This window comes from Gasterosteus aculeatus, chromosome Y (genome assembly GCF_964276395.1).
Source record: "Gasterosteus aculeatus chromosome Y, fGasAcu3.hap1.1, whole genome shotgun sequence".
NCBI classification, from domain to species: domain Eukaryota; kingdom Metazoa; phylum Chordata; class Actinopteri; order Perciformes; family Gasterosteidae; genus Gasterosteus; species Gasterosteus aculeatus.
Window position 1 is genome coordinate 4,497,032 of NC_135709.1, and position 72,089 is coordinate 4,569,120.

Below are 72,089 nucleotides of genomic sequence, written 5' to 3' on the forward strand. Positions count from 1 at the left end.
AGCGGTCAGCCAGACACGGGGTGTCTGGTGTGAGGGCTGCTTTCCAGGACAGAGACAGGAACTCGTAAAGCATAAAGGACATTTTAATATTCAAGGACAGACAGCAGGGACACCTTGTAATATTCGTGTGTGCGCACTGACATTTAATTGTACTAGTAAGTTGTTGTTTTTTTGTCGGCGCTGTATGCGTCCATCTTTATTAATGTATTTTTACTTCTGCGCATAAACGCACACCTTGATGACCTCATCACAACATAACGGCTACTGGAACCGGAAGTATCCAAGATACTACATCCCCCTTTCCTGCTGTACTGCTTGATGCTCTGTTTCTTTAGACTCCACCTGGTGGTTGTTTGGTGGAAGTACCTGGTCTGCGACACTTTCAGACGCCTGCAGGAGGTGATGCCGATTACGCCTGAGCATGTGACCTCCTTCAGTGCGAATGTTGTAGGACCTCTGGGTACCTGCAGGCTCGATGACTTTGGCAGGTTCCCATGTCCCTGTGGGAAGCTGGAAACGGACCGTGGCTCGTTCTGGTAGTGCCGTGTCCTAGCATTCCTGTCGTAGTATTTCTGTCTCTGTTGACACAGTTGCCTTCTGCTGAGAACTTTGCTGCGGCTGACAAGATCAGGTTGCAGTTGTTTTTCTGTGATTGATGCCTGCTCATTAGCAGCTGCGCTGGCGACTTCAGTCCATCAACTGGTGTGTTCCTGTATTCCAGTAAGCTGAGGTACGGATCTATCCGCTGTGCGTGTGCTTTGTACATGAGGGCTTTGATGGTCTGAACAGTCTTTTCAGCCAAACCGTTACTCTGTGGGTACAGCGGGCTGCTTGTGGTATGTTCAAAGTCCCAAGCACGAGCAAAACCTCTGAACTCTTGTGAACTGTAACAAGGTCCGTTATCTCTGATTACTGTCTGGGGTATTCCAAGTTCTCGCTGCTAGGATAGACAGGATGTTGAGGAGAGAGCTCGAGTTAACCCTCGAGGACTCAGTCTTTTGGACCGACAGTACCGGTGTCTTAAAATACATCCAAAATGACGCCAGAAGGTTTCAAACCTATGTAGCCAACAGTGTCCACTATTCGGGATCTGACACACAAATTCCAATGGTGCCACATAAACACAGAGCTCAACCCCGCAGACATGGCATCAAGAGGCATAAAAACCGAGAAGTTCATTCAAGAAGGACATTGGCTGAGTGGTCCAAATTTCCTGATGCAACCGGAAACTGACTGGCCAGTGATTCAAGTACCACCCACGCTGTATGACAGTGACCCGGAGGTCAAGAAGGTGGCCATGGCTTTCACTACAAGTATACTGCAGAATGAAAGGCCACTGACTCGTTTTATTGAGCACTTCTCATCATGGAGGCGTGTGGGAACGACTCATCCGGATGATAAAAAAGAACCTCTACTCTATCACAAGGGAACAGATCCTGGATGACGTGAGTCTCCAAACAGCTCTATGTGAAGTAGAGGCAATCATGAATGACCGGCCCATCACAGTCTTATCCCAAGATGCAAAAAATCCAGAACCTCTGACACCCAACCACCTGCTTCAAATGAAGCGAATGCCGACTCTTCCACCTGGACTCTTCGACAAAAGTGATACCTTTTCCAGACGAAGATGGAAGCAGAATCAGTATATAGCGGATCTCTTCTGGAAATGCTGGATACGAGAGTACCTCCCATTGCTACAGGAAAGACAGAAATGGAATAAGATCAAAAGGAACCTAAAGCATAGAGACATAGTGCTGATCATCAATGAAAGCTCACCACGCAACTCCTGGCCTATGGGCCAAATCACGGAAACCTTTCCCGACAAAAGGGGACATATACATCGTGTCAAGATCAGGACACAAAATGGCACCTTGGAAAGGCCCATCACAAAGCTGTGCCTTCTACAAAACCTTCCCTGATTAGATCCTCGAATAGACTTTGCCCCCTTTTCTTCGACCCTTGAGAGAACTCATTTTCCTTTTCTCAGGAATTTTTTGAACCCGTTTTGCAAAAAGGACTATCAAAACTAAATGGATTATATTTTTGGCCTTTTTTCTTAATTCTATGGACACGAGACAAAGGACTCTAAAGAATGTGCTTCATATGTTTAAATGTATGAATTGTCCTATACCGGTCAATTAGGGGCCGGAGTGTAGAAGCCATTCCACTACATCTGTATTGTGCATAATGAAACAGCCTTTTCTGTTGATTTATTTGTGATGATGTAATGATGACGTCAGGGGGCGTCGGCTATTTAAATGTCACCTGAGTAAGGCCAGGTGTGTTTTCTATTTTGAGAGCAGAAGGAGATACTATTTTTGACCGCATTACGCATTGAATTCTCCGTTTATTATGAGTGTGATTCAGGTTGTTTTTCCCGAACAATGAATAAAAAAATATTGAAGTGACAATACGAGCAAATGCGCGTTGATTTTACCGACCGCTCCTACAACTATAGTCAGTACTGTGCCAGGTGAACAAATCTGTGTTTGCCAGGGTCCTTCCGGGATAGGATGCGAGAGCCTAGTTCCTCCGTGTTGGAGCTGCGTCGCTCGAGGCAGATGTTGCTAGATCCTACTAGTGCCTCTATCTGTTTGCACATTCTGGGCCAGAACAGTACGTCTCTTGCTCGCTGCTTACACTTTTCCAACCCCAAGTGTCCTGTGTGTATGCGTGACAACATTTCAGCTCTGAGTGAGTGTGGCACAATGATCTTCTCACCTTTGAGGAGGATTCCGTTTATCTCTGATATCTCGTCCCGATGGTTCCAATACTCAGAGACGGCAAGCGGACACCTTCTGTTTGACTTAGGCCATCCTGCTCGGATAACTTGTCTCAACATTGACAGTTGCTCATCTGGTGCTGTGGCAGCTTTGATTTCTGCCATTTCTCACTCACTGGTGCACTGCTGATCCCTGTGTGGATTTGTAAATCCATGCCTTCACTCACAGAGTTGTCAATACACTCTATTGGCTTTCTGGACAGCGTGTCTGCGACAGGGATTTGCTTTCCAGGCTTGTGTGCAATGGTGATGTCGTACCTTTGTAGTTGCAGTATCATGCGTAAGTAAGAGCGGCGGTGCGGCTGCCAAGGGTTTCCGCATGATTGAATCACCTGTCGTCCGTACAGATACTGATGAAAACGTCTGACTTCCAAAGAGCACTGCGTAGAGCGCCTTCTCAATCTGAGCGTAATTTTCTTCTGTCTCATTTAGTGTCTTTGATGCGTATGCAACTGGTTTCTCTCCCTGAAGCAAAACTGCTCCTAAGCCACATTTTGATGCATCAACCTGCAGTCTCACATCTTTGGTGTGGTCGAAATACGTGAGCACCGGGCCAGGCTCTTGTGTTATCAGATCTTTCATCTGCTGGAATGCAACATCCTGATTTGAGTCCCACATGAATTCACTGTTTTCTTTCAGCGGTTGTCTGAGCGGGCCAATTGTCTCTGAAAGTCTGGGTGCGAACTTGGAAAGGTAGGTGACCATGCCCGGTATGGTCTCCAGCTCTGCTTTGCTGCATGGGGGAGCCATTTCTTTAATTGCCTTGACCTTGCAAGGGTCAGGCTTAAGGCCTTCTCGTGTCAATTTATGTCCAAAATAGCTCACCTCGGAGACGCATATGATGCTTTTGTCTTGTTGAGCTTTATTCCTCTCTCCCTGGTTCTCTCCAGCATGGCGCGCAGGTTGGCATCGTGCTCATCTTTTGTGTGGCCATATACCAAAATATCATCCACGATGGCTGTGACACCCTGAAGCCCCTCGTAGGCCTCATCGACTCTCCTCTGGAACTCATCCTGTGCAGAAACAATTCCAAACAGGAGCCTCTTGAACCGGTATCTGCCATAAATGGTGTTAAAGGTGGTCAGCATGGATGATTCCTGGCTGAGTTTTATCGTCCAGTATCCAGATCTAGGGTCTAGTACACTGAAGTACTGCGCTCCAGCTAGTCTTGGTGTGACGTCATCTAGAGTGGGAAGTGGATAGTGCGATCTCTGGATAGCTTTGTTTAGGGGGCGGGGATCTAAGCACACCCTAAGCCTTCCTGTCTTTGGCTTTTCCACTGCCACTAGTGCGTTTACCCACTCAGTTGGCTCTGTGACCTTTTGCATTACATCCATTTTCTCCATTTTGTCAAGCTCTTCCTTGAGACAGTTGCGCAGGGCATATGGGATGCGGCGTGGTGGGCACACCACCGGTGTTGCTGAGGGTGCATTCCCCAGGGAATAGTCCAATGCCTTTAAATACATTGCAAACTCTTCAGTGATGCTGGTGTGTGTTTTCGGTTGTGCATCAACCATATGCACTAGCTTGACTAAGTTTAGGTCTAAACATGCACGTAGGCCCAAAACGGGAGGAGCATTTTCTGCATACAGTATGTCCAACTCTAGCATAGCTGTTTTCTCCTTGTACCTGCAGGCTAACTTGCAAGCTCCTTTAACTTCAAGTTTCTGTCCACCATATCCTGAGATGTTGCTGCCTGAGGGACCTAATTGCAATCTTGCAGTGAAATAGGTTTACTGGTATCACTTAACCTGCGCACCTGTGTCTATTTTGAGCTTTAGCTTGTGCCTTGCTTTTCCTATTTCCACCTCTGCAAATGCCTGTTCCCTTGCTGTATTTGAATGACTTTTTATGATAGTGTCAATGTACAGATCCACTGGTGCCTGTTCCGTGCTTTCTGAAACAGCATGGACTTTCTTGAGCTTGTACTTTGTTGGCTGATACTGTGTTTTTGTGCTACACATATAAGTGGTTGGGCTTCTTGCACTTGTTACACTGACGTCCTTTCGCGGGACATTCCCCCGTGCGATCGTGTTCTCTACCGCATGCTCCACACTCCTTGCTCTCCTTACTGTTGCTATTGTTCGGGTTTGGAAAGCCCTCGAGGGAGGCCTCACTCCTTTGTTCTCTTCCCGGTTGGAAACGAAGATACAAAAGAGTCAGCTTGCATAAATTCAAAAATCAAAAACTATTTAATAACTAAACAACATTATAAGGAATACAATTACAAAGTGAAATACAAAACGAACAGTAAAATATTTCGCGAAAAAGAGAATTCTCTGAGCAAGTCTAAAGCGACTTTAGGGCTGAAAATTCTAACAGCCCTTTCCCCGCCTTGGTCCTTTGAAAACTCTTGAGGTGTGTCTTCCTTGGTGCATTTGAATGTCATTGGTAATAACTAATATCTAATAACACAAACTACAATTCTAACACTAAACATTATTACACGTATTACATGTGCACTTCTGGCTTAAATCCCTATCACTATCGTTCTTTTCCGTCCGAAGTATCCAAGATACTACACACCTGAGGCTTCAGAGAGATTGCCTCACATCAGCGCTGACATGCTGGAGGGGGTAGCATGCAGGCAACAGAATTGGTGTCTCTGCAAGCTGAACCACAACGAGGACTGAAGCAAGTTGCACCCTAGTCTCCAGCATTTCCTTTTCTCCTTCTGCGTCCCAGGATCTGGCGGCATTGGCTTTCCAGCAACCCAAAGATGTAGATGCAGAGAAAGAAGGAAGGAAGAAAGAAGATATGACACATGACACACCTTCTCTGCTGATATGGAGGAGAAATCCGCACAGCTGGATCATAGCTGTAGCCTCCCAATCAGTGCACCTGGATCAAAACAGTTGCTCGGTCTGCTGTATAAATACATTACATGTCATTTAGCTGACGCTTTTATTCAAAGCGACTTCCAATGAGTGCATTTCAAGCCGATTTACAACTTGCTATAGCTAAGAGCGATTATGAGTATGATTAAGTGGTACAATTCGTTTAGTGCTTTTATTCAAGGTATAGACTGAAAAGGTGTGTCTTTAGTTTGCTGCAGAAGATGTGAAGACTCTCTGCAAACTTAATGTCATCAAAGAGCTCATTCCATCATTAAGGAGCCCGGACAGCAAAGGGTCATGAACTTGTTGAGTGTTTTGCTCTCAGTGGGCGAGGTACAAGCCATTTGGCAGATGCAGAGCGGAGTTTGCACGTTAGGATGTATGATTTGACCATGTCCTGGATGTAGAATGGAACTGAACAATTCACAGCATGGTACATGAGATCCAATGTTTTGAAGTGGATGCGGGCAACCACTGGTAGCCAGTGAAGAGAGCGGAGTAGTGTGGGGGAATTTAGGCAGGTTAAAGACCGGTCAAGCTGCTGCATTCTGGATGAGCTGCAGAGGTTGTAGAGCTGTAGGAGGGAGACCTGCCTGGAGAGAGTTTATGAATTCTTGTAGGGGGCACTATCGAGCCAAACTGCTGTTTGGAAGCATTGAAATCATGTGAAGTAACTACATCTTTAACTGTAAATGTGTTTTCCAAGTTTAGATTGGAGCATATTTAGTCTCTCAAAAGGACTTCTGCTTTCCACAGCAACAGCGTAGCACAAAATTCGAATGTCTGTGACAAAGTCGCAGAGAGGAGTTTGTCAAAGTATAGCTTCTAGAAAGTGCAAAAATAGAGGGAATATTCACAGACAACAAAAATTATAACTGACTTAATATTCCTTATAGTCCATGGTCCCAAAACACTTTTTTTTTACGTCTCCCTATTGTACATATGTCCAAAAATTGTCTTTTATGTAGGTCAAACAGGGCGCTGGGGCTACTTCATTGAAAACTGCCAGGCGGCGCTATGGAGGCGATTGAGTATTTTTGAGTCAAAACTCCACATCAGCTCTTTAATGTCATCACCTAGGACACTGACAAAAGTTTTCAACAGTTTTCCTAGGCACCAAAATATCTGCTTGAACGTTCATGCAAAGACAGTGTCGTCACGGCAACAAGGTTTTTCAAAAACTATCATCACAGCCTTAAGGCTTATATTCAAGCATTTTAGGTTGACTAAATGGCTAGGAGATACACATTAAAGTGCAAAACGTTTGCATTTAGCTAAGCCAATAGGTGGCGCTATAATTATTTGCAAAACACTGCATGGGAATACTTTAAGGCGTACAATAGCATCATGAATTAGAAATTTTGGGCAGAAATAAAAATGTTCTTTGGAGTTATAACACCTTACGCTTTCAAGACAATCGACCAAAATCGACCAAAATGGACGTCAAGCCACGCCCTGGTAGTTTTACGAAAACTCTTGATTTTAATAACTTTTGACCATCCACTTGTCAGGATCCATTTTCCGGAAAATGAAGTGGATCGGGTTTAAACTCCCGGAGGAGATCTTTCGTTTGTAAATCCAAAATACGATGGAAATTGCAGAAAACAAGCAAGAACAACTGCAGAGCCCCCGAATGTTCAAATATTCGGAAAAAATCAGGGTATGCTCTAAGACTCAATGTGAGCGAGGACCATAATAATAGTAATTCTATGAAATACAATAGGTTCCTCTCCGACTAGTCGTAGCGAGGACCCTAATAATTCTTCGAAATCATCTCACTCAAAAACGAAGCTTTGTCATGAACAACTAACAAAAACGTCTGAGGCCAGCAAACTCCTGTCGTTGCACTAATAAGTATTTTCACAACAGGTTGACAAGCATTCATGAGTTGAGCCTCATTTTTTTGAATGAAAACCTTTTAACGACTGCGCGCATGCGCATTACTGTCATGTACGTCATTTCTGAGTCTGGATTCGGCTCTGAAAAGCGAGTGTGGTGGTCGGACATCTTGGAGGAATTAAATTCAACAAAGGGTTAGCTTCGTCAGCTACATTAGCATTCTACACTCAGTTAATGCTAAGTTGAATAACTCCGCTGTTACGTCGACATGCATTTGCTGCAGTATGCCGGCCGACCAATCTCACTGTTCAGTGTACTTTTTTGGTTTTTAAGCCGGCCTGTGAAGCATGTTTTAGACGTCAGCATTGCGGGGTTTTGTGACCGCTGCGGTGTTAACCCTGTAAGACACAAACATAGAAAAACCTAAAAAAAAATTGTTGTAGGAGGCCTTTAATGCAGAAATTAAAAAGTTTTACAAACTAAAATGTTCATGTATGTTTTTAGAGAAATGTAATATTGCAACATTGGGCTTAGTTGGGAGCAGAATTTCTGTATTTGTACTCAGATTGTCTGAACAACAATTCAGAACGACTAACGGTTCATTTGCAGGTTTGATTGCTTACTTAGCCCCATAAATAATATATATATATTAATAATAATCACACATTAGTTATATTTTTTATGAAGTCATTTATTAAAAATAAAATATTAAACGGATAAATCTCTAGCTTTTTCTAGCTTCTTCATTCCTTTTTTTCTTTTCATGACTGACTTTCATTGGTTGTGAAAGTCCCAAAAACAGTTCTTGTCCTCTGAAAAGCAAAGGCGAACATCACACTTTCTGCATTGCGTGTTGGTGTATCCTTTATTGCAGTGTCTGCAGCGTCCTCTCCCTGTCTTCCGTGGGAAATGTGCAACTAGGGCCTTGCGTACATCCAATGGGAGTTGTGCACATCTCTTGGATGGACTCTTCTGAGTATTCAGAGGGCTACTTGATGTCACTGTCTGTGTTGCTGGGCTCCCTTTGCCTGGAGATGGTCGTCCTCTCTTTGGAGTTTGATGTGTTGTGTTGACCAGGATGAGAGAGGATGCTAGCTGTGCCTGAAACTGTCTCCTGTTTATTGTCTCTTTGTTAGACATCTTGAGACCTTTGCAGTCCCGCTTGTAGAGGAGCCAGGCATTGACCACAGCGAGGATGATGGTGTGCCAAAAGATGTACATGTACCAGCGATGGGATTTGATGGGGAACTTATATTTGGCTGTAAATGAGTCCAACAAATCCACACCTCCCATGTACTTGTTGTAGGCACCAACAATGTAAGGCCTCTCAACTTCAATGTAGGCTCTGTTGACTTTGTCCCAGGGTTGAATCTTCTGCACAGGTTCAGGTCCAGCAAACGATGACACAAGTGTGACAGCCCTGTTGTCATACCATTTGACAGCACAGATGTTGTGATTCCCCTCCACTCTGACATCATGGCTTCCTCTCCCCTTTTTCTTCAAACTTTTCTCATCTTCAAGGTTACAGTTGGGTAAGCGCACCTGCCTGGCTGTTCCCACATAATGAATTCCCCGTTCAAGGAGCTTTACTAATAATAGAACACAAGTGAAGTAGTTGTCTGCATAGATTTTGTAGTTCTGACTTTCTGGAAGTGTGGAAGCAAGTTTCATCACAACATCACCTGACAATCCAAGTTCAAATTTGGCTCGTATTCCGTTGACACTGCCTTGGTAGACATCGAAGTCACACATCATGCCAGAGATTCCAGTTCTCACCCACACTTTGAATCCCCATGGGTTTGGCTTGCCTCGCATATATTGCTTGATGCTGCTGAACCTCCCCTTGAAAGGAATTATCATCTCATCCACGAGTTGTGCTCTTCTGGTACCATCTGCAGGAATTTCTCTCTGAATGAATCAGCGATACCTGTCACGGGGCATGGTGTGTTTGTTTGTTTGTGGCTCGATGTCCACGTAATTATCAGCTGGAAAAGTCCATGGGTGGTTGGTTTTCTTTGTCAACTTGTTAACAGACATCTTCGTCTGAGTCTTCATCAGTGTCATTGAGGTCCATCTCAAATTCACTGTCACCATTTTGGATGGAATCAATCACATCCTGCGCACTGTATCGCAACTCTGTCCTTGCTGGTGGCATTCTGGAAATAAAACAACAATTAATTAACATGTATAAATATGCTTTTTATATTGTAGTACATAACCTGAAGTAATAGGTTGGTGGACCAAGTGCTCAGGGTAGAAATGTTTTCCAGGCAGACAATACTGTCTGTTTATTGTAAGTTTCTTTCTAACCTGTTGCTGTCTGCTAAATGTCCTAAATGTAAATGGCATAGCCGATGCTGTCTACTTATCATGCTAAATGAAACATGCATCCCAATCACCAGCCATTTAGTCAAACAATACTGCCTTGACATAACAATACTGCTTGTTATGATCTATAATTATCATACTAAAAGGAAAACATGCATACCCCCACTTACATTAACACCCCACATTCAGGAACATTTTCACCTTTCCCAGAACTGAAATGTCTGTTGATATCCTCTAGAATTTTAGGTCAGTCTGATCAAATTAACTACATTTTCAGAGATACAACTTTTAAATCAGTCAAATGTGACCAGAACACAACAAAAGAGTAGAATGTACAGGTATACTGTCCATGTATAAGAAAATACTCTTTCAGGCAGTGGTGTAGTGGAGGGAATACAACCTGTTTGAGCCCACTGCAACAAGCCTGCTATTTTGACTACCACACTTGTTGTATAAGTGCAACAAGTATATAGCAAGCTCTAGATGAAATTTGATGAATTTATTACACAATAACTACATATGTACAGGCTCTAGACATTATAATAACAACCCCCAAAAATATAAAAGACATTTTACTTACTTGAATCTGATGAATCCAGTCCTTTGAAACAAAGAGATGTTGTTCGAAGGAAACCATGAGATGTTGTGTGATTTCATGGCCATAAGGCGGGACTTATAAACAAATGTATGATCCAATAGCATTGTGAGACTGAACAATAGGACCCAATGACTATGTAAATGTGGTAAAAAAAAAACATAAAATATAACAGATTGTTTTTAAGGATTGTTAAATGTAACGTTGTAATTTTACAACAAGGCGTGTTACAGGGTTAAACTGCTAAAGCGTTTTTTAAAACTGGCGCGTAGTGCGAGCCTCCGCAGATCAAGCGTGGTAGCCTGAACTCTGCATTATTCTTTGAAACACTCGTACAAATAAATGTACTGTGAAGAAACACAAAAGATGACGACTGTTACTCTTACATTTGGCGCACAGAGGTGTAGGTGTAACCAGAAGAAACTAAACTCCACATAGTGGAGGAGGGATTATCAGTAATCTCATATTCTTATATATATATATATATATATATATATATATATATATATATATATATATATATATATATATATATATATATATATAGTTGAAGAGATTCTTGAACATGTGAATAGTGAGACACTTGAACACAAATTGGCCTCCCTCTTTCTATATATGCAAACAGTGTTACATGTTTCTAGAGCTGCAACACAAAATATTGTAGAGGATTTGCATAATCTGCTGTCTTTTTCTAACAGTCAGACTCTTAACAGTGTCAAAGAGATCCTTTTAAATCATAGAATTGAAATAAATGATTCTATTTTGCAAGAAATTTCTGATGCTGTAGTTCAAACTAATCCACTACTAATCCACTACTTTTAACAACATCAAAGAACGGTTCCTTATCTACAGATTACCGAAGGAATGTATATTTCAAGGAACAATTTTTTGTTATAGAACCCATAGAATATCTGTAAAACACACCCCACACGCCATCAAATTGTATTTGAACAAGAAGCTTTATCAGGGCACTTTAGAGACAGAGAAAATAAGATACTAGGAGAGCAAAACAAATGTATCAGTTTGGCATTCTATATTGATGAATTTGAAGTTTGTAACCCGCTCGGCACCTCTAGAAAACTTCATTAGATAACTGCAGTATATTGGGTTGTTCTAAATTTACCATCCAAGTTCCGGTCAAGTCTTACTTCAATTCAGCAAGCTGTCATGGGTAAAAGTGTAGATGTCAAGAAATACGGTTTTGAAAAGTTTCTTGAACCGCTGATTAAAGATATAAGATGTCTAGAACAAGAGGGAATTTTTGTTGACGTTTTAGGTCAGTTTGTAAAGCAGTAATTCTCAACTGGTGGGTCGCGACCCACTTGTGTTTGAAAAATCTGATCTCAAAAGGTGTCATTACATTTGATGCACTCAATGAAAGTATAAAATCATTTACCTACAAGTATTCAGACAAAGTAAACAAACCACACAAAATTCCAAAAGCAAGCTTTGGAAAAGGAACTATTGGCAAAAATGGACATGAAAATTGGACACTGCTGCTCTTACTCCCTTTCATAATTGGATGTAAGATAACAGAACAGGAGCCTGCATGGGAGATGTTAATGGACTTGAAGGAAATTGTTGAGATTGTTGTGTCAAACAGACTGTTGGAAGAAACATTGTTTTATTTATCTTGTAAACTACTGGACCATCGGAAGTTGCTCACAAATACCTTTCCGGATTTCAGACTACAGCCAAAAGACCACTTCATGGACCACTCCCCACATCTTATTCGCTGCTATGGACCTTTAGCGGAATTATGGACAATGAGATTCGAAGCTAAGCATAGCTTCTTTAAAAAGGTGGTCCATGACACTCATAACTAGAAAAATGTGCTGCTCACTCTTTCCACCAAACACCAACAAATGATGGCATACCATCTGGATAATAATAACCTTTTCAAGCCTCAACTTGAAATGGTAAAAGTGGTCAGGGTTTCAAAATTAGATGCATCACTTAAGTGTGAAATACAAAAGAAGTACCCATATCTTGACAGTGTGTCTCTGTCTAAAACGATTCACCTGCATGGAACTCAGTATGCGGAGGGAATGATTTTATCGAGTGGACAGTGCAGTGGCCTCCCAGAATTCCATAAGAATGTTACTATTCTTGTCAACACTGAGGAGGTGGCATTCATTTGTAAAAGACTCTCTTCCTGGTACATTGAACATTTCAGGTCTTATGAGCTTGTTGAAGGCCACTGTTCAGAAATTGTCATTCTGGATCCAGATATGCTGACGGATTACCACCGTCTCGCAGCATACACAGTTGGTGGAAAGTTGATGGTGACCATAAGAACATTCATTCTCCATTAAAGCAACTCAAAATGGTATGTTGTCTTGTGCCAGCTGTTTAATTTTAACATTTCTACCAATTTGGAAAACATTATAGTGGTACTGCAACAGTTACATGATCTATTTTTATAATGAGTAATACATTAAAAACACCACTGCAATCTCTTCAAGATGTTGGATGTCTCCTATAAACAGGTTTGACTATTTTCTCCTGTTTTTTCTTCTATCTTTTTGTTGCTTCGTGTAGTTTGTCCTCCAGAGAAGCCCGGCGAGTCCAGCTGCCTGAAGTGCCAGGATCTGTGGCTGAACTGATTGATGAACTTAAAGAGAAACTCGAACTTGATGGGGATTTTTACCTACAGTTTGAGGATCCAGATTTTGGAAATGCACTTTGTAAGTTGACAGCAATGTCTGAATTACCAGCTGAGCGTGCAGTCCTGCATATTATGTGGAACTGTGATTCATCTGCCCCTCACTAATCCAGCAACAGTTCCATTTGTTCATTCTCTTCTCTTGATACAGCAAGTGTTCACTCTGAAGATTTCAGGTCCAGCTATACTGATTCCATCATGAGCAATTTAAGACATGTTGCAGGGTGGCCCACTCCATTCCCTATTCCTAAATTCTCATATGATGTTGAACTTAAATTGCGAAAGGGGAATGAGGCATATGAAAAGTCAAAGAAGGGCATTGATGTGACAAGAGACATGAAAATGGATATTTTGGATAAACTTGCACAAGCAATTATTGAATTTAAAAGCTACCCTGAGAAAGAGGAACTTGAATCAGTTGCCTCTTCATTGGTTCTCAAGTATCCATGTCTGAAGGAGCCAGGTAGCAGTAAGGGGTATGATGGATGGAAAACAAGTATCAAGCACAAGCTCGGAAACTACAGGTCAAAGCTTCGTCAGACGGGCTGCAATGAGGTGAATGTCAACAGAAAAAGAAAAGGGGGAGATGAAGATTACACTTCTTTCACCCTGAAAAGGCCCAAACGTGGTGAGGTCAATCATGTCCCAGATTATCCACAATATCATGATGATTCTACTCTTGAGGAGGAAAGAGTTTCTCTGGTAGACGAAATGAATAAGAATAACAACACATTGATCCGGCAAAAGATGGAGCTAACATTTTCCCTTAGACGAAAAGAGGTAGTAGAAGGGAAGCCTATGGTTTCAGAAGTGCAGGCGGGATGGCCTGTTTTGTTTTCCATTGAGGAGGTAAGGCTCATTTATTCTCTTATAATGTTTTTTGCAGTGTTAAATTGGGCAGGATCAATCATACTACCTTGACTTGAAAAAAAATGATGGTTTGATTTGTATTGAATTCTTGGTCCTTAAGATTTATGTTTACAAATGCCATACCTCATAATACTTGAATTCTAAAACAATTGTATATATTTGCATACAATTTCTGTTAAAAAAAATGGCGTATACTACTGTACTACAGAAATGTTACTTACACATCATATGGCTTTGTCTTGTTATTATGTTATTATGTTGGTAAGATATCTGAAGAATTCCATCAGATCACCAGCAAAGACCTCCTGGGTGATTTAACTGCATCCCTTGAAAGATATGTCCGATGCCTGCTGAGACTTTATCGGACAAGGAAGGGAGCTTTTGGGCAGAAGATGGAAGACCTCCTGGAAAAGCTCAATGTACAGGTGAGTGAAGTACTTGAAGCTCAGGACACCCAAAGGTGGTTGGTCTTCCTTTTGAGATAGTAGAAAATAAAATTGCCAGCAGGATTACAGTTTTTTTCTTTTTTTTCTTGATCATGATAGGTAAGTTGGAACAAAGCTTTATCCTCCTCACTGCTATACAATATGTCAGATTTTGTGTAACTTAACTATATCACTATACTAATTGTATTCTTTTTTGTTTTTTCTCCTAAGACATCGGACATTGTGTCTTACCGAAAGACAGCAGCATTGAGAGGCCTGCCCATTTTTCCGCTGGACAACGCAACAAAATTTCTCCTGGAGTGTTTGGTAAGTAATAACAACTGTAGGAAATAGACTTAAGTAATATAGCTGAACCCCAAAAACCTGTCAATGGGATTCCAAAGCTTATTTTATTTAAACCATCGCCAAGACTACACTGTTTATTCTAGCATGAATCTATTAAAAAACATGGTTGTTGGATTTTCATCATTCCCACATCCCTTGAACATCATGTGCGACGAACGCTCCAAAACTCAATTTGGTCAGTCAATTTAAAATCTCACCACAAATATAATGTTCGCTAGAATAATAATACATTTAAAATTCAAGTGAAATGAGTTTTGTCTTTAAATTTTCATTAGCTCTTAATCAAATCAAAGCGACAACACTCTTTTTCTCTTAAATTAGTGCATTGTTAGTTCTCATATTTTAGCATGTAAATCAACTTTGACATTCACAGAACTTGTGGAAATGTAAGTTGCTAGTTCAAAATAGGAACATGTTTCAAGTTTATTGTTATTACTCAGGTAAAAGTTAAGGGAATGTACATGCTCGCACATGCATACTGGTTGCCTGTAAAGTGAAAATGCGTGATGCTTCTTACTGCCACGTTTAGTTTTCTTGCTGTACAACACTTTCACAGGGTTAGGGTTAGGATTAGGATGTTACAATTATATTGTTGTGAGCTTGGCCAGATGAATGAGACAGGAGACTTGAATTACTTTTACTGCCTTTCCTGTGTTTTGTACACCACAAGACCCCAGGAGATAGACATTTTATTTGTGTTAACACAGAACTTCACCCACAGCCATACTAAGTTGGGTCATGGTGCCCACACTCTTACACATCAAACTAACAGTAACATTTGAGCACAACACAACAGAACCTAGAAAAACACCCATAAACGCAAACACTAGAACATGAACATAACAGATAGGGATTTAAATGCATCCAAAGATTGTCCCATAATGCAATGCGCCTGCAATGCAGCCTAACGCAATCTGCCGCTCCGATAGCTATAATATGTTTATTCAACCAGTATGTCTGTGTTTGTTAAAGGTAGAAATACATGGCATTAAAACAATCATTCTATTATTAGTCTCACAAGAATATCATAATTCTGTTAATAAGAAAATCAAAGTTGGCGGAACTCGAATATAGAATTAAAGCAACATGAAATAGTATTGATTTGTAATGAAAAATTAGGTAATTAGGTGAACAATATCAAGTTGGCAGAACGTTTGTCTAAACTTGGATATCTTAGTTAAGTAAACTACTTTAGGCAAAAGTTGAGAAAACTTGAAATAAATGAATGCATCAAGTTGCCTTGATGTTTTAAGTTTTCCTGAGGTTTTTTTTTTACAGTGAAGAAGGGAGTTAACTTGCACTCACACAGACGCTCAAACAAAGGACCTGTGTGTGTTACCCTCATCTTCACCTTGGGTCGTATCTCAACTTGGTTTGCAGCTTCTTGTACCTTACACTGAGCATGGCCACACATGTGTATAAAAATATGTTGGCAAACTTGTAGTATTGGCTCAATACACATCCAGGATTCCTCATACAATACGTTAAAATGTGTTGGTATTCAATTATGGTAGCTTATTGACATTCATTTTATGTTTGATTTTAGGTGTGCCTATATATATATTATACATACACACATACAGGAATTTAAAACAATAAATCAATAAATAATATCAACAACAGCACCAAGATCACAGAATAGACTTATATTTACTTTCAGTACACTTTATTTTTGATTATGAAATGTTTCTATATTTGACACAGTAACATGGTTTGACTTGCATAAATATTTTAACAATGCATTCTAGTCAGCCTCTAAATCATTTAACTCTGGTTTTATCAACACGAGAAACATAATAAATCAACTTCAGGTATTTAAATTTTATTGCTGCATTTATTTCTCTGAGAAGGGGAAGTAGAGGCAAAACAGAGATAATTTAAATCGTTGGTAACAGTGAAATCCTATTTTTACCCCAGAAATAAAAACAAAATGGTGCTTCAGAGGTCTTACATTGACTGTGCTACAGGTTAACAGAGTGAATCAACATTATTTATTTTGAATGCCCAACCTGGGAAAAGATCCCCTGCTGTTAGTGATGAGTGAGAAACAGAGATTGGGTAGTAATAGTAAATCCCTGCCACTGCCATTCAACCTCTGCAGCTCTTCCAGAATGCGGCAGCTCGACTGGTCTTTAACAGTCCTAAATTTTCCCATACTACTCCACTCCTCTGCTGGTTAAGTTGTAAATTGGCTCTGGAATCCGCTGTCTCCCTACTTGCGTGTTTAAGAGAGAAAGCTAACTGCTAAAAAACTACAATATTGTGTATATTCCTTAAGTAGAATGAAAACAGTTTTTTCTTTGTTCAATTATGAATGTTTCAAAAAGGGTTAATAGTATTTGTTGAAATTATTTAAACATTTTTGTATGACGCAAATGACCACATCTGTGTTTGTGCCACATCTTATGTTTTAAAAGAGTATAAGAGATTTTATCAACTACAACTTTACTTTATGAAAAAAACGTAGCCCTAAAAATAATAATTGACAAGCTTTCCCCCCCCCAATCACATTACTTTGAATGGTAAAAGCCACTAAATATGAACTAATCCTATAATAAACATTTCCGAAATACAATTTGCAAATGCAGCTGTAAGGATTCAGTTTGATGAAATCCTTTGTTTCTTGCAAGAAAACATAACTCTTTTTTTTTCTTTCTCCCTCAAAACCCACTTAAGATTACAACCCCTCTGAAAGTAAATAATCTCAGTACATTTGACCACTTGGTATATATTTACAGTTGTGCTCATAAGTTTCCATACCCTGGCAGAATGTAGGATTTCTTGACCATTTTTCAGAAAATACGAATGTTAACACACTTTTCTTTCACTCATGGTTAGTGGTTGGGTTAAACCATTTATTATCGAACAACTGTGCTTACTCTTTGTAAATCATAATGACAACAGAACCTACCCAAATCACCTTGATCAAAAGTTTACATACCCCAGTTCTTAATATTGTGCATTGCCCTCTTCAACATTAGTGACATCTTGAAGTCTTGTGGTAGTTGTGGATGAGGCTTTTTATTTTCAGAGATGGTAAAGCTGCACCATCGTCTTGGCAAAAAGCCTCCAGTTCCTGTAAATTCTTGGACTGTCTTGTAGCTCACACATCCTCAAAACATCAGCGATCCACCTCCATGTTTCACAGTAGGAATGGGTGTACCTTTCATCATAGGTCTTGTTGACTCCTCTCCAAATGTAACGTTTATGGTTGTGACCAAAAAGATCAATATCCAAATGACTTTGTACCAGAAGTTTTGAGGCTTGTCTCTATGCTGTTTTGCGTATTGTAAGCGGGATATTTTGTGGCATTTGCGTGGTAATGTATTCTAGCGACTTGACCATGCAGCCCATTTTTCTTAAAGTACCTGCTTATTGTGCATCTTGAAACTGCCACACCACATTCTTTATAGAGAGTCCTGTATTTCAGCTATTTGTGGGCTTTTCTTTGCATCCCGAACAATTTTCCTGGCAGTTATGGCTGAAATGTTGGTTGGTTTATCTGACCGTGGTTTGGTTTCAACAGAATCCCTAATTTTCCACTTCTTAATTACATTACATTACATGTCATTTAGCTGACGCTTTTATCCAAAGCGACTTACAATAAGTGCATTCAACCATAAGGATACGAACTCAGAAGAACAAGAAACGAGAAAGTGCAATTTCCTCAAATAAGCCAATTTACAATTTGCTATAGATGAGTGGCGTTATAAGTACAATTTAAGTGCTACAATTTGTTAGTCTTTTAGTCAAGGTAGAGTCTGAAGTGGTGTGTCTTTAGTTTGCGGCGGAAGATGTGAAGGCTCTCTGCGGTCCTGGTGTCTTCAGAGAGCTCGTTCCACCATTTCGGAGCAAGGACAGCAAAGAGTCATGAGCTAGTCGAGTGTTTTGCTCTCAGTGAGGGAGGGACGAGCAGTTTTGCAGATGCAGAGCGGAGAGTGCGGGTCGGGATGTAGGGTTTCACCATGTCCTGGATGTAAGCTGGACCCGATCCATTCACAGCATGGTAGGTGAGCACCAATGTTTTGAACTGGATGCGGGCAGCCACCGGTAGCCAGGGAAGAGAGCGGAGGAGTGGAGTAGTGTGGGAGAATTTCAGAAAGGTTAAAGACCAGTCGAGCTGCTGCATTCTGGATGAGCTGCAGAGGTCGAATGGCGGTAGCAGGGAGATCTGCCAGGAGCGAGTTGCAGTAGTCCAGGCGTGAGATGACAAGAGCCTGAATCAGTACCTGGGCAGCTTTCTGAGTGAGAAGAGGACGTATTCTCCGGATGTTGTAGAGAGTGTATCTACAGGATCGTGTTGTCGCGGTAATGTTGGGAGTCAGGGAGAGTTAGCTGTCGATTGTGACACCGAGGTTCCTAGTAGTTAAAGTGGGCGTTAACACAGAGTTGCCGAAGTTGAAAGTCAAGTCCTGGGTCGGAGAGTCTTTTCCTGGAAAGAGAAGTAGTTCAGTCTTGTCAGGGTTGATTTTCAGGGGGTGGGCGGACATCCACTGAGAGATGTCAGTCAGACAGGCTGAGATCCGTGCCGCCACCTGGGTGTCCGAGGGAGGGAAGGAGAGAATTAGTTGTGTGTCATCTGCATAGCTGTGGTAGGAGAAGCCATGCGAGCGAATGACAGCGCCGAGAGAGTTGGTGTAGAGCGAGAAGAGAAGGGAACCCAGGACGGAACCCTGAGGAACTCCCGTAGTAAGAGGACAAGGTTCCGACACAGATCGTCGCCAGGTTACCCAGTAGGTGCGGCCGTCGAAGTAGGACGAGAGAAGGGAGAGAGCAGAGCCTGGAACACCAAGTTCCTGAAGGCAGGAAATAAGAATCTGGTGGTTGACTAAGTCGAATGCAGCAGAGAGTCGAATGCAGCAGAGAGGTCCAGAAGGATGAGGACAGAGGAGAGAGAGGCGGCTCTAGCAGTGTGGAGTTGCTCTGAGACAGCAAGGAGAGCAGTCTCTGTGGAATGGCCTGCCTTGAAGCCTGACTGGTGGGGGTCAAGGAGGTTGTTATGTTGGAGATAGGAGGAGAGTTGGTTAAAGATCGCACGTTCAAGAGTTTTGGACAAAACGGGAAGAAGCGAGACAGGTCTGTAGTTGTTTTCTTCAGAAGGATTGAGGGTAGGTTTCTTCAGGAGGGGGTTAATTGGGAAAACAGCCAGATAACAGAGCATTTTTTATGAGACAGGTGAGGAAAGGATGAAGGTCAGGTGCGATAGATTGTAGATGGAATGGGATCAAGAGGGCAGGTGGTCGGACAGGCAGAGGTTACTAGGGTAAGAATTTGGTTAGGAGACAGGAGGGTGAAAGAGGTGAAGCCAGTGGGATGCAAGAAGTAGAGGTGGGTTTGAGAAAGAGGAGCGTATGTCAACTATTTTCTTGGTAAAGTAGTTGACAAAGTCAGCCGGGAGAAGGGTGGAGGGGGGAGGAGGACTAGGGGGTTCGAGGAGGTTGGAGAAGATCGAAAATAGTTTTTTGGGGTTAGAAAATGAAGATTCGATTCTGGATTGGTAGAAAGAGCTTTTGGCAGCAGAGATAGAAACAGAAAAAGAGGAGAGAAGAGATTGAAATTCAAGCAGGTCGTTTATATTTACGCGATCTCCTTTCTGATGCTCGCATGGTAGCTCTCATGGCACCGTTTGAGACAGCCACGGAGCCGGAGGGGATTTGCCAGTCCGTCGGGTTGTCAGAGGGCAGAGAGACTCTAGAGGGGAGGAAAGAGTTGAGAGGAGAGTCTCAGCAGCGTTCGGATGCAAGAGTGAGAAGGAGTCGGTGGAAGGAGCTGACAGAACAGAGGATGCTAGGGAGGAGGGAGAGAGGGAGCGAATGTTGCGACGAACAGGTAGGAATCAGTCAATGGGGCAGGGTCGTTAGTAGAGAGTGGGAGAGAGTAAGATGAAGAAGTTGTCGGACACATAAAGTGGAGTTACAGAGAGGTTAGTGGTAGAGCAGTTTTTAGTAAAGATGTAGTCAAGGTGATTGCCGGCTTTGTGAGTAGGAGGAGAGGGACTGAGTGACAGAGCGAAAGAAGAAAGTAGGTGTAAGAGGTTAGATGACTTCTCTGTTTGGATGTTGAAGTCACCCAGCAGGATGAGCGGCGGGCCATTTTCAGGGAAGTTCGACAGGAGAATGTCCAGTTCTTCCAAGAAATGACCCAAGGAGCCTGGCGGACGGCAAAGGACAACAATGGTTAATTGCACCAGGTGAGCAACTGTTACCGCATGGAATTCGAACGACAGTGGGGTGGGTGGTGGAAGAGGGTAAAGAGAAAAGCTCCATTTGGGTGAAATGAGTAGGCCTGTGCCGCCACCCTGCCCAGTGGGCCTGGGTGTGTGGCTGAAGGAGAAGGCAGAGGAGAGAGCGGCTGGGGTGGATGTGTTCTCAGGTGTGATCCAGGTCTCGGTGAGAGCGAGGAAGTCAAGCGACTGCTGGATAGCAAAGTCGGAGATGAAGTCTGCCTTGCGAGTAGCTGACTGGCAGTTCCAGAGGCCTCCTGTGACGAGGTGCTGGACATGAGTGGAGCGGGTGGGATAGGTGAGAGAGGAAAGGTTACGATAGAGAGCGGATCTGGCCCGAGTCCTGTAGTATCTGCGGGAAGAGGTTCGGACAGGTATGGGTAAAGGGGTCAAACACATAATTAAAACTAGAAGAGGGCGCCGCATTCAGCCGCCCTGAAGACTCCACGAAAGACTCCTTAGTTTCTGTCCTGCTTGTCTTCGTGCTGCGAGGATAAGCAAACCCTGAAGCTAATGCTTCACTCGATCTGTAGTTAAATACTCCCTGTTAGTGGAAGTCGGCTACGGCAGCGCTGACCACTCCCCCGTCGTTTAGGAGACAAAAGGTCGATTGGCCTCGACAGAAACTCCTCAAAATACAAAACACCAATTGCCTGACACTATAATCAGTGAACAATCACCATGTGGCGTTTTGACAAACTGGGAGTTTAAGGATTCAAGTCTTATTTGATTCAGAAGTGAAGGCAAAACAGACATAGATCAGGTCAAACCTAGCAGAGTTAGGAGGGCACCCTGGCAGTTAATAGTACAGTCTAGAGCACCAACTGGCACTAAATAAGTTAAAGAGTTTGAGCAAACTAGGAGCCAAGATAACCTCAAACAGAGAGAACTGGCAGTAAAACGGCAAGAACTAAAGCAGTGGTTCTTAACCTGGGTTCGATCGAACCCCAGGGGTTCGGTGAGTCAGTCGCAGGGGTTCGGTGGAGGGTAAAAACACACACCCGACTCATATGATTCGTGATGACACGCCCCGCTTGGCCATCTTTGGCTGCAGGTGATCACGCAACATCGCTTGGCCTATCTGTGCTGCAGGGAATTTGGCACGCTCAGTAGTCGAATTGTGACTGTCGTGATGGTACGTCGTGTGATTTCTTTCTTAATATTTTAATCCCGTCATACTAACTATGTCGAGCAAAAAAAGAAAGTGGTCGGACGAATATGTACAATATGGATTCACATGTATAACGGAATGTGATGGGAGTCAGCGTCCTAACTGCATGATTTGCAATGCCAAGTTGAGCAATTCTAGTCTAGCACCGGCAAAACTAAGAGAACACTTCCTTAAGCTGCATGGAGATGGACAATACAAGAACACAACGCTCGCTGAATTCAAGGTGAAGAGAGACAGATTCGATGAAAAGGCTACTCTGCCTGTTCTCGGCTTTGTACCCATCAACAAACCGATCCTCACCGCATCGTACGAAGTTGCTTACCTGATCGCAAAGCAGGGCAAACCACACACCATTGGTGAAACACTCATAAAACCAGCTGTGTTGAAGATGGCGAATATCATGCTGGGAAAAGCGGCTGAAGTTAAGTTATCCCAAATTCCTCCTTCAAATGACACCATTAGCGACAGAATAGAGGACATGAGCAAAGACATCTTGGCTCAAGTAGTTGCAGATCTGATTTCAAGCCCGGCAAAATTCAGCCTTCAACTGGACGAGACCACAGACGTTTACAATCTAAGCCAGCTTGCTGTATTTGTGCGCTATGTGAAAGACGACGTGATAAAGGAATATTTTTTATTTTGTAAGCCTCTTACGACAACAACTAAGGCAGCCGATGTGAAGAAACTTGTGGATGACTTCTCCAAAGACAACAATCTTTCGTGGGATATGGTTTCTGCAGTTTGTTCGGACGGAGCTCCAGTCATGCTGGGAAGAAAGTCTGGTTTTGGTGCGCTAGTGAAAGCCGATGCACCACACATCATTGTTACTCATTGTATTCTGCACAGGCATGCGTTGGCAACAAAAACCTTGCCTCCAAAACTGGCAGAAGTATTAAAAATTGTAGTGGAATGCGTGAACTATGTGCGAAATAGTGCTCTGAGGCACCGCATCTTCAGTGAGCTGTGTAAAGAAATGGGCTCTGAATTCGAGGTACTTCTGTACCATTCTAACGTTCGGTGGTTATCCCGGGGACAGGTGCTGAATCGTCCTTTTGCCGTACGTGTGGAATTAGCACCAACGTCGTCATGCAGATTGCTTAAATAATTCTGAGTTCATTCTCATTTTGGCTGATATCTTCGCAGCTCTCAATCATCTCAATCAACAGATGCAGGGCGGTGGAGTCAACATCATCGAAGCGGAAGAAAACCTGAAGGCTTTTCAAAAAAAGCTACCGTTATGGAAACGACGAACAGAGAACGATAACTTCGCAAACTTTCCCCTGCTGGACGACTGTGTAAGTAAGATCGAAGATGTATCTGGAATCGGAGACATTTCTGTACCCGCGGAACTGAAGTAAGTAATTACCACGCACTTAGATGAGCTTGCAAAGTCTCTCAACGGATACTTCCCTACAAGAGAGTCATATCCAGCATGGGTGAGACAGCCGTTCACGTTTAGTGTCGAGACAATGATGAATTCCTCGATGAAATCATTAAAATTCAGCAGAGCCAGGTTCAACAGCAACTCTTCAGAACAACATTGCTCTCAACGTTTTGGTGTCAACAAATGGTACCCTGTTATTGCTAAGAAAGCTCTGGAGATTTTCATACCGTTTGTTACAACATATCTTTGCGAGCAATCCTTTTCGAGGATGCTGGACATAAAAACGAAGAAAAGGAACAGACTTTGTTGTGAAAATGACATGAGAGTGGCACTTGCCAAGGTGAAGCCGCGCATTTCTGAACTGGTCTCTGAAAGGCAACAGCAGAAGTCACACTGATTTGCAGTAAATATTCATTATTATGTTTTTGTTTTTGTGTGAAAATCATGTTTTAATGGTTTTGTTCTTTGAACACTGATGTTGATGCACGGTTCATTTTGTGCACCAGTAAAATATATAACTATGTTTTGAATTTTATTTTTCCAATTAAGAAGGGTTCGGTGAATGCGCATATGAAACTGGTGGGGGTCAGTACCTCCAACGAGGTTAAGAACCACTGAACTAAAGCAAATCAGCAATCAAAGTAACTTAAGACACTAGAATCAACAACAAATTTTGCAGACTAGCTTGGTTTAAAGAAAAAGATACTTAGTCCGATTTCAGGTCGCCTGGATTTCTGATGGCCTTGGAGAAGAGATGCACGCTGGCAAAATCCGGCCTGAGAAGGAGAATTTAATAATTCTTAATTAAAGTTTGAACAGTGCAGATTGGCATTCTCAATTCCCTGGATATCTTTTTATATCCCTTCCCTGTTTTATACAGTTCAATTACCTTTTCCCGCAGATCCTTTGACAATTCTTTTCCTTTCCCCATGACTCAGAATCCAGAATCGTTAGTGCAGCATTGGATGAAAGATCTAAGGGTCTGTCAGGAACCCAGAAACTCACTGACCTTTTATACACACACACTGATTACAAGCAAACAGATCACAAGTGTGGATGGTTACCTTTAGTAGCCATTCAAACCCGTTTGTGTTAACTTGTGTGCATGTTATCAGGCCAACATCACCAGGGTATGTAAACTTTTGATCAGGGTCATTTGGGTAGTTTCTGGTATGATTATGATTTGAAAGGAGTAAATACGGTTGAATGATAATAAATGGGTTCACCCAACCACTAACCAACCATAAGTGAAAGAAAGGTTTTTGTGTTATCATTCATATTCTCTTAAAAAAGGCCAAGAAATCATTAATTCTGCCAGGGTAAACTTATGAGCACAACTGTACATTCCACTGTAAATTGAAACCACCACATTAAAATGCATCTTCTCTACATGGTTATCTGACAGGTGTGTGATTTGTCAAAGAACGTCTGAAACAATATGTGTCCTTTAATTGCGACAATATTATGCTGTCGTCAGTTTTAAACATGGACAGAAAAGGAATTTCTAGGAACACAATGTGCGTTGTTGTGGCTCCGTACTCTCAATGAATAAGGGAACCCAAACCTGAAGACATGCTGAATTTTTAATTGTTAAAGAGATTTTAACACCTCAAATAAATCAAACTTTTAAAACAAAAATAACATGACAATGGTATGTACACTTATAGATATAGTGTGAATGAAATCAGTTAAATTCAGAAATGGCTCTGTACTGTAATACATTTTTTTTTTAATTTAAAACTGTTAATTAAAGAAAAAGTGGACATTGTGTCAAAGATATTATCAGAACTGGAACAACAAACCCGGTGACTAAGATCCATGAAGATCATCAACGCATAAATAAGTTATAAATGCTTTTAGACGGTCGTTTTTCTACTAGAATTAAATCCTGCAACATACAGATTCACCGGAGTTCACGTAGGTTCTTGATTCTTGAAATCAGTCACTTGTACTTCCACCATCAGCAAACATCAGACTGATTGTCCCATCTTACTGTTGATAAGATGGATGCCTTGATCGGGCCCTCAGAGCCGCGCGCTTCGACACTGGGGTTCAGTTCAGCATCCTCTCTGCAGAGCAGCGAATCATTACTCCTCAAACACCTTCAGCATATTCCAAAGCCGCCTGCTCCTCCCAGCCATGAGCCCACAAGGCTGCACATCCAACGCACAAACGCTGGCTCACAATCACACGAATCCAGGCTTCATTGAGGACTTGAAACATTTAGGACAACCCTTGGTGCCCTTTTTCTGCAGACACCTGAAAGGACAAAACATCCGAGTCTCAACTGCTTAGGCCTTTCTGGGAATAAATTTCAACAGATATTACGCCATGCTAGAACACCCACTTGAGGTGGAAAATGTGGGAACAGGGTAAGGCCTGCAGCTTTTGGTCCCTGTCCCCGATGGACTCTCCACACATGCCGCAGTAGAGCTCCAACTCCTCCACACACTGCAGGAACTTCACCACCTGCTCCCTGAGCTCCTCTTGTTGCCCCCAGGTACGATAAATTCCTTCACTCAGGCAGTGCACCTTCAGTGTAGACAGCTTGAGGAGAAAAACACTGCTGTCAGCAACCAGTAGACTGTGTGAATGATTGATGCAGCTTTAGTGAAGGGCTGAAAGATTAGGGAATGGTTAATGGTACTAAAGATGGTGGAATTAGTTTAGTATCTAAATATATCTAATTAGGATCCTCGCCACGACTAGTTAGAGAGGAACCTATTGTATGTCATGGAATTATTATTATTAGGGTCATCGCACGACTAGTCGTAGAGGAACCTATTGTATTTCAAGGAATTATTATTCTTATTAGGGTCCTTGCAACGACTAGTCGTAGAGGAACCTATTGTATTTCGAAGAATTATTAGGGTCCTCGCAACGACTAGTCGTAGAGGAACCTATTGTATTTCAAGGAATTATTATTCTTATTAGGGTCCTCGCAACGACTAGTCGTAGAGGAACCTATTGTATTTCGAAGAATTATTATTATTAGGGTCCTCGCAACGACTAGTCGTAGAGGAACCTGTTGTATTTCATGGAATTATTAGGCTCCTCGCAACGACTAGTCGTAGAGGAACCTATTGTATTTCGAAGGATTATTATTATTAGGGTCCTCGCAACGACTAGTCGTAGAGGAACCTGTATTGTATTTCAAAGAATTATTGAGTGTGGCCAGCGAAGCTGAGCCAAACTCCTTATAATCTCCCATACTTATTATTATTGTTGGAATGCATTAAGCAATCCAACAATCCAAGCATTCCAAGTATTGTTCTTCTATTCATTATTTCAACCTATTATTATTGTTGGAATGCATTAAGCATTAAGCATTAAGCATTAAGCATTCCAAGTATTGTTCTTCTATTCTTTATTGTTGGAATGAATTAAGCATTCCAAGTATTGTTCTTCTATTCTTTATTGTTGGAATGCATTAAGCATTCCAAGTATTGTTCTTCGAATCTTTATTGTTGTATTGTTCTTCGAATCTTTATTCCGCCTTCTTCTTCTATTTCTTCCGTCGCAGACTTCTTTAGTTTTGGATTCCTGAGTGTTAGAGTGACACAACCTCTGCCAAAAGCCCCATAGGCTCCAATACAAATCTGCCGACATATTTCTCAAAAAATCCAGAAGGTACACGTTTTGTAAACTGCGACAGGAGCCGTATTTATTACCGGACAGACATAAAAACGCATCCATGCGTTCAGTAGAGTCTCGGGTCTCGTAAAAATGTTGTATTTTTTAGATAGCTGTTATAGTTTTGCGCTGGTGGACACTTGTTTGAGGTATGGATTCTGTGTAACTCGATGTCCTGTGTCTGCCCTTTTCAGCGGTTCGTTAATGAACCCAGGTGCGCCGTTGCCGTGGTTACTCGCACACACGCTGCAGTATCTCTGTCTGCTACTCACAGCTGCTCCTATGACCTGATTAGTGGAGTCACATGACGCAGCTATGCTTTCTGTCAACAGACCAATATGATAAAGACACTCGCCCCCCCTCCCCCCTGACCTCTTCTCACTGTTAATCACTCACTCAGTCAGTCTGTCTATTTCTCCTCCTCTCTCTCTTCCTCACCACCCCTCCCTTCCTCACCCTCTCACCCTCCCTCTCTCAATCTACACCCCCCCACCCCACCCAATCCAATAATTTCAAAATAAAAGCCCCATGGAGGGAATTCTTACTGTAATGTTTGTGATGAGGCCTATTAATTAAAAACTTCTTAGTTTGAATAACAAACATTCTGTCTCCCAACCCCCCCTGACCCAATTCCATCATCACAAAATAAAAGCCTCAATAATTATCTGTACCTTAACCATGAAGCTCAGAATGAAGCGGTTTCGTTCCACGTTGTTAACGACAACTGACACTCGGATGCTTTGTCTGACGGCCGCAGGAGTTCTCGGCTGCTTATCTTGCCGTCCGGCCGGTGCCCCGACCAACGGAGTTGCGAGGACCCGTCCAACGCTGCTCGCAGCTTTAATTATATCTGAATCTTTCTTTGTTATTTCTGTATATATTTTACCACAGAAAAAGCCCTGCAAATTCAAGATGATATCTCACATAGGATTTATATGGGCTTTGTCAAAGTCACTGTCTTTAGTAACTGTTACAAATATTTGCTAGTCTTCCCCCAAAACATATGCATTCAGCTGTACCACATTTGTCCAGATAAGGAGTCCAGGGCTCAACGCAGATCGCTGAAGTGTCCATCCCAAAGTGACATAGAACACCGCCATCTGCTGTTCTTATTGCGTGAAACATCCTGTATTCAGTCTGCAACTCTGTTAGTTATGCAAATGTTTTTGCTTATTGCTTAAAAGATGATACATATGAGCATTTGATTAGCAAACTACATGTTGATTAAATCTGGATAATATGGATAAATAGTTCTACAGCTCTACTTTACTTGTGTCTGGTGTAACATTGGTTACCTTGTTTCCCATCCCATCTGCCAACTCCTGTGCTCGCTGTAAAGAACCAAGAGCCTGGAAAACAATACGCAGCGGCAGACACTCATTATGAATACACAATAGAAATATGTCATTGAAATTTAGATTTAATATTAGGTACCTTATCAAATTCTTTCTGCAGAAGCCAACACTTTGCAACTCCCAGGTAGACATGTGATTGTCCAAGACGGTTTCCAATCTCAGTCATTATACCCAGTGCAGACTCGTAGCGAGGGAATGCTTTCTGGGTGGATCAAGGGGATTACCAAAATTAAGCTCATCATATAGATGCAACAAAAATGAAAGGAAAACAATTCAGTAAAAACTTTCTGTGAGGAAGCATTGATAAATACATCGAGTCAAACTTGTCATCAACAAGTGTGCACGAGGGAGGTCTCTCACCAGTGTTAATTTTGTCGACAAAAACTATGACGAAAAATGTTCGTTAACCTTTTTCCATGACTAAGACGTGACGAAAACTATGACTAAATCTATTCTATCTTTCCTTAACGAGACGAGACGAAAATACTTTTTTCCCCCTAAATTTGCCTGCACCTAACAGACAAAGTACGGCCGCCGTACGGCGGTTATTAACGTGTCATGATTACATCATCCACGAACCCAGAATGCACGCTCACATCGGTGCAGCGTCCCAGTGAGCATTTTTTTATTGAAAAGTTGCAGAAAAGACGTCTATCTCCGACATTGAAAAGATGCAAAATGGTTTAAAAGTTAACGTTTTTTCAACGTCAATTTGTAGACGTTGAAAAGACGTCTTACGTTTAGATCACATTTCAACGTGATTTTCTTACATGGTAATATTTCGTCCTCTTCTTTGTGCTATATCATTATTTTAGAGGTTTAAAAAGAAACTACATCCACATTTGTAAGTTTACCACCGATATTATAAATCACGTTGAAAATGGGTCTATACGTGAACGTCTTTTAAACATCTACGAATAGACGTTGAAAAAACTTTCACTTTTGAAGAACTTTGCAACGTCTTTTCAACGTCGGGCCATAGACGTCTTTAAACGTTGTTTCAACGGATGAATTGCTGAAGTTACATGCTTAGTCACAGTTGTCGTGTTAACAGCCCTTAACAAGGACAAACACATTAATTTATTAATTTGTATTTGATATAATAATAAATAACACAACACTATACACATAACACCTTACTAATTAAAAACAATAGAAAAATAAAATATATATTTTAGGGAGACTGAAACTGACTCAAATAAACTATGGAATTAAAAGTGCAGAAACAACATGGACATGTTAGTTTAGAATTCTGTGTTTGTAGTTCATTTTCAGATTCTGTAACAAGATCTGGCTCTGAGTCACTTGAATTGGGATAGTATACCTGTAATCAGCTGTATCCCCCTCATGCTCACTTTTTTGTGTGAAGGGAGTCAGAGTGCACAGAACACCCCTCAATTGCAGATTCCTCTGGTCAACGTGTTTATTCAATTCAAATAATTTTATTTAGTTAAGCGTTGCAATCTATAAACATGCAACATTTTGTCCCAAAGCCCCCAAATGTAAAAAACCTTCAACCGGCAGGTGTCACCAACCCAGTGTCTGCGGGCACCAGGTTGCCCGCAAGGACCATATGAGGCGCCCGCAGGCCTGTTCTAAAAATAGCACAACTCACCACTAGTAAGCGGTCTAAAAAAAAAAAAACTTGCATTTATATGTATATAAAAATGACAAGATATTTAAAATAAAATAATTAAAAATATTTGTATAATACATGAGAGTTTTGATAATTTAGTCGAACTCTGAACTATTCTAGTTCAAAGCAATGATGCGGAGCTGAACGCACACTCTTACCCCAAAAAACATGGCAGAAAAAAGGAAGAGAACTTATCATTTTCACAGTGAATGGGAGGAAGAATTATTTTTTACTAGGGGTGTAACGATTCATTTTAACAACGATTCGATTCGAATCGCGATTCATGGTTGCCGATTCGATTCATGGACGATCTGGGTTAATTTAGAACGATTAGATTTTATTCGATTCAGTGACTTGAAATCGATTCAGTAACTTTACTGGACAGTGCAGGCAAAGTTTCTGAGATCTCTGTTGTTTCTTGTAAGGGAATCAGGTTTAAATTAATTATGGATATTGTAAACAAGCAAACAACAATTGATGGCAAATGTACATTTTATTTGAATCAAGTGCCATTTTCAATGTAAACATTACACAATAATTACACAATGTTTGGATCAATTCACAGAACCCTGGATTTTCAACCACATTGTAGGGCCGCATGTCTTTACAGATAAACTTGGCAATTGTTACTGTGATGCTGAGTTTGGTGCTGGCGAGGTCTGAGGTGTCTGCAGAGCTGGAGTTACCTGCTGCTGCTACAGCGGTAACGCTGCTAGAGGTGCCTGACTGTCGGCGTTGTTTAATCCCACGGCGCCTTAGTAGATGGCCGGAAAGATTCGTCGTGTTTCCGTGGTTTTTTATTTGGCTTCTACATATTCTACAAACAGCGACCGACTTATTTAAAACACCTCCGTGTTTGCAAAAGCCAAAAAGTTTCCAAGTATCGATACAATCGATTATGTACCATTTCAATCGATTTGTAATCGATATATGTCGTCCGGAATGCCAATTTGCAGAGCACAGATCGATTCAGTTGGATCGCAGGAACATAAATCGATTAATCGATTCAGTGAATGGATCGTTACACCCCTACTTTTGGGTGAAATCAAGTAGTTCATGCAGTCCAAAGGGGAAAACGTCTCGCTGCTAGAGGACACAGAGTGGACACTTGACCTTGCATTTCTAACGGACATCACTGGGAAACTAAACCACTTGAACAGCAAGCTGCAAGGCAAAGGTAAGACTGTTGTTGACATGATAAGTGCTTTAAATGCATTTAAAGCCAAGATGAACATTTTCTCTGTGCATTTACAGAGAAAAAAAATGCTGCACTTTCCCTCTGTGCGATCGGTGGTGAAACACAATGCTTCTGCATCTGAGGCAATGGACAAAGTTGCAGAAAAGTACTGTCAAGTCATAAACAGACTTGGACAAGAGTTTAAGGAAAGGTTTTGTGACCTTGATCAGCTTGAGCCATGTATCTCATTCATCTCTAAAGCTAAATGACCTGTAATGTAATGTAATGTAATCTCCAATCCTTTCATGAACAAGGACATAACTGACATTGCTGATTGCAACGTTCAACTTGGATGCTGCACAGGTGGAGATTGAAATTGTCCATCCATCCATCCATCCATTTTCAACTGCTTATCCGGGGTCGGGTCGCGGAGGCAACAGCTCCAGCAGGGGACCCCAAACTTCCCTTTCCCGGGCCACATCTACCAGCTCTGACTGGGGGATCCCAAGGCGTTCCCAGGCCAGTGCAGAGATATAATCTCTCCACCTAGTCCTGGGTCTTCCCAGGGGCCTCTTCCCAGCTGGCCGTGCCTGAAACACCTCCCTAGGGAGGCGCCCAGGGGGCATCCTCACCAGATGCCCAAACCACCTCAACTGGCTCCTTTCGACGCAAAGGAGCAGCGGCTCTACTCCGAGCTCCTCGCGAATGACGCCAGCCACTCTCCTGAGGAAACCCATTTCGGCCGCTTGTACCCGTGACCTAGTTCTTTCGGTCATGACCCATCCTTCATGACCAGCAGACTTTGTCATTAGTTCAAAATGTGATTAGATGTATTTGAAAATATGTAAGTTGATTTTTCTTAAACATTACATAAATTTACTTTTTCAAACAAGGTGCAATACATAGTTAATGATTTGTTAAAAGGGGTTGTCACTAGCAAGTGAAATAAAAAGATTTTTCACATGAAATGTTGTGGATTTAAATTCGGAAAATGGTGTTCAATAGAGTATACATGAAATGTAAAAGATTATTTTGGACGATTAGTGTCTTCACATAGATGAGTATCAATAATAATATATAACTAAAGGCAAACAGAGCAACTTTGTTATTTCAGAAGAGTGTATCAAAATGGGTGCCCTTCGTATGACTCAGTACCCATGAAGTAGCCCTCAAGTTCAAAAAGGTTGGTGACCCCTGGTGTGTGGAGCATGAACAACTTAATGGTGTGCTTTCAAATTCTATGACAGAGATGATTTTAATATTGAGAGTAGTAAGCCAGGTGTAAGGCAGCACCACTGCAGGCACAACCACCATCAGATGTAACCTCCACCAGATGTAACCCCCATTCCCAGAAACCTATGAGGAGGGAAAGCACAAGACTTCAGAGAAATGGTAAAGTTGGTAATTTGGGTCTATGATGACAGTAATAATAAAGTGACTAATAATGATGATAACAGCAGCAGGTGTGTTAGAACCCTCGTGTATAGATGTCTGAGAACCCTTGTGTGTAAAAGATCTTTCAGGTCATCAGTTGTGATCAAAGTTTTGGCTTTAAGCTCACTCCATCTTTAAGTATAAACAAGGTAACAATTCATCTGCTACTTAGTGCATTTCTGGAGTAACATTTCCAGGTATATTACACAGTATCATGCTTTAAGCAGACAGTAACATACAATGTTTTGGCCCTCTTGTTTACAAACCACAACTTGTTGTATTCAGCCCTTCACCCTTGCGATGTATTTAGCCCCTGTTGCTTTAAAAACTTGTATTTTCAATGGGAAATGGGAAAGGCAATACTATGTTATGGGTACAGTAACAACCTAACCTAATTAGCAACACCTAACAAACAAAAATATTCAGGGATGATTACTTTTGGTTCAGGTCATCATGCTGAACGCTAGCATGCTCCAAGCTAGCAGGGTAACTAGCAAACTACCTGCGCTAACGCTAACTAGCTTTCCAAAAAGAACAAAGTTTTCCGTATCGAGCTGGCAGCACATGTAAAACAAATGGTTATGGTTCATTCAAACACCCACGTACTTACAGAGTATTCATGTTGCTCTGCTGCCATACAAACTTCGCCTTGTGCTGCACCCGGTCGAAGCTCTGCAAGCGTCTAAGAACTTGCGCATGCGCGTTACAGATGTGAGTGGAGTTCACGGAAGTCACGTCTTTGCGTAGATCAAATTTCCCCAACTAGTTACATTCCATTACAGGTCATTTAGCTGACGCTTTGCAATTAGGGGTTAGGTGTCTTGTTCAGGGATACTTTGACATGGGGCAGCTGGGGCTCAAACAACCAACCCGGCGCACCCTCTCTACTCCATGCGCCACGACGACACAGTTCATTAATTATTATGAATTATGAATTATGTTACAACATAACACATTCATCAACAAACTGACATTTTCTGGCACGTTGATGTTTCATCCAATCTTTAGCCGGTTGAAAAGACGTTAAAATGAGGTCTCAGACGTTGAAATTACGTCTTGTTTATGATGCAGCCAGGAAAATCATGTATTGCACTGATTATAGGACGTTAAGGGGTCTCTTTTGTTGGGACAAGCAATTTCACAATGGAAACAATAAAGGACCATGAAGTTTCCGGTGGCCATGTCAAAAGCATTGCTTGCTTGCCGACCCCTGCTATAGACCTGTCTATCTAATGGACAACCAAGTGCTGCAAACTAGACTATTATGCAGTTGTAGACACAACACAGGGGCCTGAGAAGGGAAGAAAATAAGTTTAATATGCCTAATAAATTTGACTAAAACTAGACTACACTGTAATTAGTTTTTGTCGACTAAATCTAGACTAAAACTCAGAAGAATTAAAATGACTAAATGTGACTAATACTAACATGCATTTTCATCCAAGACTAAGACTAAATGAAAATAGCTGCCACAATTAACGCTGCCTCTTACATCAGCGTCGCGCCTGCAGCGGTGTATGTCTGCAAAGTTCAGTAAACACAGAGCCTGCAGAGGACGGTCACTGTGCTGCAGGGCAATCTTCATCGATTCCTGTTGACGGGGAAGACAGAGGCTTTTGAGAAGAAATTGATATGTCTGACGCGTCTGTGATACCAAAACTCTGCTGGAAGCTATTGATGGGAAATTATCAAGCAGCATCATACCTGTGTAGTAAATATTTGCTTAGTACGTCTAACCAAAACATTCTGAGAATGAGAGCATTTATTTGTTTTGTGAATCCTGAAAAGCCATATTGTATTAAACCACTTTTACAAATTGTATGCATTTATTTCATTGAGCAGTTTCAGTATATTTTCAAATAAACCAGTCTGACAAATGCCGCAAAACGAGAAGCAGGATGCAAGATGACTCCTCTTGTATCCTCCTATTTTAAATATGCCAACATGTGTAAATTGTTTGTCTAAATGTGTTTGGCTGCAGTAATAAATTGGAAATGCCCCTTGCGGTCTTGTTACTTTACTTTTGCACTCCAAAGCTATGACGTCAAGCTATTTTTCCCCCTCAGTATATAATTAGAACAGAGTGAAGACCAAAGCTTCATCAACACTTTAAAGCAACCCCTCTGAGAATATTTTGGTCGAGATTTGAGGCCTAGTACAACAAAATAACTGGCGCTCGCACCTGTCTGCTAATGTATCTAATCTAACATCTAATGTATCTTCAACTCCGACATGCAAACAACCAAAGGAATCAGGGAACAGGGACATTGAGAGGAAACAAAACCCAGACATTCTCCACAAGCTATGCAAGTTTGTCTTACGGGGGTTGAGTGCAGACTTTGAGGACAGTTTGGACAGCTTTAGAGACAATACCTCGCAGCACTCCATGGCGTTCGGCAGGTGCTCCAGTTTCCTGTAGGCAACGGACATGTGGTACTGGCTCAAGGCTCGATACTTGAGGCTCCAACCCTTCCCGTAGTCATTGACAAGCTCAGCTGCTTTACATGGGAAAAACAGCGCTTTCTCGTAGTCCTGTTGGCAGAATATGAAGACCTCTCAATTACCAATTGGCAGTGTCTCAGTCAAGTGTTTTTTAGGTTGTTTATTTATTTTCAGTGACAATTCAACCTTTAACGGCATTCAAACAAAGAGAATTTAGGAAATACGTCTCTCTAGTATTATTAACGCGCAAACGCAGGTTTCTTTTGATGAAATAATGACGTATGAACGAGTGAATTCGTGAATTCTTCAAACGCAGCTTAATTCCATTAAAAACAATCCTACCTTGGAAGCTGAGGGGTTACTCTTACAAATGTTAAGGGTGCTACATAAACACATTAAAACCATCACATTCAGCTTTGACAACAATGGTTGATTCCATAAAGAATTACCTTAAGGTGGACATAAATGTTCCCCAGGCTGCAGCAGACTCTGCACTCCAGCATCTTGTCGTCGTTGTTGTGTGCGTAGCGCAGGGCCTTCTCGTAGCTCTCCAAGGCCTTCTGGAAGACGCTGAGGCCCAGAAAAGCGTTGCCCATGCTGAGACATACCTGGCCGTTGAGCTGCAGGCTGACCGTGGTGCCCTGCATGTTCAAACAGGTCTTACAGTAGGACATCGTTTTCTGGAAGTCGCACAGCTTCTCATTGCTGCGCGCCAAGTTCAGGTATCCTTCTATGAGGTAGTCTGGGTCCTCCATTTCTCTGGCTGTGTCGATTTGATAGAGAGTGTACTGCAAAGAGAAAAGAAAGAGAAAGAAAAATACACTGGATAAATGAAAAATATGATGGATTTATTCAAAGACATTGGGCTTCTTATTTATGAACTCCTTATAAAAGCAAAGTTAAAAGAGAGCGGGTGCAGCTTGAATACAGATGGTTGGGTCAAGAAGACACCCCACACTGATACTCGGGTTGCAGGACACTCATTTACTCTGCATCATGTGGAAGCCACAAATTAACCCATGCTTCTCAAGATCACTGTAGATGGACCTATTCTTGTTCAATGGCCACTTAATCGTTGTAGAAATGTACTACGGCGCGAACTGGAGATGCTTTATATAAATCGACAGGGTAGCTAGTTGAATACACATTCAGTACCAGTCAAAGGTTTGGACACATTTTCTCAATGAATTTAATGAGAACATGTGTCCAAACATTTGACTGTATGTACAGCGCTATTTGCATAACGCAACATGATCACATATATATAAAATACCAGGTGGTTTTGACATATATTATTCAAAGTGACAAAATTGACATTTAGACCGACCATATAAATAAACTAAAGTAATTCTATGTAGCTGCAATTTTTAGGGGAGGCTTACCTTAAGCATATCTTTATATTTCCCCATTTCCGAGTGAGCCGTAATCAGGCACCCTAACACCCGGAACTTCCCTCCAGGATCTGAGGTCTTCTCCAGCACTTTAGTCCAGACGTGCAGGGCTTTGTCCGTCTGATTGGACTGATACAACCTCACGCCCTTCTCTATCTGCTGCTTGGTTTGGTCCTGGCCCATCTCTGGTGCAAGGCGCCTCATAAAAATATTCATTTTTTTAGGCCATGCCACTTCAGTTAGGCGGCAAGAATGTAGATCTTTGCCATGCACAGCAACTCCAAAGAAAATCCCTTCAAGATGATCCTCCAACACTGGTTGCTGCAAGACGGCCTACCAGATCCTTCTCTCTCAGCTCTGACTGTGCTGAGATGGGGAGGAAACTGAATCCACCAAAATGAAACGGCAACACACAAAGACCAATTTCACCAGTCGCTTCTAGGAGAACAGCCAGGCTGGAAAAATACCTTCCCCATTTAAACCTGCAATGATCCTGTCTCACCATCAAGTGTTTTAGAATTGTCCCGTCAGTTTTGCTCTTGAAAAATGCCAAAGAAAAAATGGTTTCCAGATCGAGTGCTAGCAGTGATATCCCAGAATATCTTCTTCCCCCACGCTCCAGCGAAAGGAATTCTCAACACACCCGAGTCCACCCCGCTCCCCCTTCCTGCTCCTGCTGGCGCTACAGCAGATGGCCTTGTCACTCTGGACCATGTGTGCCTTCAGGAATTCTGTCCTGCCCTCAGCAAGCAGACCCAAGGTCACTACAGCTCCTAGCGATCTACCTTTGCACTAAACCTCACTCACTGACCAAATACGTTTACATCACAATCCCCTTGAGCATCAAAAACACATCCGCAAACTGATCTCAGCGGGTCCCACATGGGCAGTGAGCTGCTATTAACAGCATTATTGCCTCAATAATGGACTGCAAGTCAGACAGTGCTCGTAATGGCCGTAGGTTTTAATTGGGAGCTCTTATGGAGGTGCATGTGTGCCCACCAGAAGCCCCCACCCCTCATCTTGGCGTCAGCAACCGATGCTTAGAATAGTTCACAAAATCTGATGTTACTGGGCTTGGGTTTCAGCTGCACAGCCTCCTGCAACACATCAATGGGATCAAAGTTTTGCCTTCTCTGTAGTAGCTTTCTCTCCTTCAACTCCCCTGTCCAAAAGTAAATACAGTTAGGGGTTATGTCTTTGTGGAGGAAAAGCTGTCAATAGCTAAACAGCAATAAAATGCACCGTTTCTAAAGGGATTGTTGCAAGAATCTCTGGTAATAAACATAGTGAAAGAGACATATTGTAGTTACATCTACATATCTGACAATTTAGGGTTTACCTGAACATGTACATTGTAAACAAAAAAATACAATTTCAAGACAACTGAAACATTGAAAGGTTAGAAAACACCCTCTATAATCATCTTTATGCATGATTTATTTAAAACTGGACATCAGACGACATTTAACCCACAACATCATAATACACTTAGACAATATACCGAAGTAACACAAAAAGCAGCTGAGAAAATACATTTAGAGCAGATCTATACATGCAGCCCGCAAATGGCAGCATGTACGGTTTGATCTGGCACTTCTGGGAGGCGGTGGCAAAGCACTCAATCAGTTGAGAAGGCTTAGTAAAAAAGTCCATGTCGTTCTCCTCCCCTCCAAGCAGGTAGATGGTACCTCCCAAGTTAACACCAGCCAGCTGGACCCAGCAGTCCAGCTGTCTGGTCTTCTTTGGGCTTCTTCTGCAGTAGCTATTAACGATTGCCTTGGCCAATCACAGTCTGTCCATCTCAGGGTCAATCATCTCCAGTCCTTTCCCGTTGTTTTACATTTACCCATTGCACACCCGCCAATTACATTTACAATGGTTACCACACCCCGTACGTGACATATGGACATTCTCACCGATTTCCTGTGTACGTACAAAAGACACATCAGACTATATCATAATAAAGAAGAAATACACCACTCTCCGATGAAAAAATGTTACCTTCAGATTTTCTTGAAGAATACAAGAAAACTCCTCTCTCTCCACCTTGTTGTGATTTATCCACACCTCAATGACCACTGTCGGGTTCTGGGAGCTCGTAACTCCATCTGGACACAAATACAAGGCCCAGAGAATTATATGTGTTTTCTAACTGCATGTTGTGCTAGCTGTGACCGTCTGGCTAGCAGTATTAGAGATAACACAGAACACTGTAGCAGATGGGAAAACAGCATTTTGGACGTCATGGCATACAGGAATAAGTCATGGGTAATACCTTTGATGATGTCCGGAGAAGACAGAGAGGCAGATTAACAAATTCCTCAGTCTGATGCAGCTGCACCAGGTGGATTTTAGCACAATGCTTTGCTGCAGTATATAACTCCTGGGCACTGTGAATGTCTGCTAGCCACATCACCTGGACAAGAACAGCAAATCATAACTGATAAATTAGTTTTTTTCACAAGTACTGCTGAAATGTGTGAAAACAGGGAGTCACCTGTAGGCAGTTTTTGACCTCTACTGTTCAAGAGAGGAAGCGGGAACACTCCTCAAACAGTGCAGTGACCTGCCATCTCGTAGGTATCCTGAAGCTCCTCCACCTTCAATTTAATTGTGCCATCATAGATATAGTCAATCAGCAGCTGAAAGAAAATGGCGCTGACATCCTTCAGTTCAATACAGCGTGGGATTTTTGACAGTTGTGGGACTCTTTAAGGTTGGAGGTGAACATGGAGCGGAAGAAACTGCTTTGTGCTGAAAGCACTAGCCGATGCAGGTTAAATTATATGCCATTCACGGTGATGGTGACATCAGCGAACAAGCCTTCTTCCAGGCACGATCCTCTTCACCACCCGGTTGCGGTGGAAGCGATTGGTGAAGGCGTATCCTAGAAAGTAGTTGTCCTCCCCCACGGATTCCCCGACACTGAGACCCCCCTCCGTGGTTGGACTCCATCTTTGCTGCTCGCCTGTCAAAATCCCCAAACAACACAGCATCCATTTACACTCAGTTGCTATTTTAAATGATATGTGAGAAGAAATAAGAAATCTAACAATAAGATGGTCAATAACACTTTTTTAGTAGAATAAATAGATAAGACAGATAGTGACTACTTTATGGATGGTCTTTAGTGAACGGTAAAATTTTGGCATTTCTGCACTGCAAGTTTATCCCTCCAGTTTTCATGTTGATTTGTTGCATTATCCTGAATGATGTTTATTATCATTTAATGAAACCCATTTTTTAAAACTAAAAGGCACCCCAGTAAGTACAAAACAATACAAATACAGCCTCAAAAATTAAATTCATGTTGACGGGGCTCTAAAGTGTCACGCATTGAGCGTGACAGTCACGCATTTCGGTCTCTCCCATTGAGCACAAGACATAATTTCAATGTTGAAATCTGGTTGAAATTAGGTCTGAACGTCTAAGACCTCCTTTCAACGTCTTTTCAACTGGCTAATTAGTGGATGAAACATCAACGTGCCAAAAATTGTCAATCTGTTGATAAATGTGCCATGTTGTAACGTAAGGTTGAAAGAGAGACGATAACATTAAAATTTTCATAATAATGAATGAACTGTGTCATCATGGCGCATGGAGTAGAGAGGGTAACACACCTGCTGCTGTTATCATAATTATTAGTCACTTTATTATTACTGTCATCATAGACCCAAATTACCAACTTTCCCTTTTCCCTGAAGTCTTGTGCTTTCCCTCCTCATAGGTTTCTGGGAATGGAGGTTACATCTGGTGGAGGTTACATCTGATGGTGGTTGTGCCTGCAGTGGTGCTGCCTTACACCTGGCTTACTACTCTCAATATTAGAATCATTTCTGTCATAGAATTTGAATGCACTGTACAGCTTTAAGTTGTTCATACTCTACACACCTACTTCTCTGCTGTTTTCCCGCAGGTTTCTCCTGGTTGAAGGTTTTTTACATTTTGGGGATTTTGTGAAAGGATGTTGCATGTTTACAGATTGCAAAGCTTAACTAGAAAATGTGTTTCCTGCTGAAAATGCGTTGGAATGCCAAAAGATGAAAGCTGAAATGAATGAATAGCTGAAATTACAGAAAGTTGAAAAGAATTTGAATACATTTTCTGAAATTACAGATATTAGAAAAACATAAATTAATTTGAAATTGCTGAAAAGACATAAATGGGAGAAGCTGAAATAGAAATAGATTTGCTGAAAAATCAGAAATTAAAACAGCTGAAATGAATGTGAAATATTGCAAAAAATACAGAAATCAATATTAAAACATTTCTGTTAATACAGGCATAATAAAAGCTGAAATTATTTGAAAGAACTGCTGAAAATACAGAAATGGGAGAAGCTGAATTTCAATAGATTTCCTAAAAAATACAGAAGTTGCGGGAGCTTAAATGAATTTTTAAAAATACAGAAATGACAAAAGCTGAGATGAATAAAAAGAGGTTTTAAATTGTTTGTAGTAATATTAGTAGTAGTATTAGTTATATTTGTAATTGTGGTATGAGTAGTACTAGCAGTAGAAGTAGCAATAGTAGGTTAAGTATCAATAGCAGTAGAAACAGCTGGAATACTAATATTATTAGTCATAGTATTTGTAGTAACATTAGTAGTAATTGTAGTATTAATACCAGTAGAAATACTAGTAGTACTTTTCCCTAGTCGTGTCAGTTGCAGAGTCACTACTAGAAGTAGTATTTTAGTACTACTACTAATAGTCATTTCAATAGCAGTAGAAATACTAGAAGTAGTAGTGATAGTAATAGTATCATTTGTAGTAATACCACTAGTTGTAGTAGTAAAATGAGTAGTCGTTGAAGTATTAATAGCAGTAATGCCGGTAGTATTATGTCTGCATGAGTCAGTGCCACAAAGGCAATCAAAGACAGCCTCGCTAGCTATCTAAAGACATGAGAGATTTTCACTGGCTGTTTTAGCAACTTGTCAGCCGTTTGGTACTAGTGATGGGAATTACCGCTCTTTTTAGAGAACTGTCTCTTTTGGCTTAGCTCACTAAAAAGAGCCTGCTCTTTCAGCTCCCAAATGGCTCTTCTGATTTTTTGGTGCTTAAATTTATTTATCACCAACAATAATGTAAAATGATGTGCAATATGAATTACTAATGTAAAAAAAACACTATACCAAATGTGTATTATATAAATACACTTTTATTTATACACTCTACAGAGTGATAAATAAATTAGAAAGTGCAAAAACAAACGTTTAACTGTTTGCAAATGAACTTTACTAACTTTTAACTATTTTAAACTTCAATTGCATACATTGGATTCAGTGTATGAATAAACCTTCTGAATCCTTTGTCATCCACAACTGAAAATGGTTGGAAATCACATGCAATCATTTTGGCCAGTTTTTCATCATTTGTCTTCTGTCTTGCTGCGGTCATAGACTTTTGCAAAAATTGGCTCATATAGACAAGTTTCCCGGGCACTTCCGGTTTACTTCCTGTTTCTGCCAAGAACTTCCGGCGCAGGCTGAGTAGTGGTGTAAAAATGGCTTTGGAATGGCAACATTCGACCGAAAATCTGGTTAAAAATGGTGTTTTGACCATTCGGCATCCAAGTAAGGTAACATCATGGGCGGACAACATGTCGATATGGCCCAGCATCACAACATCCAAGATCTTTTCTTATTTTATTGATTCCGTGGCGGTGGATGGGAATGCAATTAAAAACCTGAAAAGCTCAGAGGCGTTTCAGTACCTCCATTCCGACAAAGTGGGCTGTGTACATTTACACTATATGGGCAGTTTAATTTACCTAAAAGCCGATGTTCAACCAAGCCAGTCCGTTAACAATTCAGCGCATAACGCCTGGGTTTTGGTTACCAAGACGGGAGATGTGGAGACTGCAGGCTGTACCTGTAGCCATGCAGCCGCCGTGCTTTGGAAGGTACGTTAGCTCATCTTATGCTTGTATTAAGATGTTTGTATGAATCCGTGTGTTAATATATAACAGAACACGAAGAGTAATAAAAAGAAAAAGTAATCCCCTCTAGCCTGCCTGCACTAAAAGCATGCTTTAACCCTTCAAAGTCGACTGACGAGCGTCAAAGTGCGCACCCCTGACATATCTGTTAATAGCTTCGGAATGGATAAAGGTATTAACTTACTTTTTTTTTCTATGAAAAAGCTGACATTCATCTGCGTAATAATTAGTAGACTGTGTTGACTTCCGCGAATAATAAGCCTTCCGTATTTGAGTGCAAATCTATAGCATTTTACCGCAAAACAGAGACATGTTTTTATCAAACTCATTTATTTTATCTATCTGGTTGCTTTTACTCTTTTTTTTATATTATTCACTTATAATTTATCAATTTGTTAAATGTTATTTATTTATTTAACACTTAATTATATTTTTTTCTATTGTTTTATTATTCTTTTCATATTTTTCCAGATTTTTTTTATATAAGTCTAAATAAATTCAGGCATTAAGGGGTTAAACATTGATGTTGATTGCTGCAGGCCCAGCTCATTAATTGTTTTGAAAAGTAACAAAAACGCTCTACCTTCATCATACCCTTGTTATTTTCATTTACAAAATGTTGTCTCTAAAAGAAGTCAATTGTGCTGTGATGCTCAAACCATTATTTAAAAAGTGTGTGATTTTGTTTCTATCTGTCTGCAGGTAGCAAATGCTGTGAGGCAAGGGAAGACAGGGCTTGCCTGCACTGATGTGCAGAATTGCTGGAATGCCGGGACAAAAAGCAATACTGGGCAGCAAAAAACAGAGACGTGTCTTTCCGAAGACACAGCAGAAATAATCTATACCAACCAGCTTCACATGCATCCTCCTCCAGCATAGTCTCTACACCTAGTCGCAAGGTAAAAGTCCATGAGACACTGGAAGAATGGAAAAATTACTGTCTCTCCACACCAATAACGGCCCTTTTTACTGCACCTGGCAGTGGACTAATGCAGCTCACTTTTAACACCAGCCTCCCTGCTCAGTCTGCCGAGACATCAAAAGCTCCACTGCCCCTACATCATGGTGATCACAACACACAACTTGAATGTGAGAAATGTAGGGCATTCTACACCACATACATTGACATGACCACAACCCAATTTATGTACATTGAGCAGCACACAAAAGAACAGAGCAGGGAACAACTGTGGCATGACATGCGACGGGTACGGATAACAGCAAGCACAGCCAAGAATGTGCCAGTTCGGGCTACCACAGCACCAGACAAATTCTTGTCTGAACACCTCCATCCTACCTTTCACGGTAACACGGCAACCCGGCAAGGAGCAGAGGGTGAAGAGCACGCCAGGCAATACCTGCAAGACCAAGGTCATGACATCGATGTGAAAGGTTTGGTGGTTTGCCCGAGTGAGCCATGGCTTGCTGCGAGTCCGGATGGTGTCATGAACAGAGACACACTACTGGAGATAAAGTGCCCTGTCTTAGTCAAAAACAAGTCCCTTACTGAAGCACTTGCTGCTAAAAGCAGTGAGATCAAACGCATGCCCACTGGGGACTTCCATCTGTCCTTCAATGGGCCAAAGGGATATTACATGCAGGTGCAACTGGGCATGCACTGCACAGGCCTACGGCAAGCCTTGTTGGTAATTTGGAGTAACACTGAATGTCTGCAGCTCAACGTGCCCTACGACCAAACCTTTGTTGAGGGACATATCTCAAGGCTACACTCCTTCTATTTCACCCACATGTTGCCAAAGGTTGTCGATGACTTCGATGATGGAAGGCTGGAGTTGTGCTCCAGATACATGAATGTTGTAAAATCAGCATGACCTCCTTATGTGTACTGGGGTGATTAGTCATTCCTTTTTGAACCCCTTGTCCCCTGTGGTCACAAATTGGTGACAAATCCTTTCTAGCTTTTATTTATTTTTATCAAACTGATTTGTTTAATTAATTAATTTTCTTTTACTTTTATTTATTTTTATATCAGTCACTTATCATTTATCTTTATTTATTTAATATTTTATTTTATTCGTCTTTTTGTAATATTTTGAGATTTTTTCCTGTATTTACTTTGTTTTTATTTAATTATTAAAAAAAATGCAGCCATTAAGGAGTTAATGAAATTGTCCCTTTGTTATGGAATAGGATCAATAAAAATTAATTCATTTCTTCTGAAAAATCAAATTGTTTATTGTCATGTGTCAATATTTACAATACAAGAAAAAGAATAGCACTCACACAAGTTTTTCTTAGTTAAAACTCTGTTTTGGCTTACTAATAATCACAATACCAGAAAGAGAACAATAACAATAAATTTACACAGGTTTCTAGCTGAAATTTATTTATATATATATATATATGGCAACACTTTATTTAAGGATCAGAAATTAGACTAGATTAGCCCTTTATTGGCTGTTGTAGCTTATAAGTATGAAATAAATATAGAATGGGCATTTCAACAGACATTTAAATTTGCAAAGTATGTAATTGGCACAGTACAAGCTATTAGTTTGATTTATTTTTAGCTAATTAGTAGATTGTTAGGACAGAAACAAATATAAAGGGGCTATAAGACAAAAATAAGAGAACAGCCAATAAAGGCCTTATAAATAGCTTGTAATGGCACACAAGTATAACTAGTTACTTACAAATGCAGTTATTAGTCATTAATTAGTGTCTAATTTCTGATCCTTAAAATAAAGTGTTACCATATATATATATATAAATATATATAAAAGGAATATGTACAAAAAAAAACCTGCAGATGATCCAGGTTTTACTTTTCATAAGGACTTACACCTCATATGGCAGTCGGATGAGTCTGGACCTCATGTTTGCTAAAGCAGCACATATGATAAGAATCTTGTCCAACCTCGGGGTCATGGAGATGGGGACAGTTTGGGACAGAATTTTGAAGACTTTAAGTCTTCGGATTGCCCTCTCCACATGTATACGGACATTGGCCACTCGTCTAGTGCGCGTTACCTGCTCATTGGTCAATTGACCACGCTTGTAGGTAAAGGCAGGAATATTTAATTTCACCTTCTTTTCATGTAGCACATCTCGAATCGTGAAACCCCTGTCAGCCATTACCTCATCACCAGGCCTTAGGGCCTCCAGAAACCCACTGTTTATAGTGATGAACTTATCACTGCTTTTACCAGCATAGGCCTCTGATATAAACATTGAGGTGACACAGCAACAAGATATTTGGCAGTATTGGTTCCCTTGTAATGACTGAAAGTGGCACTCCTACAGTTAAGGTTTATAGCTCTCTGAATAGCCGTTTCAGCACAATCGATGATGCAAGTGGTCTGGGTGTGGTTCTTTTTAAAGGATGGTGGCATGTTAGCACGAATAACACTTCTTGGCAGCCAGGCAACCATGGGTTCAAGCTGCTCACCCAATGTATCAATCCAGTGAGCAATCACCTTACTTACTTCACCTTTAGACACTTTAAAGCGCTTTGCCACATCCCCCAACACAAGGTTCAGTTCAGTTTCATGAGGGTCATCAGTATTTCGTCAACAACAGGAATACTACATGATGGTTTACTAAATGGCAACATCGTTTTCACCAAAGTAAAAAAATATAATAGACACAGTTCTGTGTACAGCAGCGAGGTATCATCATCCAGGAGCATATCATCAGCCACAGTCTGACCCTCAGTCTGCGTCGATTTGTTCACGTGGTCCAACTTTGCCGCGTGTGGTCAGTTTTTGTTAGGTCCTCCCATTGTATTGCAGCATCTTTAAACTTCGGCTCGATGCACACTTCTAAAAGACAAACAGCATCAACTATAAATGTATATACCCTACTAACACAGGACAGAGACACATAACGTTATATCAACAGTCGAACTTATGCTGCAAACCAGAAAAATATCAAGATACACTTACCATCCGATTGCGTGTCACTTGTGTTTCTGTCGAGTTTACGTCTCTTTTGCTGAGGAGGTCGCTCGTATCCCAACCAAAGTTCCGGGAAAGGGTTTTCCTCTGTGGGATTTTTATCAATGAAGTGATAAGAACAAACAAACAGTCTTTTGGGCGGATTCTTCAACGTCAAAGCCGCTAGCCACTTCCGAGATTCAACATCTGTTTTTGGTTTCTCATACAACGCATACGGGGGAGCACATCCACATTGGCGCCTTGTAGATGGTTGATGGTCGAAACATTCTCCTTCCGACCAAACATTCAGCAATCGCCACGAGTTGTTGCAACCGTGAACAGCACAATATGTCCCGGAGCCAGGTCGGCGTGTAACACCATCTATAGTTGACTTTTTCTGCACTCTCACCAAAGACCGTAAAAGACGCTAACTCGCTAACCGGAAGTGCTTTGCAGACACAACCGGAAGTCGTTGGCAGAGTGAAAGGCCAATGGCGGCCCGCTTATTTCACTCAGGAAACTTGTCTATAGCTCTGGGTTGTACTTTCAGGTGGTTGTGGTGGTGTATTGGACGATGCAGGAGACACTGCAGTTGCAGTTGTAGTAGACATACTGGCACCTTCATTACTATCAGGTTCACTTTCTTGTCTTTTGTCTTCCAATTGGACTAAAGGATGGACAGTTCTCATGTGCCTGTGCAGGTTGTTTGTGGAGCCAGCTCGATTGGGGTGGCGTGCAGAGATTTTAGTCTTGCAGACTCTACATTCTGCCTTAGGTCAATGTAATTGAAATATGTCCAGATTTTGCTGCGTTTCCTGTTGACACTCAATTTCTTAACTTTCTTTTTTTACCTTTGCAGTCCGTTGCTCTCTTTCTCTCTTGTGACTCGCCTCCCTGTTTGTGTGCTTGCTGTGTGCTGTGCTGCTGTGTGTGTAAGTCCCGCCCCTCCCCCCTGTGCTCAGCGCGGCACAGAGACGCCACCACACATATTGACCGATAAAATGCGGCTTGAGAGAGAGAGAGAGAGAGAGAGAGAGAGAGAGAAACAAAAAACAAAAACAAAGCGACTCCCAATCAGGAGCCGGCTCCCGTCGTTCACGTCAAAGAGCCGGCTCTCAGAGCCGTTTCGTTCGCGACCGACACATCACTACTAGCTAGCGCCGTGTTAGCTGCGCAGAGTGAACCGCGCAGAGTGAACGGATTTTACCAAGAAACCACACCTCAAACAAGTGTCCTCGCGCAAAACTATAACAGCTATCTAAAAAATAAGACGTTTGTGCGAGACATAAGACTCTACCAAACGCAAAGATGTCGTTTTCATGTCTGTCCGGTAATAAATACGGCTCCCGTGGCCGTTTACAAAACCTGTACCTTCTGGATGTTTTAGAAATATGTCGGCAGATTTGTATTGGAGCCTATGGGGCTTTTATCAGAGGTCCTGTGACTGTTGGTCTCCGTAGGCCAAAACTAAAGAACTCTGGGATTCCATAGCCACATTAATCCAATCAGCACAACCATGCCATCATTAATCCAAAGAAATGTAAGTGTATACTTTGGCTGGAAGGACCGAAGTTCCATATTTTTTTAACCAGATTCTGGCGCTGCCTCACACTCTAGCCCTCGAGGTCGCCCTCTAAGAAACGCACTACACACTCATGTAAAAGTCAGAAACGGAGCGAAGAACTAGTGAAACATAATCAGTGATTATGACAAAAGTAGAAGAGATATCAACAAGCAGTTTTTTTTATAAAATAGTTGAGACTTGTGTGAAAGTTTAAATGATGTCTGTAGCTGAAAGATTGGCGAAGCTGAAAGTTGAAGAAGTTTAAGAGGATTTGAAAACAAACTCCCTTTGAAAACCATGTTAAAATATTAATGATTATTGATTTATATAAATACAAGCATAAGAGGTAGAAAGGTGAAAAGTCATAGTCTATAGAAATAGAATAATACAAATATGTTGAATAAAGATTCGAAGAACAATAGTTGGAATGCTTAATGCATTCCATCAATAATGCATTCCAACAACTAAATAAAATGATTTGAATTGAATAAACACGTTGACCAGAGGAATCTGCAATTGAGGGGTGTTCTCTGCACTCTGACTCCCTTCACACAAAGAATCATCAAGTGAGGATGAGGGAAATGCAGCTGATTACTGGTATACTATCCCAATTCAAGTGACTCAGAGCCAGATCTTGTTACAGAATCTGAAAATGAACTACAAACACAGAATTCTAAACTAACTTGTCCATGTTGTTTCTGCACTTATAATTCCATTGTTTATTTCCCTGAAATATATATTTTATTTTTCTTTTGTTTTTAATTAGGAAAGTGTTATGTGTATAGTGTTGTGTTATTTATTATTATATTAAATACAAATTAATAAATCAATGTGTTTGTCGTTGTTAAGGACTGTTAACACGACAACTGTGATGAAGCATGTAACTTGAGCAATTCATCCGTTGAAACAACGTTTAAAAGACGTCTATGGCCCGACGTTGAAAAGACGTTGCAAAATTCTTCAAAAGTGAAAGTTTTTACAACGTCTATTCGTAGATGTTTAAAAGACGTTCACGTATCGGCTAGACCCGTTTTTAACGTGATTTAAATATCGGTGGTAAACTTACAAATGTGGACGTAGTTTCTTTTTAAACCTCTAAAATAGTATAAAAAATCACGTTGAAATGTGATCTAAAATAGACATTGAAAAAAACGTTCACTTTGAAATCATTTTGCAACGTCTTTTCAATGTCGGGGATAGACATATTTTCCCCTGAATGTCTCTTGTCCTCTAGCTCAGTGGTCCCCAACCACCGGGCCACACCACAGAAAGCTGATATTTTTTTTTTTTCGGAAAAATATTTTATTTTGAAAATTGACCGGATTTTCTCCTAATTATGTGTGCTCGTCCCTCTGACATATTCCCCACGCGTCACCAGGCGTTTTTCTTGTCCTTTTACCGTGCACGGCAGTTCCGCCGACCAGTAGTGATGTTCGATACCACAGATTAAAATTCAGTAAAATTCAGGCTGATATCGGTGATACCGATCCAATACCGATACTTGTGGATGGTAGATCTAAAAAAAGTAGTGTATTTTAAATACAAAACTTAAGAATACAAGACATCATAGTCACTTATTTATTTATTTATTTTAAACTTTAAACTAAAAAGGTAGCGGCCTCATTGACAATATGCTAGCCGAGCTATTACAACAACAGAAAAACAAGAGTGTTTGAAAAAGGTGTTTCCATCACTAAAAAAAGATCATAAGTAAATAATAAAACCATTAGAATAATTATCAGAATAATAAACAAAAATAAGAACCACTATAAAAATGAAGGGTTGCATCTTAATTCACGTTACATGAACATGTTAACAGGAAAACACTTCAACAAAAGCATCCAACATTGACACTTTCCATCATTCACAAGTTTTTGTTAAGGAACAACAGCATGTTTACTGTCTTCCCCTTAAGTCTGTTCCGTTTTTTTCTTGTACTTCTAAATTGGCTGAACTACGCCATCTACTGCCACAAAGTGGTACACAAACCAAACGGACGGTAAAAAGGAAGGATTGTGGGTAATCCTCAGTGGAGGATTAAAAGAAGGTAACGTTTCTTTTTTATGTCCGTGGAAAATGTTTACTCATTTCATTCATGGTGTAGCTAGCTTTATTATTTTAGATGCCCGTTGTCTTTGTTTAAAGTTGCCATGTTTTCATTAAGTTAGTGATATGTTTATTGTCCGTTTTTTTTGACTCGTCCATGACCTACGCCGGACCGGGCAGGTGTCTTCTCTCCAACTTCAACTTGGAGCTGAGGTTCTTTATTTGTAGTTTCAAACTCTCAGTTGTGTTTAGCGAACAACAGCCATATTTGCTTGTGGTCGAGTGGGTCTTTTATCATCGAGCATGAGTTTCAATGACTTTGGTACATCCAACATGACTCCTCTCAGTTTTGGCAGGGGGAGAGGGCTGCGCATCACACCGGTTCCCTTTTAACTAGCTGACCAACAGGTGGGGGATAGAACAGCTTTTGGTGAAGATCTGGTACACAGGCCTTTCAGACATAGGGATTTTGTGACACCTCAGGGTCAGCCAATAGTTAAGTTACCTCCACCACACTTCGCTAGTACATCCGTTCCAGATCCTCCCCCAGATAGTGGGAGACTAGTTGACCAGATGAGCACTATTGTTCAACAGATAGGGCAGCAGCTAGCTGATAGCATTATGTCACATCTCAGCACATCAAGACCTGCAGCTTTTGTAGACACAAGTCATGAATAAACGACCCAAACAAAGGGCTGCAACCACACACCGGATCTCCCCCAAGTGCAGCTGGTAACTCAGAGAGGAGTTAAGGACCCACCTGTATTCCGAGGGGAGAGTTCGGATACGCTGTCTGGTGACGAATGGGAAGATTCAATGAAATATTATATCAGAAAGAGTGGCATTCTGGTTGAAAATCAGAGTGAGGAAATTCTCATTTACCTAAAAGGCAGAGCCAAGGACGTTGTGAGATTTGGTATAAGAAACGGTGAAGTTGATGTCCGACGTAACCCACAGGCGATCTACGTGGTCCTTTGTAGACACTTCAGTACGAGCCATTGCTCCTCTGTGCCATTGGCTGACTTTTACTCCACCATGCCAAAACAACAGGAAGATCCATACGAGTATTGGCTTAGACTAAACCGAGCTGCTGATGTTACTACAAGTTGTCTTGAAGAGCAGCCAAAAACATTTGACAGCCAGAACATTAAAGTCAAATGGCTGTTCATCAGACACTGCACCAGTAAAGATCTAGCACTTACCTTTAGTTCACTGATGAGTGAAGGGAGGCATTCAGAACATTGAAACACAAGCTTGTGCACAGTGTTGCGTTGGCCCATGTAGACTTTAGCTCACCATTCATCCTCGCTATTGCCGCCTCCTTTGATGGCCTAGGAGCTGTACTTTCGCAGCTGTACTTTCCTCCTGATGGAAAAGTTGCCAGACCGGTGGCGTTTGCGAGCAAGACACGGTCACATTCCCAGCTAAACTATCCAGCACATCGACTTCCTTGCACTTAAATGTGCGGTCTGCGACAAGTTTAGCCACTGGCTGAAAGAGCGATGTTTTACAGTCTGGACGGATAATAATCCATTAACATACATCTTGACTAAGACTAGGTTAGATGCATGTGAACAAAGATGGGTTTCAAAGCTCGCAGCATACAATTTTGACCTGAACTATGTCCCTGGTACAAAGAATGTGATAGCCGATGCACTGAGTGGGGAGCCCTTTGTCCGGTCATGCATAAGCCACCGTCTTGTAAACGGACCGTATGCACTGCTATTGAACCATGTAAATGGAATGGTGGATAGGACCGTACAAGATGCATTCAGATGTACTACTAACTGCCAGTTGGTTGTTGACCCGTCCAAGGAGAAAGCTGCCGTCATTACTGTAACAATAGGAACTATATGTAGGAACCATTGTTTAGTTCCGTGAGTCACACGGACTGTTATTGGAAAACCACTGTTTTGTAACCGGACCGAGCAAGATGGACCGTACATGCGACGTGGAAGTTTATTAAAGTTTACAACCCAGTTAGGTGAGACATGGAAGAGTGTGCTCGTGTTTGTGATTAAGTACCGCGTTATAACATGTTGGCAGCGGAGGAGGAGTCGGTCTGAGTGCGTACTAGTTTTCTCCGGTCTGAAGAGAGTTAACCGCTGCTAGGTTGAGCCGCTAGCGCGCGACTGCCGTGTGATTCCATGGAGGGACTTAAGCCGCCACAGACGTTGTGTTTGGGCTCCAGCAACCTCTCTAAAACATGGAAGAATTGGAGGGATGAGTTTGTGCTGTATGTGGATCTGACAATGGCTGAAGCTGACGATAAACAGAAGGTAAAACTGTTCAGCTATCTTGTCGGCGAGAGTGGCAGAGAACTTTTGGATACCCTGATGGGCGACACAGCTAGGGATGCATGGAAGATAGAGAACATCATCACATCACAAGTTTGATGATCATTGCAACCCCAGCGTGAACGAGATTGTCGAACGCTATTGTTTCTTCACGAGAAATCAGGACGCCAGTGAAAATATAGACAGTTATGTCACTGAACTGAGACTGCTGGCCAAAACATGCAACTTTGGGACTTTGAGAGACTCGCTCCTTCGTGATAGGATTGTGTGTGGTGGTAACAACACAATTATGAGAGAAAGACTGCTGCGGGAGAAAAACTGGACACTGGACACATGTTTACAACTGTGCAGAGCAGCAGAGCTCTCCAAGGAGAACGTTAAAACCATCACCGGGCCGATGGTTGAAGAGGTGCATGCTGTTCAAGGGGCGCAGTACCAGTGGAAAGGTAACGACACAGTGGAGTGTAAATTCTGCAGAAGAACACATGAAAGGACCAAACAGAAATGTCCGGCGTTCTGTGACAGACACTGAGATAGTGGATGCAGTGGAGACAGACTTGGGCAAAGATGAAGACCCAGAGAGAGAACAGGATGTGAAAGATAACAACACTGTTAAAGAGGACACTCAGCTACTCTATGCTGGTATGCTACTAGGCAAAGACATGGTCAAATTCCAAATAGACTGTGGTGCTAGTTGCAACATCATCCCCATTAATCTGCTGAATCCAGACACCGAGCTAGAACACACTAAAAGTGTACTAGTTATGTACAACAAAAGCAAGCTGAGGCCAATGGGGAAATGTAACATTAAAATAAGAAATCCAAGAAATCACAAACAATATCGCTTGGAGTTCAAGTGCTGAACACAGACGGTGCAGAGCCTCTGCTGGGTCGGAAAGCCAGTGAGGCGATGAAACTGATTAAAGTGCACCATGAGAATATCATAACAATAGACAGTATAATCACAACAGGAAAACCGACAACAGGGGGGACGATGGAACAAATCAAAACAAGTTATGCTGACGTGTTCACTGGAGATGGCTGCCTTGGAGGAAAATACAAGATGGAGGTGGACAGCACAGTGAAGCCGGTGCAGCTGCCAAAGAGATGGGTTCCAGTGGCCCTGATGAAACCACTGAAGGAAGAGCTTAGAGACCTGCAACACAGAGGGATAATCACTCTTGTAGAATGCAGCACAGACTGGATCAGTGCTATGGTGGTAGTACAGAAACAGAATGGCAAGCCAAGGGTCTGTATTGATCCCAAACCCTTGAACAAAGCACTAAAACGCAGTCACTTCCCACTTCCAACCATCGAGGACATCTTACCAGACTTGTCAAAAGCTAAAGTGTTCACAGTGTGTGATGTCAAGAGTGGATTCTGGCATGTACAGCTGGAGGAGGAGTCTAGCTATTTGACAACATTTGCCACTCCATTTGGAAGGTACAGATGGCGGAGGATGCCGATGGGGATAAGTCCGGCCCCTGAATTATTCCAGAGAAAGCTGACACAAGCGCTGTATAATGTACCTGGTCTATACATAATTGCGGATGACATCCTGATCACAGGACAGGGGGAGACACAAGAGGAAGCGGAACGGGATCACGATGGAAAACTGAAACAGTTTCTCGACAGATGCAGGGAAAAGAACATAAAATTGAATGCAGAAAAATTCAGACTGCAACAGAAGGAGACCACATACATTGGACACGGATTGACGATAGATGGACTCAAAGCGGATCCTGAAAAAGTGCGTGCCATCGGGCAGATGCCAGCACCGACGGATATAAAAGCAGTGCAGAGGCTGATAGGTATGGTTAATTACCTCACCAAGTTTTGCCCACACCACTCAGACCAATGCAAGGTATTGAGATACCTGACACACACACAAAGACAGTGAGTGGACATGGACAACAGAACATGGGGAGGCATTCCTCAACCTGAAAGAGACAATTGCGAATGCTCCAGTATTGAGATATTACAACCCTGAGGAGGAGCTGACAGTACAGTGTGACGCTTCAGACACAGGTTTGGGCGCAGCACTGATGCAGATGGGGAAGCCAGTCGCTTTCGCAAGCAGGGCACTTACACAAACTGAGGGGCACTATGCCCAAATGGAAAAAGAGTTTTTAGCAGTGGTTTTCAGCATGGAGAAATTCCACCAATACACATATGGCCGCAAAGTCACTGTACAGAGTGATCATAAGCCGTTAGAAACCATTGTACGCAAACCCCTGCTGAGTGCACCCAAAAGGCTGCAGGGCATGATGCTGCGCATACAAAAATATGACTTGGATGTCATTTATGTGCCTGGAAGAGACATGTTACTGGCCGACACTCTCAGCAGAGCCTATCTTCCTGAGAGTACACCGGTGGAAGCTGATCTAGAGACTGTCAACATGGTGCAACACTTACCGATCTCCTCAGACAGACTTCATGACATAAGGTCTGCCACAGAAAAAGACACCACATTGCAGCTTCTCATTAAAACAATGAGCCAGAGATGGCCCAAGGACAAGTCACAGGTACCGAGTGAAATCAGGCCTTACTTCTCATTACAAGGAGAATTAAGCCACCAAGATGGAATAGTCTTCAGGGGTGAGCGTGCCGTAATTCCTGACACGCTGAGATCAGACATCACTGGTCGATTACACTCATCGCATCTGGGTGTTGAAGGATGCCTACGTATAGCTAGAGAGTGTGTCTACTGGCTGGGCATGAACGACCAGATTAAGACTTATACAGTGATCCCTCGCCACTTCGCGGTTCACTTATCGCGGATTCGCTATTTCGCGGATTTTCATATTGCATTTTTTTTTTTTTTGGTGCATTGTGCTCTGCATTCTGATTCGCTAAAAACTCACTCCCGAGCCGTTCATTACAGTTCTCCAACGTAATCGATGGTGGCATGTCGGTGTACAAGGATCTTTTTGCAAAGAAGAAAAAAGAGCGACAACAGCTGCCTATCACTATGTTCTTCTCCCGAACAAACACACCTGCACCGCGGGCTTCAGAAGAAGAGAACACTGCAGAGCGCAGTCAGGATGCAGCGGCCCAGTCTGAAGAGCAGTGAAACGGCCTACACGCGAGTCACTGTATTTGTATACATGTAATAGTTGCTAATTGTAAAAAAAAAAAAAAGTTTTCTATTTCGCGGATTTCACTTATCGCGGGTCATTTTCGGAACGTAACCCCCGCGATAAACGAGGGATTACTGTATAGCCAAGTGTGATATCTGCAGGTCGATGGACAATAAACAGCAAAAAGAAACATTGATGTCACATGAGGTTCCAAGCAGGCCATGGGCGAAAGTGGGCACAGATCTGTTTGTGTTTGACAACAACTATCTCATCACTGTGGATTATTGGTCAAACTTTTGGGAAATAGACTACCTGGTAGATACCAAATCCACCACAGTGATAAAGAAACTGAAAGCTCATTTTGCCCGCCAAGGCATTCCGGATTCAGTGAACGACAACGGCCCACAATATGCGTCCTGGGACGTCCAAAAATTCTGCGAACTGTGGGGATTTCAGCATGAAACCTCGTCACCTGGCTACCCACAGAGCAATGGCAAAGCAGAATCAGCTGTCAAGACGGCAAAGAGACTACTCATGAAAGCCAAAGCAGCTGGACAGGATCCTTATCTTGCAATTCTGGACCACCGCAACACACCGTCACAGGGCCTGGATAGTAGCCCAGCACAGCGACTACTCAGTCGCCGTACCAAAACACTGCTGCCAACGAAAGCAACCCTGCTCAGGCCGGAAGTCGTTCAGGTCAGCCAGAAGCTGAAGAACAGGCATCAATGTCAGCGTACATACTACAACAGATCAGCTAGAGGCTTGGACACACTGGCCACGGGTGACTGTGTGAGGATACAACCACTCCCACCCCACTCTGTCTGGAGACTAGGCAGGGTGCTGAAGCCAGTTGATGGGAGGTCCAATGAGGTTCAGTTGCAATCTGGAAGTTTCATTAGGAGAAATCGCAGACACCTCAGGCGTGGACCTGGTGTGACCTTTAGTGACCCTCTCGATATGGAGATCAGCATTCCCAGTCAGCCACAGGCTGTGAGACATGAATCTGCAGAGTCTGTTCCTGTCCCTCAGGGTGTCGCAGCAGAACATACACCCCGAGACACTGGTGGCGGAGACACCCCTGTCACGACCAGAGCCGGGCGCACAGTGGTGCAGCCACAGCGATATAAGGACTGTGTGGTATCATGCAGATGAATGCTGATTTTTACATGCACCTGACACGTGAAAAGTGTACAAGCGCAAAAGTTATGGTTTATTTGATATTGTTGTGATCATTTGCACATTTCATGTTCTTAGTGAATGGTTGAGTGTTATCTCACTGTGAAATTGGTGATGCTGTGTTTTCAGTTTGTTATAGGCTATTTTCAACAGTTGCTGAGAGAAGATTTTGATTGATGAGCATATTAAATTGTTTATCATTTAGCAATAAGCAGTGTCAGTGTCAGTATTATAATCTTGCTTGTTGGCCACAGTCAAATGTTGAGATAACAGCTCCAACTCTCAAAAGAGAAAGGATGTAACAATAGGAACTATAGGTAGGAACCATTGTTTAGTTCCGTGAGTCACACAGACTGTTATTGGAAAAACACTGTTTTGTAACCGGACCGAGCAAGATGAACCGTACATGCGACGTGGAAGTTTATTAAAGTTTACAACCCAGTGAGGTGTGACATGGAAGAGTGTGCTCGTGTTTGTGATTAAGTACCGCGTTATAACAATTACACCTTCCCCGCAGGGGTCCCTTTCTTTACAGCATGTCTCAGCAGTGTTGGATGCACATGACTCTTGAGGTGTCAGTCAGATGCACAGGACCAGCTATTCTCCAGCTTCCCGATGTTGACCAGATTGATTCTTTACCGAAGAGTGAACTAGTCAATCTGCAAGAGCAAGATGATGTCTTGAGCAGAGATTTCCTTTATGTCCAGCGTCGCAGGAGGCCCTCTAGGCGTGAACGTGCTGGTGAGTCGCGTGCAGTTATGAAACTACAATGGTCCAAGCTCTCCATAAAGGATGGCATGTTGTATAGGGTAAAGAAAGTCCGATAAATGAACATGACAATTCACCAGATTGTTGTTCCTTCGTGGCCCTCCACGACTCATCGGGTCATCAGGGGCAGGCGCGCACACTGTCTCTCGCCAGGCAGAGATTCTTTTGGATGGGGATGGAACGTGACATTGTTAATTACGTGAGAAACTGTTTTCGCTGTGTGGTTGGAAAGATCCCAGAGCCTAACGTCTGTGCTCCACTTGAATGCATTATCACCTCTGAACCAATGGAATTAGTATGTATCGATTTTGGACAGCTGAGCAGACTGACAAAAGGAGTGTGGATGTTTTAGTTGTCACAGATCATTTTTCCAAACTGTCGCATTCCCCTGCAAAAGTCAGTCAGCGAAGCAAGTTGCCCGTCGCATCTGGAATGACTTTTTCTGCATCTATGGTTTCCCTAAACGCATCCGTTCAGATCAGGGAGCCAATTTTGAGAGTCACCTCCTTAAAGAGCTCATGGAGATGGCCGGCATTCAAAAGTCACATACCACCCCGTATCAGCCTATGGGCAATGGAGTTGTCGAGCGATACAACAGGACTCTTGGGAACATGATAAGGGCCCTACCACCCCAGTCCAAAGCCAAGTGGCCACAAATGGTTCAGATGTTGACGTTCTGCTACAACTGCACTGAGCATGAGACAACAGGTTTTGCGCCTTTCTCTCTAGTGTTTGGGAGAATCCCACGACTGCCAGTTGATGTTATGTTCCAGCATGCCATCCCTAACGGTGCTGTTGTTCATCAAAATGAGTTTGTCTCTCGCTTGAAGCAGGATCTGCCTGAAACTGCACGCATTGCCCAGTTTAACAGTCGGACAGAACAGGCTCGTCAGGCAAAGAACTACAACCGCATAGCAAAAGGATCACCCCTCGCTATAGACAACAGATTTCTGCTGGCAAATTGTGGTGAGCGAGGCAAAAAGAAAATGGCAGACAAATGGGAGTCTACAGTTCATGAAGTGACATCTGTGAGGCCTGAAATCAATGTACAGCATCAGAGATCCTGTGACAGCAAAGGGAAAAGTTGTTCATAGAAACCTCCTACTGCCAGTGAGTTTTCTCGCTATGGGAGATGACGACGACTCAAGAGTCAGGCTGCTCTTCAGTTGCTGGAAGTGGACGGTGTGATCCAGTGGTCCCGGAATCTACACAGGACAGTGTAACAAGGACAATCGACTGGCTCCAACAAATGGATGACACAAGGAATGAGGTCACTACAGCCGGCCAATCAGATTGTTCTTCTGTTGTGGCTGTGAGCGCTCCACCCTCAGAGATTGGAGTGTCTATGGTCCTACGCGGTGTATGTGAGGTTTTGGATACCTCGGATCCTTCAGTACAAGCTGCACAGTTGCCTCCCCCTGAAACTCCCATTGGTGCGTGGTGTATCAGGGTGAACCCTTCCAGCCGTCAGCAGAGGAAGCTTTACATATTGCCATCCCCGGCCGGGTAACTGACACACAGATAGATGCAAGCACACAGGACCAGGTGGTTTGCGCACAGCCGCCTCCCCTTTGCACCAGGGCAGATAGACCTGTAAAACCTCCAGTTCGGCTCATTTGTGAAATGAACGAACAGATTGTAGATGATTCAATGTCATCAGTTGATTCTTTGTTTTCTTTTGTGACTGTCAAGTTTCGTGTGTTTTTCCTGATTAACCACGGCTCTGCCCAAACTTGAAAAGAGCTTTCTCTCCGGTGGACACAAAGGACAACTCGAGAACTGTTGATTTTATGATCCTTTATTCCTCTTAAGGGTGGTTTGGTGGATCGGACAAAGAACAGAGCAGGTTGATAACCTTTCAAACAAAGCAAAACCCATGAATTAGTCGAGTACATTTCGATAATAACTTTCTTAAAGTAATAATAAATAAATGCGACTGAATTCCCAAACCAAACCAAAATTATTCAGATAAACCTAGGATAAGTCCCCATTACTTAATTTAAATGACATTCAAACATTTTATGCCATGCGTTTCCTGTTCATACGCAGGCACTTCCTGTGAGTGGAATCTCCATTACCCGCATCGTCGCCCCCTGCAGTCAGGGTGCGCTCCGACTGTCCGGGGTGGATATGGGCCTTGAGTTCTCTGTGCGGCTTGTGACCGGAGATTGACGCAACACCTCCCACTTGACCTCCTGGTTCCTCAACCCAAGGAGGTCACACCAGTACCTATGTAGTGTCAGATTTAATTACTCCACTTTGGATCCTGTTGCTACTGCTGCTCTTCAACTGGAAGTAGGACAACTATCCGCCGGACATCCCTGTGAAGAATTGTTGCAGGTATCTTGCTCGAGCGTTTTTTCCTCTTTTTAGTGAGTTTCACAGTTGCGACTGGGTAGCTGGGAAAAGAACGGAGATATACATCCCTCACAATTCCCTTCCTGTCAGTGCTGACGTCAATGACCCTGGCAAGCCTGAACTGACCTCTCAAGGCGTTCTGGTCGGCCAGCCAGACGACATCTCCAATTGCCACATTCCTGTGAGCTGTGTGCCACTTAGTCCGGACAAACAAGTTTGGTCTGGCTAACTGGCTCCATTTCCTCCAGAACCTGTCAACTTCTGTTTGGATGGTTCTTAACCTGCTGTAAGAGTAGCCTTCAAAGTCAAAGGTCCCTGGATCCCCTCTGGGTCCAGTTCTTCCAAGCAGAAGTGCATTTGGGCTAATGTATTCTATACAGTCCTCTCGGCTCTGAGTCCTGGCATCGATAGGTCGTTCATTGGCGAGGTTGGAAGCCATATAGAGGAAAGTTTGAAACTCACCCCATGTGAAGACTCCATTATCCCCCAGATTGTGCAAAGCCCGCTTCACAGTCCGGACAGCAGCCTCAGCAGCTCCGTTTCTGTGAGGTGAGTCTGCTGGATGGATCTTCCAGCTCCACTTTGTGCCATGCTTGGAACCGTCATTTCCAAGCTCTGATTTCTCCAGTCGGTCCAGAAACATGTGGAGCCCTTTGAGGGCAGGTTTGGCTCCGACAAAGTTCTTCCCAGGATCCGACCACAATTTCTTTGGGTGTCCTCTCAGTGCCGTAAATCTTTGGTAGGCTAGCAGGAAGCCTTCAGCCGACTGGTCACTGACTAGGTCTGTGTGCATAGCTCTGGACGCCATGCAACAGAAGACGATTCCCCACACTTTGAGTTTCACTTTCTTTCTTACCTCATCCTTCACTTCATAAGGTCCAAATAAGTCCACCGTCGTGTACTCAAATGGATTGGCTGGTGTTATTCGCTCCGATGGAAGGTCACTCATGATCTGTTGGCACCTTCGGGCCTTAAGTCTCCTGCATATCACACCGTTATCAACGATCTTCTGAGCTAGTTTCCGGCCTCTCACCACCCATGCTTTCCTTCTCATCCGGAGGAGTGTGCCTGCAATTTCTTCATGGTTTGCCTTGTGGGCTTCTTGAGCCAGAAGAGTGGATACCCATGATGTGCAGGGCAAGACTGGTACTGCAGTTGTTTCTTTATTAAAGATTTGGAATCTTCCTCCACAGAGCAATAGTCCAGTGTTTTCCTCCCTGACCACGGCAAGCCTGCTGAGTGTGGTGTCTGGCAAGACTACCTCCATTTGAGCCGCAAGGAAGAGATCCCTGAGCGCATCCTCACACTCCATGATGGTAAGTGTAGCTTCCTTGACTCTGGACTTGATCTCAAGAGTTGAAAGAATCTCCTTCCTCTTTGGCTTGCTTCTGGTTGAGGTCTTGGCCAGCATTTCTTTCCACTTTGTGGCAGCTCTCCACACCCAGGCAATGACTCTTATCAACCTGGTTAAACAGCTGAACTTACTGATGTTAAGTATTTTCCTCACTGAAGAACCAGATGGTGGCCTCCGGACTTGGTTTTGGATTTGCAAGTCGTCCTTGTTTTGGTTTGACGGTGGGGGCATTGCAGTGGCAGGTGGAGCATGTCGTTTTTTTTCCAACTGCGCTCGGGTCAGTGCTGCTGTAAAACATTTCCTTTGGAGCCTGTTTATACCTTCTTTAGCATCCGCAGCGACGTCTTTGGCTGACTTTGTCGTCCACTCTTCCACAGGTTGTTTCAGAAACTCTGGGCCATTCTGCCACACAAGAGTTTTCTTTGAGGTCTTCTGGCGTTGCTCCTCTTGTAACGAGGTCAGCAATGTTTTGTTCACCTGGAGTCCATCTCCAATCTCCAACTGATGTGGACTTCTGGATCTCTCCCACTCTGTTCGCAAAAAAGGTTTGGTACCCATAACTGTCCCTTTGGATGGCACCCAGCACAGTTTGACTGTCCAGCAGATGGAGCCAACGTTTGACTTGTATCCGACTGTGCTTTTCAATGTATTTTCTCAGTCTTGCCGCAAATACAGCACCACATACCTCAGCCTTCACTGCTTCTTCCTTTTGGTCAAGTGGTGTGAGCTTGGCTTTGCCGGACCAGAATGCCTTGCTCGGTCTCCCACCTGAAGTATGCAACAGCTCCATAGCTCTGGTCGCTACCATCTGAGAACGTTATTCCCCAGGGTTCTCCAATCCTTCTGACTGGTGTGAGGCTTCTATGGAAGGTAATTTTGTTGAGGCGTGTGTATTCCTCAAACAGGTGGATGGCTTCTTCCCTGAGTCTTTCAGACAGCGGTGTGTCCCACGTGTCTCGTAGAAGATTCTTGCCTCCAGTTTCTTGAAATGCTTTCCTGACCAGAATGGCTCCTTTCTGTTTGGCAGGTGTTGCAAGGCCTATTGGATCATATAAACTAGCTACTTGGCTAAGCAGTTGTCTTCTAGTCAATGGGTTTGGAGTTTTTCTCCTCACCTCTTCCTCGACGAGATTTTGACCGATTCTCATCTTCTTTTTTCTCTTTGAGAAGTTTATCGATGTCGTGAGGTATAGTTTGTCTGGTTCGACGAGGTAACCAACTCCCAGGGCTTTGTTTCCTTCCCTCATTTGGTTGGGGAGAATGAAGACTTCCTCTAACGATGCTGGACGTTCTGATGTGGATGTTCTGATGTGGACGTCTGCCTCCCACTTTGGCCTGATCGGACCCATGGCTTTAGGAAGAATCCACCTGCCTTCAGAATTTCTTCGACTTTTTTGGTAGTTCTGTCTAGCTTTTACAGGTCATTGTGGGATGTCAGAATGTCGTCTACATAGGAATCCTCCTCAATGACTCTCCGTTCCTCTTCCAGATGAGTGAACATGGGCAGCCTTGCTGTCTCTCTCATGGCCAGTTGTGCGATGCACCCTGCCGGTCGATCGCCCATGTTGACCCTGGTGATGGCAAATCCCTCAATTTCTTCATCTTCGCTGTTTCTCCAGAGAAATCTATGGAGGTGCATCTCCAGGTTTTCGAGCCACACAGAATTGTACATCTTTTTGATGTCGCCGAGGGCAGCATGGACTCCTCTCCTGAACCTTAGTAGCACTGCTCGAATGGGATTAAGCACATCAGGCCCTTTCAGGAGAAGGTCATTCATGCTGATTCCTCTAAACTTTTGGCTGCTGTTCCATACCAGTCGGACAGGTGTCGTTACAGAGTTCGGGTTTGGCGCCACCAAGTGACTGACGTACCATACTGGTCCTTTCCAGTCAGCAATGGTCTCTCTAGTGAGTTTCTTCGCTGCCCTCCTTTCCACCATCTCATGGACTTGAGTTGAGTATGCTGTACGCCACTCTGGTTCTTTCTTGAGCCGTTTCTCCGTCCTCAAAAACGTGGCTTCCACTGCGCTTCTGTTGTTGGGCAGGGAACTTGGATCTTCAATCCACAGGTATTTTGCATCCCAGTAAGGCTCTCGACTAAGCGCATCTGACTTCACATAGCTGAGGCCCTGCCTGATCATCTCAAGCTCTCTTTCTTCACTCAGAGTCATGTCTTTGCCTCCTGGCTGACAGTTACCACACTGGCATCCTCCACACATGGGCTCGCAAGCCGCACCTATGCTGTCCCACTTCCACCAGTCCAAGAATTCCCTGCCAATAACAGTGGCTTTGGTTTGAGCTCTGGATTCTTGCATCTCGGCAATTTCTTGGTACTTCACTGCTGTGATCCTCATTGACCGTGCAAAGTGAGTCTCAGAATTTTGCAGGGCCGTACCCACTACTTCACAGAGGTCTGGATGTGCTCTGCCAACAGTCTTTCCTAGGGGGCCTTCCCACAGGACGAGATCTCCTACTACTTTTATTCTCTGTGGAGCAAGTCTTCCTTCACGGTGGCTTATGAGAAGCTCAACATGTTCCGGTCTGTGAAGATCTTCCAGGTTGGTCTCAGGGAAGAACTTCTTGAGTTGCTGTGCTTTGATTACTCCGTGAACATTTGCAATTTCATCCAACCCATAACAGATCAACTCATGAGCTCTATCCGTGCCTCTAGGTGTCTTGACTCTTACCTTGAGTAAGTATCTTTTGGTCTCCACCTTCATGGCCATGCCTCCAACTCCATGGACGACAAGCGTGATATTTTCACTTTGCAGCTTCAGTCTCTTGGCGGCAACATGAGTGATGTAGTTGGTATCTGATGCTAAGTCAATGAGAGTTCCAATTTTCTGTCCTGCGTTGGTAGTTACTTCGAGAAGCATAAGAATAACTGGTAACTCACATGTCCTTGAGTCCATCACTACAGGGAGGCTTCTTCCAGTGTGATTTTGCAGCCATGTTGGAGAAGGCTCTCCTGACTTTTCCTGCCATGTCTGGGGTCAGCTCGGATATCAATTTCTTTTGTTCCTCCGTGAATGTTTGCCTCCTGGTGCTGGGTTTTCCCACTTTCGCAGAATCTTTCCCCTTGAATCCTCCTTTCAGGCAGAGAAAGAAATGGTGATCTGAAGAGCTTCCTCTTATGCAGTCTCTGTTCCTGCACAGGTAAGTGTCGGTGCATTCACCATCGTCTGCGTGACATCGGAGGCATCTTCTGCATGCTCCCAGCCTTTCAATAACATTCAGCTTTCCATTAGGTTCCAGTTCTTTAAACTGCTTACAAAATAAGATCTTGTCACGATGCTTCTCCTCTCCACAGACAACACATCCTCCTTTCCTTGTTGACTTTGTGAAGGCATACAGGTACGTAACTTTCTTTTCAGGTTTTTCACCTACGCCCAATTGGTCAAGCCTCTCTAGAATCTCCTCTTGTGTCTTTAAGAATGTTAGAAGGCTGTCGAAGTGATTATCATGACTCCATGATTATCGTGACTCCATTTCTTGGATTGACCATGAACGGCAGCCAGTCCCTCTTTATATTATCTGGGAGCTTGCTCTCTATGGATCTGATCACAAGGGGATTCTTTATGGCTCCTGTGCTTTGGAGCTCCGTGAGGTCATTCAGGGCCTTTTCCACAGCCTGAATTAGGTCAATTACCTTCCTTGGCTGGTGTGACTTTAAGGGAGGGATCCTCTCTAGGTCCTCAATTACCTCCAAAGCAATCGTTTGCTTGTTTCCATACCTGTTTTGAAGTACTTTAAAAATGTCTTCAGCACTGTTGTATGTTGACAAACTCAGGTCTTTACATATCCTCTCCTCCACACTGTCAAGGAGTTGGAACTTCTTCACTTCCACCGATCCAGTCGGCTCTCCCTGCTTTTGCAGACTTTCCCAGTCTCTCTGCCATCTATGTAAATTTCTCCTAATCCCAGTGAATTTGGGTAGACATGTTGGCTTTATTCTCACCACAGGCTGTGGGACTGCTGTTGGTTGAAGCGGTTGGTCTGGACCTCTTCTTTCGTCTTCTGCAATTCTTTGTGCAGTGAGGAATTCTGCTCTCCTGGCCTCAAGGTTGCTCCCAAATATTCTCAGGTCTTTCAATCTGCCCTTCAGGTCTGCTGCCTGAACATGTGGGATCCATTTTTCCCAGTCTTTCAGGCTTACAGTTGTATTATGGATCAGCCTCCTCGCTCTCTCCAGCTGTAGTTCATAGCGTCCCGATTGATAGCAGTGAGGGGCTTGCTTGGGCTCTGTCACAGGCTTTTTCCACTTCTTGGATTGCAAAGTCTACCTCCTCTTTACCATATCTTAGCCAGAGGTTGGATTGGACTGCCTCACGGATGTTCCCCAGTCTCATGTCACACTCTTCCATTGTCCTTTCAAGCTCAGCCTGCTGGTGCTCGTTGAGCTTTACTTCTTCGTCCTCTTCAGTTCCTACTTCAGCCAGTAGTCTAGCCCTGTAGTCTTCATTAGCATCGCTGACATGCCTTGCCAAGGAACTGAGTTTGCTGAACTCTTCTAGAAGTTCATGTTTAATCATACCATCTGAAGCTTTGTTCAGGTAATTTGCTTGCTTAGTGAAAGCAGATTTAGCTAAGGTTCGCTCTTGCTTCAGTTGCTTGACCGTTTTCCCAAGAGTTTCCTTTGCCATGGTGAAAACGTTTCCAGTCAATTCTTCCTTTGCGTCGACAGCTTGACTTCAGGCCTTTGATCCTTGTTCTTGCTGCCACGTTGTTTATCAACTGTCAAGTTTCGTGTGTTTTTCCTGATTAACCACGGCTCTGCCCAAACTTGAAAAGAGCTTTCTCTCCGGTGGACACAAAGGACAACTCGAGAACTGTTGATTTTATGATCCTTTATTCCTCTTAAGGGTGGTTTGGTGGATCGGACAAAGAACAGAGCAGGTTGATAACCTTTCAAACAAAGCAAAACCCATGAATTAGTCGAGTACATTTCGATAATAACTTTCTTAAAGTAATAATAAATAAATGCGACTGAATTCCCAAACCAAACCAAAATTATTCAGATAAACCTAGGATAAGTCCCCATTACTTAATTTAAATGACACATTTCACTAAGTAAAGCAAAGCATGAACAAACAATAAATCATACTGTCCCACCAGTTGCGTCTCTGGGAGATTAGGAGCCGTGGCCACAGTGTCCTTTTCCTCAGGGCCGAGTGAGAGAGCCATCTGAGCTCTCCACAAACATTTTATGCCATGCGCTTCCTGTTCGTACGCAGGCACTTCCTGTGAGTGGAATCTCCATTAGCCGCATCGTCGCCCCCTGCAGTCTGGGTGCGCTCCGACTGTCCGGGGTGGATATGGGCCTTGAGTTCTCTGTGCGGCTTGTGACCGGAAATTGACGCAACAGTGAGGAACATGTTTTCTGGTTAGGATGCTAACTATTTTGAGTTGTTTTACACTTGACAGGTATCTTCCGGTTGTCTATGTCATAGAGCAGTGTTTACAGAAAGGAGGTATACACGGCATCTTTTTTTGTCTATGTTGGTAAGGGGATTGGCCGATCCGTTGCTGACAGTGAAGTGAAAAGTTTTTTTAACTGTCTGAACTGATTATGCTTTTATGACTAAGCAACTGGGATTTTATAAGTGGTATCGTTGTTGTTTTGTTTTTTCGTTTTCATTCAATGTGCCCCAATTTAGCAGGATTTTAGGGGGGTGTAGGTAACATAGTTAGAATGGATGGCTAAAACCCCTCTAAATTGGCTGAACTACGCCATCTACTGCCACAAAGTGGTACACAAACCAAACGGACCGTAAAAAGGAAGGATTGTGGTTAATCCTCAGTGAAATGGAGGATTAAAAGAAGGTAACGTGTTTTTTTAATGTCCGTGGAAAATGTATACTCATTTCATTCATGGTGTAGCTAGCTTTATTATTTTAGATGTCCGTTTGCCATGTTTTTATTAAGTTAGTGATATGTTTATTGTCTGTAACAGTGTCCATCTTTTTAGCTAGCTAACATCAATTTTAAGTCGTCCTTCTGGGTCCACAATTTCCTTTTGTGTCTGTTATATTTTACAGGTATGTTATATTAAGTTGACTAACCTGTATATATTTTTTGGTTATATGTTTCATTGTATTGCTTGTGTAGTCAAGTTCTGTTCTAAAACTATACGATCACTGTCTTAAGTATTTTGTGTAGTGAAATTGAGGATTAAAAGAAGGTCCACAATTTCCTTTTGTGTCCATTATATTTTACAGGGAAAGCAGTAGACATCTTACAGGGGTTACACATATACTGCGCCTAAATGTAAAGGGTATTGTTTGATCAGCTGTTTTTATATGTTCTCCCTCTGCCGGCTCCAGTGGACGTTGAAGTCGTGGCAGTTGTAGTCAACATAGCCGGTTCGCTAAGGTTGTTCTTTGGTAGCTCTACATCTTGTGAAGAAACCTCTTTCACGTTAGTTGAATGTTCCAAATACCCCTCACCTAATTCCTCTTTCTCTTCATCGTCTTTTCGCTTAAAATAAAATGTGATGTGCTTCATTTTGATGTCTGCATGTATACTTGACTTGGTTCACTTAAAATCCAGCAGTTCCTGCTCATTCCCAAACTATTTCAATGATTGCAGAGCCATAGAAAAACACTTCGACACTTTTTTATATGGCTCTGCAATGGGCCGGAGTCGGGCCATTTTTCCATACCATGTGTTGGTAAAAACTGCAAATAGTGTGTGTCATGATATTAATAAGGCTGAACTACTAGGTTTTTGCTACCCTCAGCTGACCGACATCTTGTCTTCCGAGATTAGGGGCGCTGGCTTCGGGAGGGATGTTCTGTCCCATGAGGATAAACAATCAGTCCTCTGTACGTATGTAACCATCCCTATGTTTTGATGACATACCTGCAGTATGTATTCCTGCTCCAAAGCTGAAAACCTTTGAGCAGGCGAAACTAGGTGGTTGCCTAGGGCCCCTAAGTTCCTGATAATAATAATTAAATCTGCGAGCAGCGTTCGCAGATTTCCTCGCAACTCCGCACGTCGGGGCACAGGCCGGACGGCTAGATAAGCAGCCAAGAACTCCTGCGGCCGCCGGACAAAGCATACAAGAGTCAGTTGTCGTTAACCACGTGGAGCGACGCGAAATGTCATAGATCACTAAACCTTCCCTTAAATCTGATTCACCAGCCTTATAATCAATTTCAGATGGTATTTAAAATGGAAACGACCAATAGCTACATGATACTTCCACTTCAGGTTTATTGTACACATCCCCAAGGCCTCACCCAGGGATAAGCAGGACATTCTGATGTACTATTCCAAAATTAAAGCCTCTCAAAATACCATACATGAGCCTTTCCTTTAAATTCTACATCGAGAAACTACTTTTGTTCAAATTCAGGTTAGCATTAAAAGGAAACTATCAATAGTTACATGATGATTTCACTTCAGACTAATAGTATACATCCCTAAGGTGTCACCGAGGGATAAGCAGGATAGAGAGGAGAACACGCTGGATCACTGTTACACCACAGTAAGCAGGGCTTATCACGCCGTCCCTCGTGCTGCACTGGGACACTCTGACCACGTCATGGTCCATCTGATTCCTGCATACAGGCAGAAACTAAAGCTCTGCAAACCTGTGGTGAGGGAATTCAAGAAGTGGACCAGTGAGGCGCTGGAGGATCTTCGGGCGTGCTTAGACTGCACAGACTGGGATGTTTTCAGGACTGCTTCTGACAGTCTGGATGAGTTTACAGAGGCTGTAACTTCCTACATCGGCTTCTGTGAGGACAGCTGTGTACCATCATGCACCAGGGTGAGTTACAACAACGACAAACCCTGGTTCACAGCGGAACTCAGAACACTACGCCTGCAAAAGGATCAGGCATTTAGGAGTGGGGACAAAGACTTGTACACAGAGGCAAAATACAAGTTTAGCAAGGCGGTGAGAGATGCTAAACGACTGTACTCTGAGAAACTCCAACAACAGTTCTCAGCAAGTGACTCTGCTTCGGTCTGGAGAGGCCTCAAACACCTCACCAACTACAAGCCAAAAACCCCCCACTCCATGAATGACCTCCGCCTGGCAGACGAGCTCAATGAGTTCTACTGCAGATTTGAAAGACAATGTCCTGATCCCATCCCCCACAGCTCCACCAACCTGCTGCAGTCCCCCTGACCTGAAGATTGCGGCCGACCCCTCAGGCTGAGGTCCATCAGGACTACGAACTCCCGCCACACGAACAGCTTCTTCCCGTCGGCAGTCGGGCTCATCAACAGAGCCCGGTCCCCCACTGCCTGACTATAACACTCCACCGGTCACTCCCCCTCATACTGCACATGCCACTTTAACTGCAATTCATCACTTTGTCACTTGTCACTTTGTCTCTTGTCTGTTACTTGTTTGTTAGTGCACTTTATGCTTAATATTTTTCTTTTTTACTTTTAATATTTAAATTTTTTAAACTTTATTCTCTTGTTTTATACTAACCCATAGCCTTAGCCTTATTCTACTAACACATTGCATTAGCATTTCATTCCACTTTATTTTATTACTTGTGCACTGTTGTCTTGTCTGTCTACTGTCGCGCACTAATCGCCAAGACAAATTCCTTGTATGTTTGACATATTTTGGCTAATAAATGCTTCCTGATTCCTGATTCCTGATTCTGATCTACTATTCCAAAATAAAGGCCTCTCAAGATACCATACATGAGCCAAAATATCAATCACAAAACTACATCTGGCCAATTTCAGATCAGATTTAAAACGAATAAATCAATAGTTACACAGTATTTCCACTTCAGAATGATTGTAGGAGCCATACATTGGGTTTGATTAGTCTTTTGTATTATTTCTTCCTTTCTTCCACATTGTTGGTATGTGCACGTGTGGGGTGACGTCATTTGCATCTACGACACCATACGGGGGCGTGGTGTGTGTATATTGGGGTGTGTCTGTTCAACTGTGGGGCTCAGCGGATTGTTTGGAGCATGGCTGCAGGGTGAGCATGGGACAAAAACTATCTTTTGACCGTCATCGTCACCGTTACCGGCTCTGGGGTAATTATTGTCATAACAAAGTTTCATGCACGTTGATCCTCTGAAAGACATCTATCGAGGAAGTGATTGGCGTGCTTCTGCTGGTGAGCCAGGAGTAATAAACATGACCATAAAATACTTCAGTGCGACGCGTCTTGATTATAAATATCCTCATGTCTTAGCCTGCTGCGGCTTTTGATAGATTTTGTTGTGTATAAGCCGCTACAATGATAGTACACTTCCCCAAGGTGTCACCTATGGATAAGCAGGAAATTCTGATCTACTATTTCAAAATGAAAGCCTCTGAAAATACCATACATGAGCCAACTTCCTTCAGTATCCTTCACGAGACTACTCTCGGTCCATTTCAGGTCAGAATTAAAAGGCAACTATTAATTGTTACATGATCATTTCACTTCATACTAATTGTATACATCCCCAAGGTGTCAGGCAGGGATAAGCAGGATATTCTGATTTAGTATTACAAAATAAAGGCCTCTCAAAATACCATACAAGAGCCAGAATATCAATCACAAGACTACATTTGGTCATTTTCAGATTACATTTAATAGGAAAAAATCCATAGTTACACAGTATTTCCACTTCAGGCATAGAGTACACATCCCCAAGATGTGACTCCGCAATAACCAGAACATTATGATGTACTATTTCAAAATAAAAGCCTCTCTAAATACCACCTAGTTTTTTACTGGATACTAGAAAATGCGACTTCAAGTTACCAGTAGGTGGCGCTACGACTTGATTCAACTTTACATCTCTTCAGGCCCAGAGTGTCATCAAACATGTATGAATTGGAAAGAATCTGATGTTGTCCAGTAGAGTTAAAAAAGGAAACTATCAATAGTAAAACAATCATTTGATATCAGGCAGATAGAAAACATCCCCAAGGTGTCACAATGGGTTAATCAGGACATTCTGATCTACTATTCCAAAATTAAAGCCTCTCAAAATACCATACATGAGGCGATTTCCTTTAAATTCTCCATCAAGAGACTACTTTTGTTCAAATTCAGGTTAGGATTAATGGTGGTTTTTCAAAAAATCACCCTACACACATAGTTTCAAATTTCTTCCGGCAAAATGCAATTCTTAGAGCCTAGGTCCTCAAGATCACACTGCGCACATTTGAAAAGAATCGGCTGTAAGGCGAAGCATCAACTTTGCCGATGCACTATTTCGCCACCGATTATCAGATTCTTATAATATTCACAGTGAAGCATTATCAAGGTCTTACCTCTCTGCTAGGAAATTTTGAGAGTCTAGGTCCTCAAGATCACACAGCGCGAATTTGAAAAGAATCGGGTTTAATCCCTGGGAGGAGTTCGGTCTTTTGCAACTCTAAGAAATCATGAAAATAAGCCAAAAATAGGCCAAAAGGGCAGATTTTCAACAATTGCAGCGCCCCCTATTCTTCAAATATTCTCAAAAAATCAGGGTGTGATCAGGGCTTCAATGTTCACACGTGTTACAAGTTTGGTGAGGGCAGGCCAAATCATTTGGAAGTTATGACTCTTGCAACATTAAGCCACACCCCTTGCGAAGTTCATTAGCCCATATCTTCTCAAAACAAGAACATTTCAACATGCTCGTGTTTTTCACAAAACATGCAACGTGTTTTTCACAAAATTCTAAATGGCGGAAATTCTATTCTATTCTATGGCATTTGCATACCATGATTGACCCCCCTGTCACCAACTCGTGACCGCTGCAATGGAAACTCTCACCGGTGACAGATGGCAAAAATCCTCTGGGCATGTGCACAGTGCTGTAACCAAAAACAACAAAAGCAGCAAACAAGGTGTAACTTGTTTTTAGGTTTGACAGAATCCAACAGAGTTCTGAAAAAGTAATCACAGAGTTTCTAGCAAATAAAAGGATAGGTTCTGCCTTTAACTAACTAGCAGCAGTGCTGAACAGCTATGCTAGATTTATTTACACTGCATAAAAATAACTCAATAAAGATCGACTTTCTCCCAAGACTTACCTGCAGTGTTTGCTGTTCACATTTCTATCTTGTGGTTTGTAG

General features: G+C 42.6%; 1 protein-coding gene and 3 long non-coding RNA genes across 5 annotated transcripts; 1 reads left to right on the forward strand and 3 right to left on the reverse strand.

Annotated features, from left to right (window-relative positions):
- Positions 1 to 25,050: 25,050 nt before the first annotated feature.
- Positions 25,051 to 37,549, reverse strand: LOC120812797 (43 kDa receptor-associated protein of the synapse-like). 2 transcript variants are annotated; one of them, XM_040169012.2, is made up of 8 exons: positions 36,545 to 37,549; positions 35,612 to 35,950; positions 35,094 to 35,252; positions 34,213 to 34,311; positions 28,553 to 28,675; positions 28,414 to 28,467; positions 25,833 to 26,032; positions 25,051 to 25,744 (listed from the first exon to the last, which is right to left on the reverse strand). In XM_040169012.2, the coding sequence occupies exons 1-8, from the start codon at positions 36,767 to 36,769 to the stop codon at positions 25,672 to 25,674; spliced, it is 1,272 nt and encodes a 423-aa protein (XP_040024946.1). In that variant the 5' UTR covers positions 36,770 to 37,549; the 3' UTR covers positions 25,051 to 25,671. The 2 variants fall into 2 exon arrangements, with proteins under 2 accessions (XP_040024946.1, XP_040024947.1); XM_040169013.2 differs by lacking the exon at positions 34,213 to 34,311 and having other exon boundaries at positions 36,545 to 37,176.
- A 4,479-nt stretch (positions 37,550 to 42,028) lies between these two features.
- On the forward strand, positions 42,029 to 44,689 carry LOC144390895 (uncharacterized). The gene is made up of 2 exons (XR_013454709.1): positions 42,029 to 42,463; positions 43,202 to 44,689. It is a non-coding gene; the product is annotated as an uncharacterized LOC144390895 (long non-coding RNA).
- Positions 44,671 to 47,378, reverse strand: LOC120812809 (uncharacterized). The gene is made up of 2 exons (XR_005710738.2): positions 46,405 to 47,378; positions 44,671 to 46,281 (listed from the first exon to the last, which is right to left on the reverse strand). It is a non-coding gene; the product is annotated as an uncharacterized LOC120812809 (long non-coding RNA).
- An 18,494-nt stretch (positions 47,379 to 65,872) lies between these two features.
- LOC144390897 (uncharacterized) lies at positions 65,873 to 66,411 on the reverse strand. Its single transcript, XR_013454710.1, has 2 exons — positions 66,153 to 66,411; positions 65,873 to 65,945 (listed from the first exon to the last, which is right to left on the reverse strand). It is a non-coding gene; the product is annotated as an uncharacterized LOC144390897 (long non-coding RNA).
- Positions 66,412 to 72,089: the final 5,678 nt, after the last annotated feature.

Bases quoted from the DNA above. Each gene is read 5' to 3' on its own strand.
- LOC120812797 (XM_040169012.2), bottom strand. From the start codon at position 36,769: ATGAATATTTTTATGAGGCGCCTTGCACCAGAGATGGGCCAGGACCAA. The intron at 28,468-28,552 runs GTACCTAATATT...ATTGTTTTCCAG, and splicing joins TGCAGAAAGAATTTGATAAG to GCTCTTGGTTCTTTACAGCG. The intron at 26,033-28,413 runs GTAACCAATGTT...TTTCTCCTCAAG, and splicing joins CAGATGGGATGGGAAACAAG to CTGTCTACACTGAAGGTGCA.